General features: G+C 38.5%; 4 protein-coding genes, 2 long non-coding RNA genes and 1 pseudogene across 6 annotated transcripts in view; 3 read left to right on the plus strand and 4 right to left on the minus strand.

The window, feature by feature from the left end:
• Positions 1–2,870: 2,870 nt before the first annotated feature.
• LOC136245303 (calcium and integrin-binding protein 1 pseudogene) lies at positions 2,871–10,656 on the plus strand (annotated as a pseudogene).
• Positions 10,657–12,454: 1,798 nt separating this feature from the next.
• On the minus strand, positions 12,455–15,561 carry LOC136245319 (uncharacterized). The gene is made up of 2 exons (XM_066036805.1): positions 13,613–15,561; positions 12,455–12,583 (listed from the first exon to the last, which is right to left on the minus strand). The coding sequence occupies exons 1-2, from the start codon at positions 15,511–15,513 to the stop codon at positions 12,502–12,504; spliced, it is 1,983 nt and encodes a 660-aa protein (XP_065892877.1). The 5' UTR covers positions 15,514–15,561; the 3' UTR covers positions 12,455–12,501.
• Positions 15,562–15,767: 206 nt separating this feature from the next.
• LOC136248102 (probable outer membrane protein pmp6) lies at positions 15,768–18,450 on the minus strand. The gene is made up of 4 exons (XM_066039916.1): positions 18,075–18,450; positions 17,916–18,002; positions 15,919–17,696; positions 15,768–15,842 (listed from the first exon to the last, which is right to left on the minus strand). The coding sequence occupies exons 1-4, from the start codon at positions 18,448–18,450 to the stop codon at positions 15,768–15,770; spliced, it is 2,316 nt and encodes a 771-aa protein (XP_065895988.1).
• Positions 18,451–31,136: 12,686 nt separating this feature from the next.
• LOC136248103 (uncharacterized) lies at positions 31,137–36,448 on the plus strand. Its single transcript, XM_066039917.1, has 2 exons — positions 31,137–32,436; positions 32,502–36,448. Exons 1-2 carry the CDS (start codon positions 31,137–31,139, stop codon positions 36,446–36,448), a joined length of 5,247 nt encoding a protein of 1,748 aa, XP_065895989.1.
• A 249-nt stretch (positions 36,449–36,697) lies between these two features.
• On the plus strand, positions 36,698–40,759 carry LOC136245325 (uncharacterized). Its single transcript, XR_010695805.1, has 3 exons — positions 36,698–36,818; positions 40,330–40,399; positions 40,590–40,759. It is a non-coding gene; the product is annotated as an uncharacterized lncRNA (long non-coding RNA).
• On the minus strand, positions 40,504–41,171 carry LOC136245331 (uncharacterized). The gene is made up of 2 exons (XR_010695806.1): positions 41,130–41,171; positions 40,504–40,674 (listed from the first exon to the last, which is right to left on the minus strand). It is a non-coding gene; the product is annotated as an uncharacterized lncRNA (long non-coding RNA).
• Positions 41,172–48,853: 7,682 nt separating this feature from the next.
• LOC136247332 (uncharacterized) overlaps positions 48,854–72,089 on the minus strand; it is a 31,116-nt gene continuing 7,880 nt past the window's right edge. Inside the window, exons 2-3 of the mRNA XM_066038955.1 lie at positions 60,322–62,392; positions 48,854–49,069 (exon numbers count right to left, since the gene is read on the minus strand). Of these exons, the coding sequence (XP_065895027.1) occupies positions 48,987–49,069; positions 60,322–62,392 (2,154 nt within the window). The 3' untranslated portion in view covers positions 48,854–48,986. The remainder of the gene's footprint in view (positions 49,070–60,321; positions 62,393–72,089) is intronic.

A 72,089-nucleotide genomic window follows, 5' to 3' on the forward strand; every position in this document is an offset into this window, starting at 1 on the left:
TAGTTCTGTACACAAGCATCAACTAGACCAAGCATTATATTGTCTGCTTTGACATAAATTTCACAATCTATATCACATACTACAGTTGTAGCTGTATTGTGAAATCCAATTAGTATTGGTGAGTTCACTATTACTACTCACTACCAATGAACACAATACTATCATTTAAACAAGCCTCATTACACAGTAATAAGCAAAATTATTTGCTGGGTGTCTAGCACAGGGTTGTTTTCTTCGAATAAAACAGATGAAGAACTGCAATTTTTTTTTAATTTCAAACTGCCCTACCACCCAGGGCAAGAAAAGCAAACTCTTTTTCATAGTGTTTTGATATGGTTGGATGCATAGTCTGTCTATGCTGTTAATCTGGAAAAGATCTGAGACTTCTCACCATCTGCATGGGTGATTAGTGTCAAAATTTTCTGCAACATTAAAGTATTATTATTGCATTTTCTAGCCATTTGTGGTGCTTCTCCAGTCACAACAGTAATCAATTATTGGCTAAAACTGTGGCAAAAAATGTCCCTGGAAATTTGGTACCAGCAGTCGTTAATTATTTGTTGGTCCACAGCTTCCAAGCATCATTATAAGCTCTGCACTAGGGCTGTGCAATAATGGCAATAACGTGATTATCATGATATCTATGTGATTATCGTGATACAGATAATCAATTTTCTATATCGATAACTTAAGAAAATAGTAAATCTCTGTAGATTATTGTATATTAAAAGCAGGCAGATGGTATTTGTCACAACCAGCTGTGGTAATCCTGAAAATGGTGATTTTTGCAAGAAATACTAGCCTTAAACATTCATTATTAGGCACAACTGTTCTTGTAAAAGTAATCTATTTATTATCGAGATAATATCATTTATCGTGATAAAATGGATTGTGTTATCAAAACTTATCGAGATATAGGTTTTTCCATTGTCACACAGCCCTACTCTGCACCATGGGAGGCAGCTGAACCATCAAAATTTGACTTCACCTCTCAAGCAGCTTCAAATGTTACTGGATCACCCTATATCACCATGTTGCAATATATCCCCAAAAAAGCACAAAATCTTTTATTTTTGATTTGGAATTGCTGGTACATTACATCATCCAACTGCTACTACTACCAAACATTCTGGACCATCATTTATCATCATTCTAAACAACAATAGGTGACCAGTGTGGCATCAGAAGTACCGGGGAGAAGTACTGGAAAAGACTTTGGCACCATTGAGAGAATCCTGTGAAATTATGTACAAAATTTTTGACACTTCTTCACCCAGGTGGTGAGAAGTCTCAGATCCTTTCCAGACTAACAGCGTAGATAGACTATGCATCCAACCTTATCACATCACTGTGAAGAAGAGTTGTCTTCAGCTTGAATTTAAAAATTCATGCTACACTTTCTGATTTTCAAAAGAAAGCAACCCTGTGCCTGGAATCCAGTTAATAATTTGCTTATTACTGTACGTACTTTTTAACTACAATAATTCTAGATAATATCTAGCTAAGTAGCAAGTTTCATCCAGTCCTTTGTGTGGAGCCCAAAGCTGAAAATAAATTTTGCATCTTGTAAGATTGATATTTCTGTGAAGACAACAACCGTGTCTCCAGTTCATTCATGGTAGATCTAGCAGTGGGATACTACCACGAACATCCCACCTGCAATGGTAGGGGGATCGCCGGATTTTGCAAAAGTTAATCTTCAGATTGCGGACCCTACCATACGTCACTTGTTTTTCTTTAGTGCCATGCGGCTACCTGTAAAGTGTTAATAATAAATACTTTAGGATTAAGGAAGAAAATCCATCCCTCCTGGAGGAAGACTGAGTGTGGCCCCGACTAGACATTGGGTGACCTGCAGTTCGAATCCTGGGGTTGGAGGGATTTTTTTCCTCACTTTGGCCCCTTTTCTGTTACACCTTTCCAGCTACTGTATAAGTCTAAGTCCTTGAAATTAGGTTAGGTAATCCTAAGGCTGCAGCACATGTTGTTGTAGACCTTCAGTGCTGGTCACTGTAAAGTGTTAATAACTGATAGAATAATAATAAATACCAATGACGCTCAATAGACTGATAGAGAAGTCTGGAGAACTGCCTATTTCTTTATAATTGCTGGATATTAAAAAAGCATATATGGCAAAAATATCTATATATCTATATATCAATCCATAGGCGGTGGAGACGGGAGGGCCGGGGGAGCCAAGGCCCCCCCCCCCACTCCCCCCCCCCCACTTTTTTGGGACACTGTTTGCAAGAAAAGATCGAGATACTCTAATAGATCAGTCAGGATCTAGATACTCCAATAGAGCAGTCACAGTATTCAGAGCAGTGTAGCAATTACTTAGCTACGCATGTGTAGTTATCAATAAGGAGATATAATTGGTGGAGAGCAGCTATTGTCAGCAGGTTAATTGACTTTTTTTTTTTTTGGTCTTCAACTTACAGCTGGCCTGGCCCCCTCACTCTTTGGCCTGCTCCACCGCCCCTGTATCAATCTGCATGAGGCCACGAACTCTAGCTATATAGCTACAAGATGTTGTGACTAAAACATGCATTTGTTTAGTACACTTTAAAAAACCCGTTTGACTTCCTTACCAATAAACATTGCAGAGCTAGCTAACGAGAATTGTCCTTCTAGATTTTTCTTTAGTACTACATGCACTGAAGTAGCTAGCCGCTACTCCACAGTCTCCACAGGAGGGCGCGGAAGATCTATGCCAGCAGGACTCACTGATGAATGGCATAACAAAGCGTCATACGTAAATTTACCTTATTAATCCACTACTACTCTGAATATCACATCACAGAATGTCAAACTATGATGATACTCATAGGAAAAACACAGAAATCCCAGACGTAAATAAATAGATCTAGATCTGCCAATTCGATTGTGGTATTTGATTTTTTTACCTGTACATAGCGGTTGATTCAGTGGTAAGTAACTTTGGTCGATGATTATTACGACAGTCGAGGTACTTTTTGTGTAATACACAGTATAAGAATATTATTTCATATCCATCACGATTTAAATACGTGCATCAACAATGTATCCTTTGCCACGCCCATATTTATTTAATTTGTCTCAAAAGACAGGGTTGCACCAAAAGGCTTAGCCTATAATATTCGCTACACCGAATCCCGAGCAGAATCCTTCCCCCCTGGCTAGATGGTTCTCGCCAACGCCTTCACACAGATGGATTTTGTCCTGTCATTGTGGAAAACAGTACATCAGAAATGTCAATGTAACACCTGTATGATATAGCTAGTCTCGCGTGGCCAAACCACTTTTTTTTCTCTTTGTCATTGGCTAGGGAGAAAAGAGGGTCTGGTCCAGTTCAAATCCCACATAGTCTCGCGTAGCCAGACCCTTGTGTGGGGGCGGGAAAGAAAAGGGTCTGGTGAACGTAGTATAGCATCGTCGTTGGGCTATCCCGAGATTGTGGGGATTCTACTGAAAAGCTTCCGGATTGTTAATTGGCACGAGTGACGTGATTTGCTAATATTTGCATCCTGCTACCATAGCTACTACTGAAATATCTATGGTAACAGGACGCAAATGCAGCAGATCACGTCATTTGCACCAAACAACAATCCAAAAGCTGTGCAGTATAATCCACACAATCTCGGGATAGCACAACGACGATGCTATGCTATGTTCACCAGACCCTTTTCTTTTCCCGCCCCCATACAAAAGAAAGAAAAGGGCCTGGCTACACAAGACTAAATCCCACACTCATCTTGACACTACCCAGATAATTGGGTAGTGTTAACCAAAGAAATATGATGCATCTGTAAATAGTAGCCACTTGCTTTCTTTGGTTAACACTATCCAAGTATTTGGGTAGTGTCAAGAAGAGTGTGGAATTCTAACCAGACCAGACTCTTTTTTCTCCCTACCCAATGACAAAGAGAAAAAAGCGGTCTGGCCATGCAAGACTTTGTATGATTATTAATCTTGTGTACCTCACACTTCACTACTGGCTGTCCCTTTTATAACAAGCTGGTTGATGCTGTACTACCACTGGTACTGTCCTGAGCTAAATAGGGACTTAATCAACCATGTACAAGATAGGCAGAGCCACGGAGGTACCACTGTAAGTGCATGAACTCTAATTTGTTGTAACTTCAAATTGTGGCAGCCAGTGTTTAGTATTATCAACTTATTTATTTATAACCAACTTTACCAGTTAGGCACTGCAGGACAAACACAGAATTAAGGCAGAGCCTGTACAGTCAAATAAAGTCATTGCAGAAGATACGCTAGGGTGTTTTAATTTAACTGTAAGGTACTTATTCACATGTGAATCATAACATTTCAGAGGGACATAAATAGTTCTCCCTACATAACTTCTTTTCTACACAAGAGCTCATATCAGATAATAGATTAGAGAACAGTTAGGATTTGGTAAACTTGGTGGTTGGAGATAGTCCAGTTCTACTAGCAAATTTTTTTCAGGGCAGTCATGGTATAGAACATCCATCTAATTTATTACTTAACTGGTTTCAGTGTATATACATAGTTTTTTAAAATCTTGACGCTCTGATCGGGTCTATACATAATCAATTGGAAGCCTTGTAACATAGTCAACCTGTCTTCATATTTTATTTCCCAAAATTCTCTATTGCATGGTCATGATGAGCTTCTATGCAAACTTTTAGCCTGCCTTGGCAGCTGTCTCATGCTTCTGAGTGTTATCATATTCTTAGTGCTTAAATTGTTGCTTCCCTTTGTGACATGCCCTGTAGTAGAGCACCTTTACTTTGCTCAGCTATCAAAGCCTGTGCCATTTTTCATCACGAGATAGTATATGTTTCACACAAATTACCGCCTATCAAACAGGGTCTGAAGACAGTAGCTGCCATCCATAAATTTACGTAGTTTGATGAAATGCATAAAACTGAGGATTGCATTACACAACGTGGTGCATTACTAATGGTTCATTATGTGTAATATACACCAAAATCATACTGAAAATGTGTGTAGACAAATGATTTGCTGACAAGTCATGGCAGTTATTGAATATTAGATTGTGGCCTATAGCAAAAGTGCATAACATTTCAGATGTATATGTTCAGTAGACAAATTATGGACACTTCTTTCAAGACAATAGATTCCTTTACTGATATGGTAAGCGATGTATAAGAATATAAGAATGGTACCTGAAGGTACTAGCTATATAGGTACCTTTGTAAGTTCATGAATTTTATTTGTTGTAACTTAATTCAACTGCCTTTATTTATTATCAACTTGCAGGACGTACACATAAGGCAGAGCCTGTACAGCCAAATAAAGAAGATATGCTAGGGTGTGATTTCTAAGTTAGGTACATTTGAACCATAATAAATTTCAGAGGAGCGCAAATTGTAGCCTACATAATAGTAATTTAGTAACTGGATGGACGTGTGTCGTGGCGATACTACAGGGCCTAAGGATTACTAAATTACTTAGTGGTCTGAAGTAGTAAGTTATTTAGACTCTTTATGTAGTTGTTGTACCTTAACACTGTTGGCAGCTGCTTGTAACAGAGAAATGTAGTGTTCAGTAGTAGAAACAAGCCATTAATTACTCCACCCATTACAGGTTTAAAATTAATTTTCAGGTGGTGATGCATTGCCAGTGCTACCAGTGTTGATGCACATAATAAACATGAAAAGGGTCTAAGTAACTGTTATTGTTTAGCGTGTACAGTAAAGCAGACAGTAGCATGATAGCTCTAGTGCACATATAATTTCCGATCATGAGTTAACACCAGTGATTAGAACAATACACCTGTAACAACTGCATGTGCACATACTGCACATTCCTCTGATGTATGTGATATGTAGGAGATGATAGCTTATATTAGGTTTGCAGTAACTAAATGTGAACTATCACCTCCTACTGATCACATGTAGCCACAGGAATAAACGTTTCCTTAAAGGTTATAGCTATAATATTCCCTTTTCACTACTTAATCAACTTTACAATTTTACTAATTTTCACCTGTGCACATAGTACACATTCCTCTCTGTTCTATGTGATATGTAGGAGATGATAGTTTAGGTTTGCTCCATTGAATAAGTATAATCTCCTACTGATCACTTGCCCCACAGGAATAAACATTACCTTAAAGGTTATACATTACCTTAAAGATTATAACTGTAATATTCCTTGTATGTCTACTTAAAAATTTTACCTAGTTTGAGGTGGTCGCATTAATATTATGTCACAACCCTATGGGGTGATTTGCCAGCAATTATAAAAGATGTAAATGTAAAGCAGAGCTCATTTGTTCCTTCTAGAACTACTCAGTTATCCGAACAGCTTTGCTCTTATAGTTAGCCAAAAGTGTTCAGATAAGTGAAATTGTTCGGATAACTGAAGCCCATTGATTTATTATACAGAGCTTCGTTCAACTACTCTAATAGAACAGTCATTTACTGTAATAGAATGCACACTGATGACAAAATACTCTAATAGAACGGTCACGTTTGGCGTTCGGATAATCGAGATGTTCGGATATCTGAGGTTCGTATAAGCAAGGATGCACTGTACTTTGCCTGGTGATAGCTAACACTGCTCATTATCTTTGATAAATTCATCAACGCATACTGTAAGGTGATAGACTGGGAGTAGTATTGGAACCTGATTGGCATGCAATGCAGGGACTTAGTTCATATTGATATATGCAAATAATTTGTTAATAACAAAAGAGTGTTCATGATTAGTATTAGTATCATTTTTAGTAAATATTGCATGTATGAGTTGCTACAAGGCCATGTTATACATAACTATGACATGGCATTTAGTTTCTAGTTACTAAGATGCCACATTTTCCATAAATCAGCTCGGGAAACTACACTACTCGTAATATTATAGTTTGCAAGCCATGCAGTGGTTCCGGACACCAAATATTTACAATTCTACCATATACCCAGTGCTGTAGAACAATACTTCACTGCCACATTAGTAGCTATACATAGCTAGCTACACATGCTATTGACCATGGAGTCATCTTGTAGAATTCGCGCTTGCCCGAACCACTTTTTGTCAGGCCGGACCAATTTTGGATGCCAAAATGTTACGGCTGGACTAAACTTGATCAACCAAAATCAGTGCGGCCAGACCAGTATCGGTATCCAAAATCGGTCCAGCCATACCCATTTTACCCGGACCGATTTTTCTGTGGCAGGCCGATAGGAAAAGTGCAAAACATTTCTTATGTATATGTACAGTAAACAAATTATGGACACTTCTTTCAGGACGATAGATTCCTTTATATGGTAAGCAATGTATTAGCTGTTGAGAATTGCTTTGCATGTAATGGTGGTGCCTATTAATAGTCTTGCTCCTTATCTTTCCATGGCATTCATAAGGCACACAATGTTGGGTTATATAATGCGCTACATTTCTTATGCTACTAATAGCAATGCTACTTGTTACTGTAATATTATTACCTAACGAAGCACTAATGCGTTACTCAACTATCATTTTACTGTAATATTATTACCTAATGAAGTACTAACGCGTACTTAACTAGCATGTTACTGTAATATTATTACCTAACCCAGTAGTTACGTGTTACTTAACTAGCACGTTACTGTAATGTTATTACCTAACAAAGTAGTGACATGTTACTTAACTAGCACGTTACTGTAATATTATTCCTAACGAAATACCTCAAGTAATTTTTAAACTGAAGTAATGTGTTTTATCACAGTGGTAGTAACAAGTAGTAAGTAACATATTACATTTTAAAAGTACCAGCCCAACACTGAAGGTACACAGCCAGACAAGCATGTATTTTTTTTTATTTTTCTGGAAAGTTTTTATTTTAGTAAAGTGGTGGTGGTGAAAAAGTATTAAAAGAAAAAAGTAGTGGTAAAATATGTCAGAGCCCTTTTCAATTACATGATTCGTAAGACTATGTGTTTCTATAACTTTCTAATAACTTGTGAAAAGTACATGTTTATACACATATGCACGCTTAACTAATTAACCCATCGACAGCTCATTCAGAATTACACATTGTGCTTCAGCCTGACAGGTGCCTATTGGCATACCACAGTACGTGCAATTTACGTGTCATCGACTCTTTGTCATCCTTTTTTGTACCATTTCTTTTAGCTGATAGCACAATTGAGATGTTGATTTGTAATAGTGTGCATGATGGCCTCCCTACATTTGTATTGGTAATTGTCTGTACATTGATTTCAGAGGCACGTCTCATTCTGTTCTTCATTAATTTTGTTGTGCTGTGTAATGAAGCTGAAAACGAAGTGTATTGGTCGATTCACTTTCAGTAATTGATAGTTGGGGCATGCATTCAAATGAAAACATTAAGTCTGACACTGTTCTTTCTTTTGGTGCAGTATGTGCAGATTCAATGGGTAAGTAGAATTCTAAGAGGGTGTGAACAGGAACGACGAATGGAAAATGCCGTATAAAGGTCATCATGCCAACCTAAAGGCTATATTTTACAGTACAATGCTTCTTTGCAGCAGTTTTGGATTCTTCTACTGATACAATTGAAACACTCTAATAGAGCAGTTAATGCAATAAAATACTCTAATAGAGCAGTCAAGAATTGATGTATTGTTACACCAGGGATCTGCATTGAAAGTCTGTGAATTAATGGAGCATAAATTAACTAGCTAAGTTATCAACACTGAAAGTTAGCTACTCCCCTAAAACCATACCCTTTTTGAAAGATTTAACCATTGGACATGAAGAGGTTTACAAGCAGTCTAATAAACTGACAGTACCTGCATATAGAAACAGGAAGTTGTACCTGCAACCTCAGGATAAAAGTCACATCATGGGGGTATGTAACAGCCATATACAGTATGTGTCAAGCTAAGGTGGCTTTAATAACGACACTAATAACATTATAGCTAAATAGCAATGGGAGAAGCCATTTCAGCCTGACTAGCAACTGCTACATATCCCATCATAATACCTCTTATCTGGAAGCAGCAGAAGCAGTTCACAAAGCTTGTAATAGGCACTGTTAGTTAACAAGAAACTAGAATGCTTTGAAAACCTCTTTGTGTTAAATAGTTGAAGTTTTTAAAGGAGTAGCTATAACTTTCACTGTTGATGAGTTAACTAGTCTATATGTCTAATCTATATGACAGCTATAATCCATCAATTAGCAGGCCTTAAATGCAGGTCCACAGTGTGGTTAACGAACATTGTTGACAGAGTGTTTAATGCAGTTGATTGCTCTATTAGAGTACTTCGCACGTTTTAGTAAAAGATTTAACAATACTAAAAAAAAGCATTGTGCTGCAAAATCCAACCTGTATATTGACATGATGACCTTTATCAGGCATTTTCCAATGGTTGTTCTCTTTCCTGCTTTCTGATCCCATCCCATTCCCATTTTCCTAGAATTCTACTTCCCAAGTTCAACAGTCATAATTACATAAGTAAACAAACAAGTACAAGGATTGGCATAGACTGAAGTAGGGATTGAATAAATGTCCACTAGTGTATCTGCGCATGCAACCTTCCTTGTTTCACTCCTTTTTTTTATTTTTATGATTCCTAATTGAACTTAAAATACCTTACTATACATATTACTTTTGCAGTCTACTGAACCAAGTGTACATATGCTCTGATGAAGTTTCAGTCTGACATGCCTAGAACTTTTGGAGTTACGGCCCTATGAACTAAAGGTTGATCTGAATACAGCACTGAAGCATATAGAAAACAAACTGTACAGATGCCTTACTAAAGTTGTGTGTAACTTATGAACACAATGATATACTGAGTTGTGACTTGCATCATTGTATTCACCAAATCCATTGCTCAGATGTCTGCATTATCAAATTCAGAAATATTTGGGAAGGTTTTAAGGCTGGTTTTGTCAGACCAGATCACAATGTCATGTTCACATTTTCTATTGATGTTTAGTGTACTATATATAGCATTGTCAATGTAAATACATTATTATTTGTTGTATAGGTACAGTAGCACACAATGGGTGGAAGCAGTAGTGTACTGACAGAAGAACAATTGGAAGATTACAAAGAGATGACAACCTTCTCTAGAGGAGAGATCCTACGCTTGTGGGACAAGTTCTACAAGTTGTGTGACACACAGGATAAAATTGAGAAGGGTCAGTCACACAGAGTGAAAGTCAGTTTTGATCAAATTAAAGCAATGCCTGAACTAAAAGAGAATCCTTTTAATCATCGCATATGCCAAGTTTTTGCTGCTAAGACAGTTGATGGTGAAGAAGAAGATGATGTTGAAGTTGACTCTTTATCTTTTGAGGATTTTCTAGACATGGTTTTCATCTTTAGTGAACAGGCATCTCGTGATAAAAAGTTAGAGTATGCCTTTAAGATGTATGATGAAGACAAGGACGGGTTTATCGGTAGAGATGATCTTTACAACATAGTTACATTGATGACTAGTAAATCAAGGGGTCAACCTACTGGTCCTACTGATCAAGGTACAGATAACGATCAACTGACAGAACAAGAGATAAGCATTATAACAGACAGGATCATGGAAGAATCTGATCTTGATCATGATCAACGATTATCTGAAACTGAGTTTGAGAACATTGTCTTGCAAGCCCCACAATTTTTCAATGTATTTCATATTCGCTTTTAGCATTAACTTTTGTTTAATGGTCTTTTCACTATTCTGAAAATATTGTAACTTGAATGATATTTTATATTTTTCTGTAAATGGTACATTCCAGATTATTTGGGCAAGCCTGATCATGAGCAAGCTCCAGTATTGCCAATTGAGCATGGTGCACATGTACAAATACTTTCTGATAAACCCCCATGCTTGGTAGTTGAAATGGTATATATATCACACACACAAATCGTTTCTGAAGAATGCACGTACTGATAAATGATAGCTAGGCTATTAGTAAGAAGAGCCCAAGAAACAGCTAAATGAGCAATACAAATTGGTTAGGTGCAGAAAATGTTACAGAGTTGGGGAGTAACACCTCAGTCTGTTCTCTAAAGGAATGTTTGACTATCAACACCAATCAACATTTATCTGTATCAAATGTATGAGACTGGATATTGTGCTTGGTGCCATGTGAACATACAGAAAAGCCCTGAAAATTGTTGTACACAAAAATCAGTCCTCTACTTCTTTCGTATGGATCTCTTGACTATTGATAGGAACCACCAACAGAGGTGGGATTTGCACTAAAAATGGATCTAAAAAGCATGATAGAGATGTTACAATATCAATATGTGACTGGGCCTGCAAAAACAGGGCATGTGGGCACATGATTTTTGCCTACTTTTTCACGTTCCCTTGACTCATAACTTTTTATACCAAAATACTATTGTGGCAATGAAATTTTAACAATCAGTAAGCATTTACTTGGCTTTCTGATGCAAGTTACAGAATGCAAATATTCTGTTCCAATACTGAGATATGATCTTTTATGTGACAGGGTGTAGTTTGTACCTGTATGCCCTGTTTTTGCAGGCCCAGTCACATAGACAGTGATACAGGCATTGATACTGTATGATACATCATGAAATGTTGTTATATCAAGTGTATTGACATATATTGTAATTGTATTGCATACATAGCAGTGTTTAGCGTAAAGATTGTTGACAATAATGCAATTTCCAGCTTACAATCAGATTATTGAGTTAGTATTGCCACAAAGTTAAAAAGAATATAATAAGTCTGTCTTTTAAGAAAATCTGATAATATTATTATACACTGCTTTTATTATTTACAATACCGGTTTTCACTGTATCATTTTTTTGAGGGAATGCATTGATACTTTCAAATTCCATCTCTATAGTACAATATTAACTTTTTTGTCATACCACAGAACAAACTATTAATTTTGTTAGAAACCCTTACTGTCACCAGTCCAATGCTGCCAAATTACTGTAACCGATGCTGGTAGCAACAACAGTACTAGTGTTGGATCACCGTAGTGAGACTGGCATGGTGGGCATGACACACTACACTGCGCCCTATGGTATTTTCAGCATGTCCAAAAAATCAATAATATTGTGCTTAACATCATGTGCAAAGCCAATAATACAGTTGTAAAAACAGAACCATAACTATACTTTACAGTGTTTTAAATACATTATTTATTGCAGCATGTAAGGCCACATAAACTTAATTATTAGTTTCTCATCCTCCTGTGTTCAAAATGTCAGTTCGGGAAGGCGGGTTTTATTTTTCACTAACTAAACAGCTGAATTAACTAGCTAAAATGACCCAGAATGCAGTTTTCTTCGACTGCTCTAGCAAGGTACCAACTTTAAGGGTGCTGAATTGCTGCACTCAGCCACTAGTGGTGCCTTAAATCCTTGATGAGGTAGAAAAAATGGCGATGCATGCAGGGATGAGAAACTAATAATTAAATTAATGTGGCCTAACAGACAGCAATTTGTCAGCTTTTAGTACACTCCCTAAAATTTCTATGTTTTCTGCAATCTCAAGTAAACAAATTTCTAAATAATTATATCTTTTGTCACCAATATATAAATTGTGTTTACTACTATTGATGTCCTATAAGTCTTCAATTTCATTCATCGCTTCCATGAATGACTCTCGATAATAAGTAGTATCATCAACAATCTCAGGGTTATGTCTAAATGTAAAAAAATAAAGGCAAAATAAATATGTACCTTTATACAATGTCATGCATGCACTATACATACATACATGCATACATACGTACATACATACATACATACATACATACATACATACATACATACATGCATGCATACATACATGCATGCATACATACATACATACATACATACATACATACATACATACATACATACATACATACATACGTACGTACGTACATACATTCATACTTACAAACATACATACATACATACATACATACATACATACAGACAGACAGACACAGTGACACACACACACACACACACACACACACACACACACACACACACACACACACACACACACACACACACACACACACACACACACACACACACACACACACACACACACACACACACACACACACACACACACACACACACACACACACACACACACACACACACACACACACACACACACACACACACACACACACACACACACACGCACACACACATTTTATATTATTTTATATGTGATACAGTCTGACAAAACCAGTCTTATATTTTTCCAAATAGTGTACTTCTTAACAAATCATATCTTGTCCTGTGAATAGGGTAGCAGTTGCATATAGCACAATTATTTGTCAAGTTTTAATGAGATTCATTAAAGATATGAGTTAGCAAACTTAATATCAGAAAAGGCTGACTGGTTTTGTTTGTATTTATATAAGAATGAGTTTCAATCTCATTGATGCAGAGAAACTGTTTGAAATAAATTTGTTCACAGATGCAATGAGCCATTTCCACTTCACTAAGGAAAATAAAGAGCATGTCTTTTCCAAGCATTTACACTTGCACAATTAAAGCTTAGTTCAGAAAGAAAAGTAGACTGACCAGCAGTAAAGTTATATGGACAACGTGTTGTAGTTAAATCTTATGTTAAGTAAAACCGTGTAAGTATACTGTGTGCATAATTTCCTAGCTAACCACTTTAAATTAGACATTTATAAGTAGCTATATCTGTTACTTACATTACACATACTGTAGCATTTTTTCTCATTTCATCACTGATGGTAATGGTAACATCACTTATTTTTACTTCAGTGTTATTGCCCATATTAACTTGCTGCTTAACTCTTCGACATGCAATAATCTTCTTTATGCTCTCTTTATTCACCACCAGCTGCATTGAAATGAAGGCTATTAATGGTAAAGTTACTAAAATGATAGTAACTACTAACAGCACTCTGGTACCATAACTGCCGAAAATTGACATTGTTGAAGCTAAGATCATTATCTGCAACACTATCCCATCAAAGTTATTAAGAGTTTCACTCTTGTATGGTTTTATGATTAGTTGTATCAATGCTAGCAGTAAACTAGTAATGAGCAGTAAAACCTGTCTAGTATTGTTGTTGGAAGGATAAAGGATGATTATTGAAATTAACACCAGTCGACAAATCATGTAATAAGCAGCAAAGCTCCGATACTTGTCTTTGTAGCATCCTTGAAACTGATCCAGTAATGGCTTCACCCTGGTGAAGTTGATCTTGTGGTTAAGGAATGGTTCAAGTAGGAGCAGAAGTGGTAGACCAATCACAATCATCAGCGTACATAACACTGCTACAATAAAATATGGTAGATGACGACCATGACAGTACTCTATGTCAGGTGACAGGTAAGTGTAAACCTTATCCACATCATGAAATGTTAGTGATCTCAACAGCAGCAATGAAGTTGTGGCTACAGAAGTATATGACAGCAACAAAAGAAAGCATATTACATGGATAATTCCCCTACTTATAAATGCTGAAATCTTGTAAGACATTCTTGCTGATTGGCATATTATTGCCACGAGAATTGTAACAGCTAGCGGGTGCACGTAGTGAATTGACTGTTGATCGATTCCACTCATGTTCTTAACCAAGCAAAGCTGTCCTAGGAACTGTGGAGTAAGTTTAGCAATACTAGATGTTATGCCAATAGTTATAAACAGTCCTTGTGATACATATAGGTTGTGATCTAGAAGAATGTCCAACATACTGTAATAGTAGGTAATAGCATACAAATATCCGATCCCAACTTGATAGTATGTCACAATAAACAATAGTATAACTATGACTATCCAGTATATCATTGATAACATGATTATCAGTACTGTCTGTCCAGTTGTACACTGGTTAATGCTAACACATTTTGCAGAATCAAATGGAAGGGTATAGTATTCCTGACAATTGCCACATGCAACACCAGACCTGTGCATATTACACTGAGTTACTCTATTTGGTGATAGCTGATAAAATCCATTAGCAGTTTCACAACAGGAAAAATTGCAATAGTTGTTGGGACAAACTGTCACTGTTGTTCTATCATTTACTTCACCAAACCAGTAACTCTTTTTGATAGATGATGTACTACCAGAACAAGAGACAGTGTCGCTGTTGTCATAGCATATACACTTTTGAGCAGTGTTATCATAAACAAAGCCATGATGGCATGGAGATAATTCTGTTACCAGTGTGATTGACGCTTCTGATCTACTGTTTGTATATGATGAAATGGTCATTGAAAAATTAGTTTTATTTGAAATCTCTTTGCCTATTACACTAATGCCTTCAAATAGTTTACAAGCTATTGGTAAAAATTGAGTTCCATCAAGATGGTGATTCTGACTTCCACCACTAACTGTGAAGTCTATGTTTCCAGCAGGTTCATCATAAAAGCTTAGTACACAGGCATTGATTTTAATGTTTTGACCAAGCATTATGTTACTGACAAGGTAGGCTTTACAGTCATTCACTACAGTGGTTTTGTTAATGCATGTAGCTGGATTGTACAAAGCTAGATTACGGGGAGGATTATTATGTGTAATGTTTAACCCAACTATGCTGCTATTTAAACAGGTCTCATCACATGATGGTTGTATATTCATGTAAATGTCTTGACCTGTAAATGCAGTATTATTAGCAAAATCAATTGCTGTGATATAAGATAGAATTTTGCTATGGTTATTTAGTTTCAGCTCTCCATAAATTGCTCCACCATGAAGAGTGGCATTATTCTGATAAAATGTGATATTGGATTCATCATCAAATATTATAGTAAAGTTATCACTAAGATATATGGCTCCACCACTGCTACTAGCTGAATTGTAATTGAACTCTACAGATGAATTGAATAAAAATCTCAGGTTAGAGTGTTGTATGTTGATAGCTCCACCGTTCCTGGCTTTATTATTTGAAAAGGTTGTGTTTGCGGTATCTGAAAATAGCATACGTGAATTTATGCTACAAAACATGGCACCTCCTTCTGCTGACTTATTGTCATCATATTTCACCTTCGAATTTTCATAAAATATAATAGAACAGTTGTCCTCACAGTTAACACTTCCACCTTTTTCATGGGCTTTGTTAGTTTTAAATGTCACTTTTGTGTAGCCTTGAAATGACATATTTGAGTAAACAAATAAGAAAATTGCTCCACCAACTGTAGCATTATTCCCGTCAAATGTCACTTTGGAGTTTCCATCAAATGTGATATTACAATGCTCAATAGCAGTAACAGATCCTCCATTCATACTGGCACTATTAGCTACATATGTCACAGCTGTGCTTCCCTTATATGATATAACAGAATAGTGTTCAGAATAAACTGCTCCTCCTTTTAATGCCCTATTGTCATTAAATGTCACTTTTGACCATTCATCAAATAATAAAGTACAGTTATTTAGCATCATTACAGCTCCTCCATACTTATTGGCAATATTATTGCTATATTTCACTGTTGCATTACTATTACATGATACATTAGAATGGTGTTCAAAGTAAACTGCTCCACCCTTTATGGCCCTATTACCATTAAATGTTACAGCTGAGTTCCAAATGAAAGATATATAACAATATTCTGCAGAAACTATTGCTCCTCCAATTTTAGCTTTGTTATGATCAAAAGTCACCGTTGAGTTTCTATCAAATATAGCATAAGATTTATCATAAAAACCAGCAGCTCCACCACTACTTCGGCCATTGTTACCCTCGAACGTCACTATTGAGCTTCCATTAAACAAAACATAACAATTTCTTGCTGAGTGCACAGCCCCACCATGTGTTGCACTGTTATCATTAAATGTTACATTTGAGTAGCCATCAAATGTGGAATGTGACTTTTCATGCAATGCAATTGATCCGCCATTTTCCCAAGCATCATTGTCTTCAAATATAACTGCTGTGTTGTCAACAAAAGACAGGTTAGTATAGTGATTAGAACAGACAGCTCCACCATGTGTTGCGGCACTATTGTTAATAAATGTCACCTTTGAGTTACTTGCAAATGTAATGCTACTCATGTCATAGGAAGAAACAGCTCCTCCACATTTGCTAGCAACATTGCCTTTAAATGCCACTTGAGAAGTCCCATTAAACAATAAATTAGATAAATAACCAGACCAAATTGCGCCACCAAAGGTAGCCCTATTTTTAATAAATGTCACTGTTGATTTTCCATCAATTATGATGCTACAGTTTTCAAGAACAGTAATAGCTCCCCCAACTTCACTGGCATAATTATTTTCATGAGTCACTGTGGTGCTTCCATCAGATGATATGTTAGAGTAATGCTCAGTGTACACAGCTGCTCCATATGTAGCTCTGTTCTTGTTGAACATCACATCAGAACTTCCAACAAATGACATAGCAGAAAAGTTGTAGCAACACACGGCTCCTCCATATGTGGCTCTATTGTCACTAAATCTCAATGTTGAATTATCATCAACTTTAATGTTACAGTTTTTGCAATATATTGCTCCTCCACGTGAACTTGCCTTGTTACCCTGAAATATTACTACAGAGTTGCTATCAAGTAGCATAATTGATTTGTTTATGGAGCACAGCGCTCCACCATATAAATTTGCTGTATTGATGTAAAAATTTATTACAGAGTTTTCTTCAAAATACGCCTTTGAATCATTAAGAAAGATTGCACCACCTCTATCTGCTGAATTATTGTTAAAGGTGACATTGGAATTGTAATCAAAAGTCATAGTCGAGCCTCTGCTAAAGATCCCTCCACCATTGGCCTGTCCAGCCACTGCTTTGTTATGTTCAAATAATACGTTGCCTTTAAGATGTAGATTGTGGTGCAATATATGCATAGGCACTGCTTGGTTGTGACTAAACACAGAATTTTGTATACTTAAATAGCCATGTGATTTGTTCATTGAACTATTAATATACACTATACTTTGGGCATCTCCGTTGTAAGAGAAATTGCAGTTGCTAATTGTTAACAGTAACTGAAATTGTTTTGTACTTCTAATTGAGAAATATATTGCATTACCATGACCTCCATATTCGCTGTTATGGGAAAACTGACAATTACTAATGTAAATAGTTTCTGAAACTTCTGAAAGCACAAGAGCTTGCCCTGTTGAGTGAAAAAAGCTAACTTTTTGAACCACAATATTAAACGAATCATGAAACCCAATTCCTGACTCACTGCTAGAACCACACCTCTTAAAGTTGATATTTTCAATTGTCACATTTCTACAGGCAATGAATTTCACACCACTACCACTGTCACAAAATACTGTAGGAGCTGTAGCTCTGTGTCCTATTATCATGACATTTTCAAGATCTTCTAGTAGCACCTGTAGGGATAGCACAACATCGCTAGTTATGTTGATTATGACATTGCTAGAGACATTACTGAAAGTTTCAGTAATTGATTGGAGAGGCAGGGATTGAGCTCTATCCTGTGAGCTAAGTACACCCAAATTATCAGCAGCATCTAGAGCATGAGTATCAATACCAACTCCTTCAACAGTCCTTAAAAGCAGATGTAGTAGTATGAAGCTAGCAATTCTTGACATCATTATGATTCACAAAGCACAGAACTAGAGAAAATTGCTGTATTTATAGTCTCAGAAGCTACATGGGATCGAAGCAACACAATTACATGCTTGTTGTCATACATCATTCCTCCACCAAGCCTTATGGTGTAGGAACATACATAATATGCAGTATCTAAACTCGTGATCTGTTTTAAGTGCTATGCTTTCACAATTACAATAAAATATATACTGTATAGGTATTCAAACACATATCTAATTCCTGTTTACCATGCTAGGTAACTCAAAGGTTGCAGCACAAACAAGTTGCTGTCATGCCTTCAGTGCTGGTATAAATATATATATATATATATATATATATATATCATGCAGTACGATGGTACTGTATAGTAGGGACCACAGAGGAGTAGGTGTGGCCCATGAAATAACATCACCCAAAAACCAGCCTCAATTTTCCCTGATAACGATGAGGCAGTATTGGTTAGGTAAAACTAAACCCAAATAAGCTTTCAGATTGACCCGAAACATTTTCAACAAGTTGCTACGAAATATTTTTTTAACGGAATTTCCTACTGACTGACTGCCTGACTGCATACCTTCAGACAAGCATAACTCGATAACAGCTAAGACTGTGGCTTGATTTTTCCACTGTTCAATGTCGCTTCGGCCTGAGAGGTGCCTTTTGGCATACTGGAGTGTGTACAACGCATTCTTCATTGACTTACCAGTGTCCTCCTTTGTGTCCCATTCATCTTTGTTGACAGTGAAAAGTGTCGATTTGTAATGGTAATCGTCCATACTTTTCATAGTGGCTGTTTGATTGCAGAGGTACATTTCGAACAGTTCTCAATTCGTACTGTTATGTAACAGGTTGAACATAGCCGACAACAAAGCGTAATGGATACTTCACTTTTCAGACGATGATGGGACGCACGGCACCATTTCTTTTGGTATGCATGGATTGCAGAGGTGCTTTTTGAACAGTTCTAGATCCAAAATGCTGTGTAACAGGTTGAACCATAGCTGACAACAAGGCGTAATGGATGCTTCACTTTTCAGATGATAATTGATATAGCTGGAGCACGTGACGCCATTTCAGATGTGGTATGCATGGGTTCACCATATATTTCCAAAAAAAAAGTTAACAAATAAGTACACAGAAAAATTTGGAATGTTCAACTAGAGTAGGGACCATAGCACATTAATAAAAACAAGCTGGAGTAGTGCACAATATTAAATCACAGTAAAACAATAAGAAGTGTTATACCCCCACTACACTTCTTATTGTTTTACTGTGATTTAATATCGTGCACTACTCCAGCTTGTTTCAGTACTTTTTATTGATATGTTATGATCCCTACTCTAGTTGAAAATTCCAATTTTTTCTGTGTACTTGTATATATATATATAACTGAGCTAAAAGTTTTACAGTAAACTGTGCACCAAACTACATTTATTATGAAGGCATAAGCACATAGGTATTCAATAAGTTGATCAGTAGAATTTGTTCGGATTTTCATAAATTTCTGTCTACCTTAACATCGTGCTCATAATTTCCAGCATATTCTGGTAGCTGTACAATATGCCAGTATATAGTATAGAATACACACACTACACACATAAAAGTACTAATTATACAGTGTATTATGTAAATATACACACTTGGGTAAAAGAAAAGGCAATTCTGAAATCTGGGTAGGGCTATATTAGGTATTTTTAAGTTGTCTATGCCGGATTTGTGAAAAGGGGTCTTCCACACACACCAAATTTAACTACCTTTGACAACTCATAACTTTAGATTTAAAATAGCTATTGATTTGCAATTTGGTCAGTAGTGGGTAGTTATAGCTTAGTAGATGGAAAAAGTTTCAATTTAATATGTTTTTGAGCATTGAGTTATGGTCTTCCAAGTTTATAGAATTGGTGTGTGTGACAGACCTCTTTTTGCAAATCCAGTCTGACCTGATCTGATAAAACTGGTCTTATAGCCTTTCCTATTGAAACATACTACATAGACAAATCATAACTTATGATATGAATATTAAGGTAGCAACTTATAATATAGAACTTTGGCCAGCTTGCAGCTGCTGCATAGCACTAATACTGATGACGTAGAGCGCATTCAATAAAAGCATTGAAAGTTTTGGATTTTCAAAACTTGGATAGGTATTTGGAAAGGCTATATTATTATGAATAAGACTGGTTTTGTTAATCTGTGTCACATAATACTATACTTCTTAGCTGCAAGGTACAACAAGCACAGCACCGTATTTTGAGCATGTAATTACGTAAGCAGCCACAAAGTTATAGTTCTATTGTTTTCATTAAGTATGGCTAGTGTTTATGTGCATCCATACTTGTGCATACAATGACATAGTTAGTACATGAATTGTGTGTGTATTGGTTCTACATGCCTTTTGATGTATTATTGTAATGAATTAAAGTTATGTTTTGTTGGTGTTAAGTAAAGCATCACATAGAAACTGAAAGTGAAAACCTGTATGATAGGATGTGTGCTACCGCGCTAACTGTAAACAATGTACACTAAAGCTGTATACCTTAATTTAGCAATGGTATATTTTAAAGTATATTCCAAGTAGACAGAACATGAAATATTTATGATGTTCTGGTGTCCAATTATTTCCAATGTCCAGTCGCAGCAACACATGCAATGATTTAAATATGGGCTACTTGAAATTAAAATACTTTATGTATGTCAAATCAAAACCAATTTAAGCTCTGACCAACTGATTTTAGTAAACTTTTAATTTTTTATTTGTTGTCTATTATTGTGCTTTGTCTTGTGCAGCTCTGTTTTATGTACATACATATGTTATCTTCAGTTGTAGCTATGCACAAATTTGTGCTGTTCTAATAACTGTCATTGTCATCCATCTATGCTGCTGTGGATGCTGCAATTTGCTGATAGGAGGATGGTTTCCTTATTTCCCAGTTAGGGGGTCCATGCCCTCTTCCTCCCTCCCCATTCATCAATAAAGCTTCACAATAACAAGCTGGGAGCATATTTTTTTACTTTACGGCAGTTGGATTACACAGCTTGCATGCAGTACGTGACTCAGAATGCAACTCTTTCAGTCTGATCTAGCTAAATGCAGTTACTATAAATTAAAAAGCTGCTTAATACTGAATTTTAGTACAGCAAACTGTATCATTGAAGAAGTGTATAAGAGGATGAGAAACTTAAAATTAAGCTTACGTATAATGGTCTAAAGCCAGAGATGTATTTTACTTTACGTTACCTACAGTAACTGTTTTACCTGCATCCAAATGTGACGAAGCATCCTTCACTACACATTGTCACTTATGTGGCAGCTTAAAAGAAATAGTCAATAGAGTTTTAACAACATAGATTAATCAGTATTGTACAACCAGTTTATACAAACCAGGATAAGGTTTTAGCATTATTGGGGTTGTGCATATCAGCAGAAAACTGAATAATCTTGTAATAATATGTTTTCAGTTTGTGCAGGATATGCTTATGTGTAATATTATGTATACACACAAATAGTGTTGGACAATAAAACAGTAATTATGATATGGGTATTGATATAATTGTACCCATTGAACAGCATTTTTTTCCTTTATATTGGTAATTGAAATGCCAAAATACAATCCAATTCATCCATAGTGACTGAAGGTCTAGGATTGTGTATGTACCATAAACATTGAAAGCAAGCCATTACATTTTATTCTATTAGTTAGTACCAAATTGATTTGTAGCTTGAAAATGCTGTGGTCTTTCAGTGAAATAATTGATATTCATACGCATTCATTTATGAATTTTTGATGTATGCTCATGACTACATAATGCTAAGGGCAAATATTACTTAATAACTTCAATATTCATTAATGTGAATGGATTTTGGAAAATCAGTCTTAATGTCGCACCTTAAACAATTAAAAATATTATACAACTCACTGTGTTACCACTAAACTTGCTCAGAATATTTTATAGGATTTGTAATTCACGATACTAACTAACAATTCAAAAGTTTAAGTGCCTTATTTTTGTTCATAAATAACTGAGTTGTCAATTGTGCTTGATTTTCCAACATCCGGTCACTATTAGCTTTATTCATAGAATTCTTAATACTACCCACCACTACATACCAGCTAGATGTAAGAATGCATGTCATTAGTTATTGTGATATAGTGCATCTGTTTTTAACTGTCATTGCTATAGCTATATCTTTTATAACTATGTCAATTGGTACCTTAGGCACTTACAGTTCCTCTTAAAGTGATAACTAATAAACAGGTAAATACTTGGTATGAGTTTTATTTGTATAGCTCTAGGCTCTTGCAATTGAGAGTTACAATGTATTAACGGAATGAATTATTTTTGTGGGTTGAAGCTGGGTATTGAAAAATGCAGTCACACATGAAATAACAATATAGCCTTAGTTATAAACTTAAAATAACCCTTGAATACAAGCTAGGCTAAAATTCCCATGGGTAGCCAAACAAGATTTGTGTATACATAGTTGCTAGATCACGTGATCTCATATGGTATCACTCTGAAGATAGTATGCCACTAAATTTGAGAAGACACGCAAAGTCAAGCTCACGTCTTTACCACTATTTGATTGCTGGCTAATAGAATACAGTACTTTATCTTCCAATCAGTATTGGCAAGTCTAACCTTCTATGGCAGCTTTTCTCAGACCTTGTGGGAGCCATAAGTGAACTGGACACTAGTGCATGGCTTTATTGATGAGCTTATAGCTAATATTCATCAAATGCGGGAATTTTTAATGACTTGTTATAAGACCCCTTTCGCAGATCCTGTCATATGCAAATATGTCCATGATTTAGATGTAAAGGAAAAATATTATACTCTAAGCGATAGTGATGATGAATCAATATGATTATTGTATGTGTATTAGGAATCAACTACATGTTAAATCAGGAATACTGATTTAGCTATACAGTAGGATTGCAAACCAAATCATACACACCACAAAATTAGGTTAACATTTATATACATTTTTTCTTCTTTGTAGCTGGTATTAAGAATTCTGCAAACTGAATGGATTCAATGATCATGATAAACTGAGGCAAGGAAGTGTTTCACTGACAGACCACAAGTTACAAATTTGCACTAACAAAAAGAACCAGAAAGTCTCACTAGAAATTTGCACTACACTGTACTACACCAACAAACTTATAATGCCTTATCCCTACTTTTACAACTGCCAGGACGCATTATGTTAGCAACATATATGATAGGAACAAATCGATGAGCTGGCAATAAGAGGAGAGCAAGATGCTGGTGGCCAGGATGACAGGTTTCCATATATAGCTATAACGTTAACATGTGATATTGTGTATATTTCATTTTACAGCCAGACAACCTTTAATCAACACTGTAAATGTGACCAGATTTTACAGAACCGATCCAAATCGCACATCAGGCAAAATCAAACTAACACCACCAGTGGATAGCTACACCATCGTACTACAAGTTTTGACCCTCAGCACTACTCAAACTACACGAGGCTGGTTTTTACACACGTCTTTTCTGGGTGGTGTGGAGTGCTCAAATGGCGGTTTCAGGCCTTGTGAAGGACCTGGCTTGGCAAGAGTCAGTGGCTTACTGGTGGACAGCCTTATAATGTTGGCCAGACGTGTTCTCTGTTGATTTTGCTACATATCAGCCACTAAGGAGCCAGCACAGCCCTGTAATCTCGTGTCTGGACTCCAATCGTGGTCTGCCTCCATTTTGAGGTCTAACTTTTGCCCTCCCCACCACCCCCCAGCCTCCACCCCTTTGTGAGCACTCGTGATACTACTTCGCTCGTCCAACTGCTCAGATTTTCTATCTTATTTGGCGGGAAACTGTACAAGCAGCTACAAGTACTGGAAGTGGCTTGAAAGGTAACAGATTGATGCATCTTTTGTGTAACTTTCATACGCGTGCTTGCTATCCTTGGAGAGTTATGCTGGCTTCAATTCTTTAAAACCGTTTATCTCGGAACTTCCAATGTGCGATTTGGATCGTTTTTCCAAAATCCAGTCACATATAATACTCATCTGGCTGTAAAGGAGCCAAACACACAAAAACATACTTTGGAATCACTCCATGACCAGTGCCAGCCACCACACACTGACCAGACTTCTTTCCACTGCTCCAGGATTCTTGCCAGGTCACGTGATCTCACGTGATGCTCCAGAAATAATTTATATGTGACCAGATTTTACAGAACCGATCCAAATCGCACATCAGGCAAAATCAAACTAACACCACCAGTGGATAGCTACACCATCGTACTACAAGTTTTGACCCTCAGCACTACTCAAACTACACGAGGCTGGTTTTTACACACGTCTTTTCTGGGTGGTGTGGAGTGCTCAAATGGCGGTTTCAGGCCTTGTGAAGGACCTGGCTTGGCAAGAGTCAGTGGCTTACTGGTGGACAGCCTTATAATGTTGGCCAGACGTGTTCTCTGTTGATTTTGCTACATATCAGCCACTAAGGAGCCAGCACAGCCCTGTAATCTCGTGTCTGGACTCCAATCGTGGTCTGCCTCCATTTTGAGGTCTAACTTTTGCCCTCCCCACCACCCCCCAGCCTCCACCCCTTTGTGAGCACTCGTGATACTACTTCGCTCGTCCAACTGCTCAGATTTTCTATCTTATTTGGCGGGAAACTGTACAAGCAGCTACAAGTACTGGAAGTGGCTTGAAAGGTAACAGATTGATGCATCTTTTGTGTAACTTTCATACGCGTGCTTGCTATCCTTGGAGAGTTATGCTGGCTTCAATTCTTTAAAACCGTTTATCTCGGAACTTCCAATGTGCGATTTGGATCGTTTTTCCAAAATCCAGTCACATATAATACTCATCTGGCTGTAAAGGAGCCAAACACACAAAAACATACTTTGGAATCACTCCATGACCAGTGCCAGCCACCACACACTGACCAGACTTCTTTCCACTGCTCCAGGATTCTTGCCAGGTCACGTGATCTCACGTGATGCTCCAGAAATAATTTATTATAATACTCATCTGGCTGTAAAGGAGCCAAACACACAAAAACATACTTTGGAATCACTCCATGACCAGTGCCAGCCACCACACACTGACCAGACTTCTTTCCACTGCTCCAGGATTCTTGCCAGGTCACGTGATCTCACGTGATGCTCCAGAAATAATTTATATGTGACCAAATTTTACAGAACCGATCCAAATCGCACATCAGGCAAAATCAAACTAACACCACCAGTGGATAGCTACACCATCGTACTACAAGTTTTGACCCTCAGCACTACTCAAACTACACGAGGCTGGTTTTTACACACGTCTTTTCTGGGTGGTGTGGAGTGCTCAAATGGCGGTTTCAGGCCTTGTGAAGGACCTGGCTTGGCAAGAGTCAGTGGCTTACTGGTGGACAGCCTTATAATGTTGGCCAGACGTGTTCTCTGTTGATTTTGCTACATATCAGCCACTAAGGAGCCAGCACAGCCCTGTAATCTCGTGTCTGGACTCCAATCGTGGTCTGCCTCCATTTTGAGGTCTAACTTTTGCCCTCCCCACCACCCCCCAGCCTCCACCCCCCAGCCTCCACCCCTTTGTGAGCACTCGTGATACTACTTCGCTCGTCCAACTGCTCAGATTTTCTATCTTATTTGGCGGGAAACTGTACAAGCAGCTACAAGTACTGGAAGTGGCTTGAAAGGTAACAGATTGATGCATCTTTTGTGTAACTTTCATACGCGTGCTTGCTATCCTTGGAGAGTTATGCTGGCTTCAATTCTTTAAAACCGTTTATCTCGGAACTTCCAATGTGCGATTTGGATCGTTTTTCCAAAATCCAGTCACATATAATACTCATCTGGCTGTAAAGGAGCCAAACACACAAAAACATACTTTGGAATCACTCCATGACCAGTGCCAGCCACCACACACTGACCAGACTTCTTTCCACTGCTCCAGGATTCTTGCCAGGTCACGTGATCTCACGTGATGCTCCAGAAATAATTTATATGTGACCAGATTTTACAGAACCGATCCAAATCGCACATCAGGCAAAATCAAACTAACACCACCAGTGGATAGCTACACCATCGTACTACAAGTTTTGACCCTCAGCACTACTCAAACTACACGAGGCTGGTTTTTACACACGTCTTTTCTGGGTGGTGTGGAGTGCTCAAATGGCGGTTTCAGGCCTTGTGAAGGACCTGGCTTGGCAAGAGTCAGTGGCTTACTGGTGGACAGCCTTATAATGTTGGCCAGACGTGTTCTCTGTTGATTTTGCTACATATCAGCCACTAAGGAGCCAGCACAGCCCTGTAATCTCGTGTCTGGACTCCAATCGTGGTCTGCCTCCATTTTGAGGTCTAACTTTTGCCCTCCCCACCACCCCCCAGCCTCCACCCCTTTGTGAGCACTCGTGATACTACTTCGCTCGTCCAACTGCTCAGATTTTCTATCTTATTTGGCGGGAAACTGTACAAGCAGCTACAAGTACTGGAAGTGGCTTGAAAGGTAACAGATTGATGCATCTTTTGTGTAACTTTCATACGCGTGCTTGCTATCCTTGGAGAGTTATGCTGGCTTCAATTCTTTAAAACCGTTTATCTCGGAACTTCCAATGTGCGATTTGGATCGTTTTTCCAAAATCCAGTCACATATAATACTCATCTGGCTGTAAAGGAGCCAAACACACAAAAACATACTTTGGAATCACTCCATGACCAGTGCCAGCCACCACACACTGACCAGACTTCTTTCCACTGCTCCAGGATTCTTGCCAGGTCACGTGATCTCACGTGATGCTCCAGAAATAATTTATTATAATACTCATCTGGCTGTAAAGGAGCCAAACACACAAAAACATACTTTGGAATCACTCCATGACCAGTGCCAGCCACCACACACTGACCAGACTTCTTTCCACTGCTCCAGGATTCTTGCCAGGTCACGTGATCTCACGTGATGCTCCAGAAATAATTTATATGTGACCAGATTTTACAGAACCGATCCAAATCGCACATCAGGCAAAATCAAACTAACACCACCAGTGGATAGCTACACCATCGTACTACAAGTTTTGACCCTCAGCACTACTCAAACTACACGAGGCTGGTTTTTACACACGTCTTTTCTGGGTGGTGTGGAGTGCTCAAATGGCGGTTTCAGGCCTTGTGAAGGACCTGGCTTGGCAAGAGTCAGTGGCTTACTGGTGGACAGCCTTATAATGTTGGCCAGACGTGTTCTCTGTTGATTTTGCTACATATCAGCCACTAAGGAGCCAGCACAGCCCTGTAATCTCGTGTCTGGACTCCAATCGTGGTCTGCCTCCATTTTGAGGTCTAACTTTTGCCCTCCCCACCACCCCCCAGCCTCCACCCCCCAGCCTCCACCCCTTTGTGAGCACTCGTGATACTACTTCGCTCGTCCAACTGCTCAGATTTTCTATCTTATTTGGCGGGAAACTGTACAAGCAGCTACAAGTACTGGAAGTGGCTTGAAAGGTAACAGATTGATGCATCTTTTGTGTAACTTTCATACGCGTGCTTGCTATCCTTGGAGAGTTATGCTGGCTTCAATTCTTTAAAACCGTTTATCTCGGAACTTCCAATGTGCGATTTGGATCGTTTTTCCAAAATCCAGTCACAAATGTTCAGTTACCATAGATTTATTGAATTACAGTTCTCTTGCCATTTCTGTAACCATTTAGTGTCACTACTGCACAGCCATTGTTACTAATTTCAGAACGAGTCTCCAGGACCAGGCCCGTAGCCAGGGGGGGTTCGGGGGGTTCTGAAGAACCGCCCTCTTGGAAAAAAGGTCCACAATTTCAGTAAAAGGTCCACAATTTTAGCAAAAAGGTCCACAATTTTAGTATACAAGTCCAAATTTTCAGGAGCAAAAGTCCATTAGCTACAGTTTACTAGATACCACTATAATAAGAAGCTAAAATAAGTGCTCCGAGTAACTCATTCAATGCTTGCATTAAATGCAATGCAAGATCGAGATACTCTAATAGAGCAGTCAACCACTCTAATAGAACAATCACTCTAATAGAACAGTCACAATTACATTTTCTTTTAAAAGCTACTTAATTTACATGTAGATTGTCTAAACCGAGCTTTCATTAAAATATAAGATTTTGGTGGACAAGCCCCTCCATGCAGAGCCCACAAATAGCATCCATGCTTCAACTCCATGCAATGTGTAAATTTCATTGTTTAAGACACCCTTTGTTCTGCTACACTGCCCCTGTTGATCATGGCAGAGTGCTCAATCTTTCCCATTCTTATTCATTGTGACATTCCAATATATTATATTTAGACACATGCATGTGCAGATGGTATAATTACAGTAGCAGTAGAGATATTTTTCCAGATATCATTCATACAGCTGGTCTTCAGCTTACCTAAAAAAATTGTTATTTTTATTGACTGAAATGCCACTAAATTCAACCTTTTAGTATCTGTTTTCAAAAAATTTTCTGGGGGGGCATGCCCCCAGACCCCCCTAGATTGGGTGTGCTTCGCACACCCAGTCTCAGTACCTTTATTAATCATCATGCAAGTAAAGGTCCACTTTTGGTCAAAAAGAACCCCCCTTTCAAAATTCCTGGCTACGGGCCTGCACTCTCTCAGCTCTTGATCAATTGCACATTAATTGTGGATACTTCCGGTGAAGGTAATATCTCTCCCCTTTAAGATTCTGCTATCAAACTTTAGAGAAGCTTGCCAAAAATTACATAATACAATTATCTCAATGAGGTGATTAAAGAGATGTTAATCAACTCTGGTATTTATAAACTGTTTGTGACACTTGATTGCACGTGGGATAGAATTTAGTTAACATGTACTCATATAATTTCACCAGGTACAGTGAAGTACCTCTATTTTGTAGTAACTTAGACAATAGCTTTAGCACTGTACGTAGCTACTACAACGAATGTACCAGATATGACTTGCACAGTAATGAATTTGTCTGTAGATTAGGAAACAATGTTAATACCTATCTTCCCCTGTATTTTAATGTTACCAACTAATTACAGTAGTAGCATTGTGCTTATTTCTTGGTATTCATGTGATGTTGAAGAATGGCTTTCTGGAGAGGTGGAAGTTGCAAGATTAGGAGGAATTGATTGCTGCAGCTGTTGTTGTTCTGGTGACTCAAAGCTGCAACAACCCTTACCAATGGAGGCACACAGAATAGACTAACAAGTGCTACTATCAGCAGTATTCACAGTTGGTGGTATGCTCTGTTTTGGTCTATTCTCTCCTTCATTTGGTGATACTGTAAAGTGTGGTTTAAGCTGACCACGTACAGAACTGTTTGATTCCATGACATATTCTTCATTACAGCTGCACTTGCTTGTCTCACTTTGATTAACACTGAAACAAACAAAACATAGTACAGAGAGAAATAATTGATGTGTAAGTTACACATTATACAGTGAAGAGAATTTCAGTCTTTTTTACAATACAGTTTATAATTGTTTTTTGTACAAATCGTGAGCTACCTCTAAAAACTAGGCACCCAAATAAGCCACCCATGCAGTCAATACTACTATCTCTGCTGTCACTAAGTGTAGAATTAATAGAGATTTAATACTGTTACTTAATTTAGTCAATTTTTAACCAGGCGTACGCCCACAGCCGCCGAAGGCCGGCTGTGGGCGTGCGCCTGGTTTACTGAAATTGTTTTCGTAAAAGTGTGTGTGTGTACCTACAGTATCTATCTACCTATCTACCTGTTTGTCCGTACGCACCCACGTGAGCAAAATCGTTTAATAACGATAAAAGCAGCTTTTACGTAAGAAGTAAAAGTGAAATGAAGTCTGTATTAAACTTCTGCACAGGTGAACTTTGCTCTGAGGTGGTTTCTTTTCGGCGGACTGAAATACGGGTGTGGTGACTTTCCTCAGACTACCTTCCCCTTGAGGTTTTCAGGCATTTAGCAACTGAAAAACAACGGTGCAGGCCTCGTACACTGCCAGGAATAGCCTATCGCTTCGAGTTGAAAGGGGGCGTATCCCTTACGTACGCGAACGAAAATGAAGAGCAGCTTTGAGGCTTTGTCGAGAGAATTTGTGGGAAAAAACACGTTAGTCACACTATAAAACAGTTTAGAAGATAGTTTTGTGCGTAATATGTTGGTAAAAGCGGTTTATTTAACAAACGCTTCCTTAGCAGTGCCATAGATTCTTTATACCCTGGGTGTGTAAAGGATCGGCTATTGTTAGAATTGATTTGTATTTATTATAGGTTTAACTTTGTTAGTGTAATTAGGATATAGGTTTTCGGTACGCATGTTTCAATCACGTGATAAAAAATGGCTGCCATGTAAGTGACCTCGTGTTCGTCGTGAGTTTCGGGCTGTTAGTTTTCGAAGATAAATCACAACATCTGGCGCCCAACGTGGGGCACGAGTAGGATTAACTGCTGTACGACTTCAACTAGAAGCAGCCCGGAGGAAGTTGATAGGCGATTCGACTTTTGATGAGACTCCTGCTGAACCGACTTCAGAACACTTTGTGTAGAAGATTCCTTCGTCATTTAAGGCTGCCTTTGCCACAATCAATCTTCTGAACCACCTGCTAAAACGCTGTTGTACCGTGGCGAACTCTAATCTAACGGTACCAGTAAAGGCAAGCCTGACTACATTCAATTAGTGCTGTTTTTTTTGTGTGTTTTTCGTTTAGAGATTCGCCTGGTAATACTATGTCTGATGAGAGATCGCGTGCTATACGTGGAGGCCATCGTGGTGTCATCACAAAGCTTGTTCGTGAAGCTGAGGAAATTACTAATAAAGCGGACCCTTTAGACTCAACGCAACGGATCAGACTTAGTGTGATTAAACAGCAACTGGATGTCAAGTTGAATTTGTTGAGTGACATGGACAAGGAGATTCTCACTCGTTGTGAATTGGATGCTATTGTTAATGAACTTGAAGAATCGGAAGCAGTCACTGCTAATATAATTAGTTGTAAGCAGAAGATTGAAGAGAAGTTAACAGTAGTTACTCCGGTTACTAGCACTCCCGTGTCACCCATGTTGCATGCTTCATTGCCACCCCCTTCTTCTATTGCCGTGGCAAAACCTCGACTGCCTAGATTGCAACTTCCCAGATTTAAGGGTGATGTCAAGAATTGGCCAGCATTCTGGGATTCTTTCAAATCGGCTGTCCATGAGAATACAGAATTATCGAAGGTGGATAAGTTTAATTACTTAAATTCATTGTTAGAAGGCACAGCCTTAAAGTGTATTCAGGGGCTTACATTGACTGATGACCATTATGACACTGCCATTGGTATGCTAAGAGAAAGATTTGGGGACCCCCAACAAATAATATGTTCTCATATGGAAGGGTTAATTAAAATTCCTAATTGCACAAGTGATCGCTCTGGTGCACTTCGTACAGTATATGACAAGATAATGGTCAACATTCGAGGCTTAGAGGCACTAGGAGTTACGTCGGACCAGTATGGAAGCTTCTTGATTCCAGTCATAATGACTAAACTACCAGATGAGATTCGTTTAAGAATTGCCCGTGAAGCCGGTAGAAATGCTTGGAAGATCAACCCCTTACTTGACATTTTGAAACAGGAAGTAGAGGCTAGGGAAGTGAGCGAAGGGTCTACCATTAGTACGATGAAGAACCCTGTTGCCCAGCCACCGCGGCGTGAACCCTCTTCCACGGGTAGTGCATTGATTGCCAATAATTACGGGATGCATTGTGTTTATTGTAATGGTGAACACTACTCAGCTTCTTGTTCTACAGTAACCAGTGTAAGGGATCGTAAAGACATACTTCTGAAGGCTGGTCGTTGTTTTAATTGCTTAAGGGCTAAACATAAGTCAAAGGAATGCAATAACCAGAGGACCTGTAGACACTGTCACCGTCGGCACCACCAATCAATATGTGAACGGGCACCCCCTGCAGTGAACACTGGCAGTGGTGGTACTGATTTACGCTTAACTGACAAGTCAACTGTTGATACAAGTATCGAAGGTGTCACAAGTACGACTAACTCTAACAGGTCCCCATTCAGAGTCCGTATAGTAATGAAACCTTCAACATTACAGCCTACACCTCACCTGTTATCTGCTGTCCACTTCCTCGTTTGGTTGATCCAAGTGCTTTCAGTCACCTTGCAGGGTTGCAATTAGCTGATGCCAGTGATTCTACACAGCAAATTGATATTCTAATTGGATCTGACTATTACTGGTCTGTAGTGACAGGAGAGACAATCGTCGGTAACCATGGTCCGGTAGCAGTGAATAGCAGGTTGGGTTGGCTCCTTTCGGGACCCTCAGGCAATAGTGATACTGTGAACTTCACACATTGTAATGTAATAGTGAACTGTGATGACTTAGTGAAAGTAAGTAAGAATGATGACCTTGTCAACACTTTAAGGAGTTTTTGGGACACCGAATCAATTGGAGTATTAGATGATTCCCAGGATTTGGCTGACGAAGATGGTTTTCTAGTCGGATTGAAGTTTTGCCATAGCCGCTATGAAGTAAACCTGCCTTGGAGGGAATCTGGTCCATCTATTCCTGATCACTTTGACCTTTGCTTGGGTCGATTGCGGCATCTTCATTCTCGATTATTGAAATCACCTGAGCTCCTCGAGAGGTATCACACAATTATCCAAGACCAAATAAGTAAGGGAATAGTTGAGTTAGTCCCTGATGATTCACGAGTAGCTACGGCAACAAGTAACACAGTACATTACCTCCCTCACCATGGGGTAATACGTCAGGACAAGCAGACCACTAAACTAAGAGTGGTATATGATGGTTCAGCAAAGACTAGAATGGATCCTTTATCGCTGAATGATTTCCTTAAGACAGGCCCAAATATGATTCCTCGACTATTTGATGTCCTTGTGAAGTTCCGTTGGCAGACGATAGCAGTAACTGCAGACATTGAGCAAGCCTTTTTAATGGTATCTATTGCACCCCAAGATCGAGATGTTTTACGTTTCTTATGGTTTACGGACCCTCTTGATGCTGCTAGTGATATTATTACATTGCGATTTGCTCAGCTGGTTTTTGGTCTACGTCCTTCCCCAGCTATTTTGGGTTCAGTCATATCGAAACATCTTGATAACTATCAGTCTCAATATCCTCAACTAATTCAGTCTATTAAGAACTCATTTTATGTCGACGATTTTATCTCTGGGGGAGCCACTGTTGAGGAGGTCTTTAATACCTACGTGGTTGCCAAGAATGTTATGGCTGAAGGAGGCTTCAACTTGAGAAAATGGGCTTCAAATTCACCAGAATTGATATCAAGGATTATCAATGCTGAATCTAGTTCATGTACTGATGCTACTCCAGGCCAGTCGAGTGGAGGAGATAAGTCACTTCAGTTTATTGTTGGGAGTGGTGACCCTCAGTCCAAGTTGCTTGGGGTGGGTTGGGACAGCTGTTCAGATGAGCTTCATTTCAATTTCTTAGAATTGACTGACCAAGCAAGCAAATTTCCTCCAAGCAGAAGATCATTGTTGAAGGTCACGGCAAGTATATTTGACCCCTTGGGTATACTTAGCCCCTTTGTGGTCAAGTTAAAAATTTTGTTTCAGACATTGTGTTGTCAATGCACCGATTGGGATCAGCCGTTAGAGGGTGAGTGTTTAAGAGAATGGAACAAATTTTTGTCTGAGTTCCGTATCTTAAATGGAGCTCGAGTACCACGATGCTACTTCCAGAAGGGACGGGTTTTACGTCTCAGTGAGCTGCATGGATTCAGTGACGCCTCTGAGCACGCCTATGCTGCTGTTTTGTATTTAAGAAATGTCTACATGGATGGTACCATCTCTATTAGCCTGGTTGCATCAAAGACACGAGTGACGCCGGTCAAGAAACAGTCGATTCCGCGTCTTGAATTGTTAGGTGCCTTGATACTAACACGACTAGTAAACGCCGTGCTTGGGAAACTCCCAATGCAGCTAACCCCTACTTACTGGGTTGATTCGACTGCAGCTCTATTTTGGATTAAAAATCACAGACCATGGAAGCAGTATGTTTCAAGAAGAGTTGCTGAAATTCGTTCTCATACCTCACCAAGTCAGTGGAAGCATTGTCCAGGAGTTCTTAACCCCGCTGATCTTCCATCTCGTGGATTAGGGGCTCAGAAGTTGTTGGATTCTGCCCTATGGTGGGGAGGCCCACCATATTTGAAGTCCTCAGAGAGTGAGTGGCCTGAACTTATCAACCCTCAACCTAATGATCATACTCTTGCTGAACTGGCCAAGAACCCGGCTCAAGATACAACACATGTGTTGACTACTGTTGCTTGCAATGGCTTGCTAAACCTGAACAATATAATTGACTGCCAGAAATTCAGCAAATGGAGTGTATTACTCAGGGTTACTGCTCGAGTACTGAGATTTATAGAAACATGTAAGGGTACTCCACTCAAGGCTCTCAATGTACAATATAGTAATGATTCTGAGTTGGAGGCAGCAGAGTTGGAGAGGGCTGAAACACTATGGATTCGTTCCATTCAAGGGGAGGCCTTTGAGAATGAGATTAAGTACTTGAAGAGCAACTCTGTTCATGGTAAGCCATTGTATGTTGAACAATTTGGTCTCTATCTAGATAAACAAATTCTGAAGTGCAAGGGGAGACTTGGCAATGCATTATTAGCTGCGACTGAGAGGCACCCTATTTTGTTACCCACCAAGCACCCATTCGTCAAGCTACTTGTGATGGAGGTACATAGTCGAGTGAAGCATGGGGGAGTGAATACTACTCTTGTAGCCACACGCGAGAGGTACTGGATCTTGAAGGGTAGGCAGTTGGTTAAAGGAATCATAAGAAGATGTGTAATGTGTAAAAGGATGGAAGGTCCTCCTTATGGCTTGCAGCCCTCTCCTGATCTTCCAGAGTTCAGAGTATCAGACAGTCCTCCCTTTACTCACACCGGGCTAGACTTTGCAGGCCCTTTGTATGTTCGAGAGTTAAGAAATTCAGACGTTTCTTCCAAAGTCTACATTTGTTTGTTCACGTGCGCATCTACCCATGCAATTCACTTGGAGCTTACTCGTTCTCTTAATGTCGACACTTTTTTGCTGGCGTTTCGTAGGTTTGTTGGTAGGCGTGGCTTGCCAGCTACTTTAATCTCAGACAACGCAAAGACCTTTAAGTCTTCATCAAGAGAAATCAGTTCGATTTGTCGAGCTGCTGAGGTGTTGCAGTACTTGAGTAACCAGCGTACCACTTGGAAATTTATTGTGGCCAAGTCCCCTTGGTGGGGAGGCTTTTATGAACGGATGGTACAAACAGTGAAGAGACCCCTGAGGAAGATAATAGGAAGGTCAAATTTGCGATATGATGAACTGAACACCATCCTTATTGAAGTGGAGTCTGTGATTAATTGTCGTCCTTTGACCTTCGTATATGATGACAACGAAGGGGTGAGTTATGCCTTGACCCCATCACATTTACTGTATGGGCGACGGATGGCTGTTTCCCCATGTGCAGGACACTATGAAGTTGTTAGTACTAATGCTGCTCTGACAAGAAGGTCAAGGAATCACAAGCACGTACTCAATCAGATAATAAACAGTTGGAGGAAAGACTACCTACTTAGTCTACGTGAAGTACGGACAAGTAAGCTCAGTGGATCAGGCTCTTCTGTTCGAGTTGGAGATGTTGTAATATTAAAGGACGAACATATTAAAAGAGCTTTTTGGAAATTTGCTAAGGTAATTGAGCTTCTAAAGGGATCAGATGGAATTGCTAGAGCAGCTTTAATTAATGTGTCAACAGGAAGTGGACCCCCCAAGATATTGAAGAGGAGCACACGTCATCTAATTCCCATTGAGGTTGCTTGTTCAGAAGAAATTCAATCTGATGTTCCTCCCACAGTTGTAACAGATGGCTCGCTTGTTAATGATTCGGATAAAATGGCTGAAGGTGCAAATGATACTGAAGTCCCTCAACAGGATGACAATTCCAGGCTGCGTAGACAAGCTGCAATCAGGGGGGAACAGACACGAAGAACCTGGACTGGACATTGACAGTGTTTGCTCCCATCTGTGACCAAACAGGGGGAGTGTGTTAGAATTGATTTGTATTTATTATAGGTTTAATTTTGTTAGTGTAATTAGGATATAGGTTTTCGGTACGCATGTTTCAATCACGTGATAAAAAATGGCTGCCATGTAAGTGACCTCGTGTTCGTCGTGAGTTTCGGGCTGTTAGTTTTCGAAGATAAATCACAACAGCTATCGTTTTGTTCACCTAAGTTGAGTCCATAAGCGCCTCATAAAAATAATTACATATGTATGAGTCAGCATTATAAAGCGATTTCGTGACATCATGGACGAGAGAAGCATGAACAGAAGCAGTAAACTGTCTAATAAGCTGAGTTGATTGCCATTGTTTGAGGTACAATGTGTGCATTTGTATTACCAAGTACTATGTTTTTCCTGTTTCTTGTCTACCCCTGAGAATAGTATATGAACAGAACATGGCTTACAATTCAGCCTTAAGTGATCAACATTAGGGCTTAGAAAATGTTAGGTACAACATAGTGTACTGCCATTAGGCCATGCAGGTAAACTTGATACTTGTTTCTCAACCATGGTATGGGCCCATGGATTCTATTTTGGAGGGAGGTCATTTTATATATGTACACTCGGCTGCAGGTTCGAGGCTACCTAGGTCCAGTCATGAATTTTTTCTCCTTTCTGCAACTTTTCAAACACACCTTATGTAGCTAATGTCTTTGTATCTAATGTCTTTGTATCTAATGTCTTTGTATCTAATGTCTTTGAGCAGGCTGTAGGACCAGGTGTCCTACAGACCTTCAGCACTTGTGTTGTGAAGCTTTTATTTTAATAAAAAAATAAATAAAAATTAACACCTATCGATGCTAACCCCATACTGCCCATACAGGCAGCTAGGGTGGCAATCAAGTGGGGATTTAACAAAGCAAATGTTACCTGCTGGAATACTGCTGCTACCTGTAAACCCATTTATTGTCATTAGATACAAAATAGAAAATTTATTGCAGTGGCCTACACCTGGCACTGCTGGCAGGATATTTTATTGGTAGCTAAACCCCAAATCTCACCTACCAAGCCTGTACTGGGGGTTACGGATGATAGGTGCAGTGTTCATGTTGAACAAAATACTCACAAACCACTGCAAAAGCAGGTTATCCACTATGCAGAAATTAGCGGATCAAAATACGAGTGCATGTGATTAATAAAATTTGAGGCAGGAGGATGTAAGTAATGCAGTTAGGAATGAGAAACAATTAATCTGGCCTTAGAGTGTACATTGATTTTGGGGTCATGCAACTTACAGCTAAATGTGCTGTACTGCCATGCTTTATTAGACTTGTGATTGTAGCTCTTGAAATGACTAAGGTTTACAAACTAAGTGTATATAGCAGTCTTGTAGTTAGAGAATGAGGAAGTCAACTAGGGTAGCAACCCACCCAGCTAAACTGGAGAACAAATACCAGCTGTTCATGTCTTTGAAGGTCTAAGTAGGACTTTGGGTGCTCACACCTTCATCTGTGAGACATGCATGGTACAGCCTCCTGCAGATGACTAGTCCTGCCCCAGGAAGATCTGCTGGCGCTGACTCGAAGCACCTGAGTGGCACACAGGTGTCCCAGTGCTGGTTCACTGGGTGGGTGTGACTGCTAGTGGCAGCTAAAGGTTTGCTTTGTGTGTGTGTGTATTGTGTACCTGTTAGTCTTGCATAACCAGACCAGTGTTTTAATGTAAAGGCTGACAAGCTGAAAAGGGTTTGCTACAGACATGGGTCTCAGTACACGAGTAAACTAGCTAATACTTCAGTACAAATTTGAAAGTACTGGCTTTATCTCAAATTTCTCAATGTATTTGTAAGTTTTTTGCTAAGTACATAAAGTACTTATAAGTATTTTAAGCACTTTTAAAGTATTGTGTACTTTGTATGCATGTGTATACTAAGTAAGATTGGAAAACACTAGAAGAATTCATGAAGTTATATATTATACTTCTACAGCAAATGACATGTGAGTTATGGGTGCTAATTTACAGTGTGATAGGTTGTCGTCATAATTTCCATGTTAAAACAGCTCGCTTCAGCACATGGAGGAGTACAGGAAAAGTACTATATCTTATTTGTCAGTTCATGGTGAATAGATTAGTAGCTTGTTTCGGTCATGATTCATTAAGCACCTGGAACTAATTTGCCATATTGTTGCTGTACAAATTATCAACTGTTCCAACTGTGTAGTGCTATAACTCAAAGACCACTCATCTTACAAGGCCGAAACTTTGACACCCACTCCTTTGTTACAAAAATGGAATTCGAGAAATGTGCAAAGCTTTTGCTCAGTCAGTTGCATTCAGCATGAAATGACAAATCCATACATGTGCTTGTTGCCATTTTGAGTGGTGTAATCAACACTTCATATTTCCTGCTGGGTGTTGTCACAATTTGCCTATTGGAAGTGTACCAGACCCTTTTAGCACGGGAACTTATAATCTCTAATTGATATGCCTTTGCACTGAAATAGTGGTGTGGCAGCAGGAGACTTTGTATGTGTGTCTCAGTAATAATCCATGCCAATAGCATCGCAAAAGAATGGTGCAATCTATGTACATGTCACACTTCCAGTTTTTTGGTTTTTTTTCGGACACTATTGTGGTCAAATTAGTCTAGTGTGATTATATTCCTGCTGCAATTTTAATATCACTGCAAATGTATAAAGTGCTCCCAGTCATTTTCAGCTAAAAGATGATTTAGGAAATTAGGACAATACTGAGCATGACAGTTCAATTTATAAAGCGTCACTGCGTCATGCATCAAGTTTCATACCACAAGTTGCTGCAGAGATTTATAGATGTATTCCACACATTATGGAATTTTTCATTTATTGACCAGTGAAATAAAGAATATGCTGGTGTGAATGCCAATCTAATGCAATAAATTATCTGTATTATCTATACAACAGGTAAGGTTTATAACTAACGATTGGTTAGTAGGCATGTTTCAAAGTCAGTTTACAAACGACATAAATAAAATTAATGTGTTTTGCTTCATGCATATTTACAAAATTCTTACTGATAAATGAGCTTGGCTCCAACCATGCAAAAACATCACACATCCCTAATAAGTGGGCGTAGCTCACAAAAGAAGTTGGCTTGCTGTTAGACTATAGACTACAACTCTTATGATAAGAGTGCATTTATATAATCACATGGATTTTAATACCAATCAATTAGTGGGTGTGGCTCCATATGTATAAGCCTGCAGGCAGTAACTGTCGCAAAGACAGAGCTGTCACTCCTATTTAAATATTATCAATACTAGAAAAACGATATAATATTATTTATACAATTTTTGAAGTCCAGCTTCGTTAAATACATAATATCAGTCTTATTATAATTCTCAGCAGCAACCTACATACATTGATTCATGCATACCTGCAGACTGCAATACACCTACAGCTACTGATAATTGCATGACTACATATGCCTATAGAACACCACTGCATACATAGTAGTGCGATTATATATTGTTACTGTATTTACAAAATTAAGGTGTACCATGCTACTATTAAAGTGCAATGATGATATCAGTAGTCATACTATCTCCTACTTTTCATAACTACACGTGATACATGCATGTCTACGTGTATAAATATGTGAATTTGGCTACAGTGGAACCTCTTTTAATGGACCCTCCCTGTAAAGGACACTGTACATTTAACCTCCTTATAAAGGACAGTTACTGAAGTCCCTATAGACCTTTATACAATTTTACCTCTGAAAGAGGACAACCTCCTTATAACAGTAAAATTTCACCAAAATTGGTTGGTCCCAAAGTGTCCGTTAAATAGAGGTTCCACTGTATACTGTTTGTAACTGCTTTACTAGAGTATCTCAATATATAGGTACTTGTGTTTTAGTGGAAGTACAGCTGTGTGGTTGAGGAAACATTGAACATGAGTTAAACGCATGCATGTACGTAATGTCGAGAATGACTGGTTGTTCAGTATGTTTTACTCTAAATTAAAATTGATTGTTGTTAATTGACATTACAAACCCACTGCGATAATTCTCAATCCTTTCACTATTCTTTAACATAATTATACATAATTTGTATGAGCAGAATAATTACAATAGTTGTTTTGTTTGTTCTTACTAATTGCAGTGTCTGGTCAGACTGATGATCACTCCGAATACAGCAGCAAATGGCCAGTACATCATTCAAACATCATGAAGAAAGAGTTTTCATTCTAAAGATATGACAAAAATGTATTTATAGTGTATTTAACCATAAAATTACTTTAAACCAACAACAGTTACGGGTTTAAAATTAACTGATGCGTTGCCAGTACTAGTGCAGGTGTGCGTAATAAACATGAAAAGGGTCTAAGTAACTTAGGTACCTCCAAGAATCCACCAAAAAAACTTCACACCACAGGGGTCTAATTAATTTAGTAACCAGATGGCCTTGTGTCATGGCGCCTGAGCGAAGCAAAGGTGCTACTACAGGGCCTGATCATGTGGTACACAGTAAGTACTGTTAAGTTGGTCTCAAAAAAAAACTACTGTGTTGACCGGTAATGGTCATGCAGCCTTCCAAAATGAAGAGACAAACAATAGCAATGATGTTGCTGGTACACATTTGCTTTGGTTGGAATGATTGTGGCACAGCCATGTAAATACTGGAGAACACATTAATACTTACGTAGCTGGTGAGCAGGCAATGTGTTTAAAGTTCTGCACATCCTAAATTATCCTTATAGTTCATTCCTCTACCTCTGCTTATTTTTTCATCACACGGACTCAGTGATGTCTAGTATCAACAGAATGCACAATAACAAACACTTGATTGCTTTCAATACCAGCAATCAGGCTCTTATGGAATGAACAAAACAACCTATAATATTATCAGCATTGTCATTAGGCTAACACCAAGAAGTGATGATTGGCTTATTGTGAATGAGGCATTCAGTTGTTGGACAAACAGACTAACTTATACAATGCCTCATAAGCAGTAAACTATAGTAAGGCGATGGACCAGGGGAAAGACTGCCTGTCTGATTTACCTTTACATTATATGGGACACAGGCCTTTTGCATCTTCTAAACCAATGCTGGCACTAGTAATCTGTTAGTCTGTGATTGTACCAGGAGCTTTATAATTACTGCTAGGTGCCTTTGTGTTTATAAACCCCTTGTACTAAGTGTTAAAAGGTAGTCAGATTTTGGAGCTACGCATTCCCACATTGGTACATAATAACATAATATACTATATGGGTTGACTCTTCTGAAGCTCTTTAATAAACTCTAACAAGTGACTGAATTTTGGAGAATCACCCATATGGGTGCGCATGAAATAATTAGAATTTTCATGTTTGATGGGTTGCTAATACGAGGACACAGTTTTGAAAATATTTAAAGTATTTTATTGTAATTTAAGGTATTGAGAATGACTTAAAACTGTCAAGAATTAGATTTGTACTATACAGTTTGTGATTTGATCATTAAATACTTTAGGTGTCAAATGTGCCCATATGGGTGGTTTTCCAAAATTCGGTCACATTAAGCAGATGTATCTGTTTAGTTGCATAACCCCAAAATCAATGCACACGCACATGCAAGCTTGGTAATTGTTTCTCATTCCCATCTGCATTACTATTCATCCTCTCGCTTCAAATTCTATTAACGTGTGCACACATCGGAGAAGTCTGGCCTTACAGCACAGAAAAAAATATTTCCAGATAACTTTAAATAATAAGGCTAATTTCTGCATAGTGGATAACCTGCTTTTGCAGTGGTTTGTGAGTATTTTGTTCAGCACACCTATCATCCATAACCCCCAGTACAGGCTTGGTAGGTGAGATTTGGGGGTTAGCTACCAACAAAATATCCTGCCAGGTGTGCACGTGGGCCACTGCAATAAATTTTCTATTTTGTATCTAATGACAATTGGTTTACAGGTAGCGGCAGTATTCCTGCAGATAACATTTGCTTTGTTAAATCCCCACTTGATCACAACCCTAGCTGCCTGTATGGGCAGTACAGGGTTAGCATCGATAGGTGTACATATATAAAATGACCTCCCTCCCACATAGAATCCATGCCATGGTTGAGAAACAAGTATCAAGTTTACCTGCATGGCCTAATGGCAGTACACTATGTTGTACCTAACAATTTCCAAGCCCTAATGTTGGTCACTTAAGGCTGAATTGTAAGCCATGTTCTGTTCATAATTATACTATTCCCAGGGGTAGACAAGAAACATAAAAAACATAGTACTTGGTATTAATACAAGTGCACACATTGTACCTCAAACAATGGCAGTCAACTCAGCTTATTAGACAGTTTACTGCTTCTGTTCATGCCTCTCTCTTCCATGATGTCACGACCCTGAAATCGCTATGTTAATGCTGCCTCATAAATACTTAATTATTTTTATGAGGCACTTATGGACTCAACTTGGGTGAACAAAACGATAGCAATTACGAATATTTCATGAATTACGAAATACGAGAAATAGCTAATTATATTATTGCACAACCCAAACTACCCTATTGTAAAGTAGTATTACATAGTTGGTTAATTCATAGTAGTATATACCGTCTATGGTTATTCCAGATGAGTTAGCTAGCCTATATATAGCTGCATGGCGCCTGGTTTTTAGAAGTAGCACAACATCAACTTGTTTATTAATGAATGCATACAGCATATGTAATTCCATGCTTTTATTGCTAAGGAATCACAACTTGGAACTAACTGTTTTAAATCTTCAAAACTATCCTCTTAACTGTTTTATACATATGGTGATTTACACACAACAAAACTTTGAGTCTATGCCTCTACTTAAATTCCTTATACTTTTCCTTTTGTAACATAATTGATGACTGATGAACTGGCACACATTTCATCAAACAAAGGCAGTGAAGCACCAGACATACTTATAACTAAATTATAGCATGCATGCCAGACTATTTACAGTAATGTGGCATTTTTACTTTGCTTTGAGTGTTCTATTGACATACATGCATAGTTCACAAATAAGCAAGGGTTTATAGTATGGCAGAACTATAAAATGTTTTGCTATTATGTCCAGCATTTTGTTTGATATACATATGCTTTAGACACATGGGTATCAATTTGCTCATGCAAAATTGATATTCTAGCACAATAGGTGGCATAGGCGGATCTAGGAGACACTGTCAGGGGGGCCAAGGGGGAGCAAGAAGTTTTAGTGCACAACAGTGTTTATTCTACTATGAGCTATGGGGAAATTCTAGAACACAAGTTATATTCATTTACATAACCTTATTCAGCATATAGCTGGATGAACGATGGACATACAGTTTGTGAAACTGTAGTTGGAGAAATTTTTAAAAATCAGACCTCACAGGTTTGAATTTCAGAGCATTTTTGATAATGCTTAGCTTAAAAAGTGTATGATTTGCAATGCGTACAAAGATTGGTTAGCCTATCTGAGATAACCTGTTTGATGGTAAAGTGTATACCAAATCAAAATAAGGAGTAGCTAACATTGTTACGATTTGTAAAATTTGTAAATTGATGACATCAGAATTGCGACTATTCTATTAGAGTAGTGACTGCTCTATTAGAGTATCTCGATCCTTGCACAAAATTCAAATTTATTTGACTCACTTTCTTTACGGTGTACAGTTTAACTATAAATGTTAGGCACATTTATAAGCGTTGTCTTCTATTTGCCAATTGGCTTTCTATACTTCTAAATGCAGTGTGAATGCATGATTCTAGTTTCTGGTATACATATGGTACTGTAGGTCCAAGGGGGGCCAGAGAAGGGCCAGGGGGGCACAGCACCCCTTGGCCCCCCCTCAGATCCGCCTATGATAGGTGGTGCCTACATTTTGGGTGGCATCTACATTAATGGCTGTGCTCTCATTTGCTGGTGTACTTGCTGTGTAATTCCCATTTAAAATCTTTTAGTTATAGTTTTAGCTATCTTTCTTAATTCTTTTTAATTTTAGATTTAGTTTTAGTAAATTATTCTGCTGTTTTTTTAGTTATAGATTTAGTTTTAGTTATAATAATTATGGATTTGCTTTTAGTTATAATTTTAGTTAACTAGCTAATACATATTTTCCTTACTAAAAGTAGTTTTAGTTATAGTTAACTAAAACAACGCTACTATGTACATATACATGCAAAACTTTATATACCTACACAATAAATCAATTGTTCCTTACTCAATTACTTGGTGAGTAAGTAGTTCCAAGCATTTAATTGTTCTATGAAAATAACTAAATGTTTTTACAATGTGTTGAGAATTGTAGGAGTGATAAATTCAAGCTGATTGTATACTTGAGTGCTTAAGTATAATCTTGTACTCTCTATCCAGATGCATGTGTACTAGCTATAGTCTGCTTTACACAATCAATAACTTTGATTTCAGTCTAGAATGACTGTCATCACAATGAGTATGGTTGCCACCAGCGGCGGAGGAAGTAGTTGATATGAGGGGGGGCTGGGCTGACCCAGACTTATTTCTATAGTTTGGTAAGGTGAGACCAAAAAAAAAAAAAAAAAAAGGTCACAACCAACTAACAAGAGCTTTCCACCTCACCAGCTACCATTTCTAGCTGATAAACTACATAAAAATCCTTTCATAGCTCCCTACACACTGACTACTTTATTAAAGTGACTGCTCTATTAGAGTATCTCGATCTTTATCACCGTTTTCAGCCCCACTCCAAGAAAGATAATTTAGGTGTGATATCATTCTGAGGGGGGGGGGGGGGGGGGCTAAGCCCCCCTCAGCAGACCAAGGGGGGGCTTTAGCCCCCTAGCCCCCCCCCTTTCCGCCGCCTATGGTTGCCACCGAAAATAATTTAGATCAGACAACTAATATACTTCACACCAATTTGTTAATTACACTGATATTTTTGCATCACAAAATACTGATGCCTTTGACAAGATAATGGTCCCATTTATATGATAAAACTCTAACAATATGATTATAGGTCCGACAAGATGAATATATCATGCACTTGTACATACTTTATACTCAGCAGATAAAGTTATAACTACAGTATTGTAGCTATTTATATATAACTAGGCTGGAATCTGTTTTTACGTACACATGAAAATGATGATAACTGTGTAGTCATCTGGATACTACATAATTCCCTCCAAATTATTACTTGACATCTGGAAAATAATGACATAACAACAAAGTGCTATGGCCTATGGGTAGGTGCAAAGTACTCATATATCCACTGTATGCATAGTAATAGCTAGATGATTACTTCTTTACAAAATTGTACAATTTTTGTTGAGAACATTTACCTAATAACTATACTCAAGTCTACCTACCTGCCAAAGATATATTGTTTACAATTCAGTGATGTTTGTAGATAAAAATGTAATTGAAAACATGTGGACCCATGGATGACATGCAACCATCTAAATAGTAACCAATTCCAATATGCTGAATTAATCACATGTATCACCATCAGCTCCTTTATTAATATTACTGGGCAGACAGCATGCCGAAGTGCCAAGGGGCAAGTAACACCCCAAGGAAAAAAGTTACACAAAATAAACATTACAACAATACTGCTTAATTATAAGTTACATGTCCAGTAATTGATTAGTATAAGTAATTTCCCGTAAGGCAATGCCAGTGCAAGTGCTTTCTGACTCAATCATGGAAGTTGGCAAATTATTCCAATCAATGACAACTCTTGGAAAGAAGGAATACATATAGCTGGTTCATGTACCTGGATGAAGTGGTAAGGGTGGTGGTGTCTAGTTGAACATTGTGTGGTTGAGAAGCATAATAGTATTGATAGACCAGTGAATTGCTTTGTAAAAAGGCCGAGTGCACTGATTCCTTTGTCCTTATTTATACCTTTATTCAACTAGAATATGCATAAAGTTCTTGAACAGCTGCTAACAAACTGAATCCTATTTTAGACAGCCTCTTACACTGGATGATATACTGTTAGCTTGCCTGTTAATCATGTCACCACTGAATGACAACCTGATCCGTCAACACTACTGGTGCCTGGATCCAAGCCTGGATCTCAGCCAGCCGGCTATGGCCCCGGAATCTGCCCTTCTCAACTTTTCCAAATAGTGATTTAACTTTATCCAGTTTGCTGAAAAGTGATTATGAGGCTTCTGGACTTTTGAGAATCAACCATGATGAAATCACAGAAATCACGAAATCAAAATTGAAATCACGAAATCACAGTTGAAATCATGAAATCACGAATGAAACCATTGATTTCAGAGATATTACTGTGATTTTGAAATCTCGTACACCCTTTGAATAGTGGCGGACCCCTCATTATGTAGCTAGCTAACTTCAGGGTGGCCAAAAGCTAGTTGTAAATGACTTTTGGCTAGTTGAAAATGGTGATTTGGCTAGTTGTAAAAGTCAGACTAAATAGCAAGCTGCACCACAGAAAAGAATAAAGTCAACAATTACATACAAATTCTGTGCATGTTTACAGGGATTTGACTAAAAGTACCTCAAGATCCAGTCTTGAGATTGCCATTTTCAATATTTTCCCTTTGTGGTCCACTAAAATTGCATCTTGTAGTTATGGTCATTTTCACAGTCCACTATTATTATAAAATAATTTCCTTAAAATCTGATCTAAATTGGCTTGTACATCACTAAGTTTGTTTGCTATTTCCTAGTTCCAGGTCTTAGTCAATTATCTCAAATTGCTTCCAGTTTTGACCTTGCCACGATTATGTTTCAACTAGGTAAATATACTCCCACACTCCCCTGAAATCCCTTCAACCATTCCATCCACCAACATTTTGCCACACTACTATCATGACAATATAACACAAGGAAAATTTTGTTTATATGTACTACTACCCTAAATCTTCTATGTGTAACTTATTTCAGGAATTATGCATCACTACCAACACAAATAATGTCTATGTAACTATACCTATTGTTCAACCCTGTTCCAGGAGAGTTTAGCTTCCTTTTCATCAAGAGTTCTTCAAGAAAAGGTTTTGGTTGTGGGTTGCATCTTTAGTTACAAAAGCTTAATTGTGGGTTTTGTTTTATTCAGGTAATTAGCAGTGTTTTCCACTATGGCTATCAAAGGTGATTAGTGTGGTTTTATATTTTAAAACGAATTTATTATATAATTCAAAAAGTGTTAGTTGGTTTAATTGGTAAGAGTCATCAGCTTTAGTAGCTATAATATGTAGCTACCAACTCTCTTGCTAGTTTAGAAGGAAGCTATAGCACTTTTGTCTATGAATGTAAATTGGTATCAGTTACCTTCTGATATGATCCCATGTTGTGGGTTATGGTGCTGGTATTTGTAGCTAGCTATAGATCAGTCTTCGTAACCCGGCAGATCTAGAAATAAGTTGACTATCACAACAGCAAATTCAGAAACCCCATAAATGTAAATATAGTTGCAATTTGCTAAGAATTTCCAGTGGACTAGCTAATAGCTACTAGTACCCTTCACTACATTCTGCTTTTCAGTACACTTTTATTGGTGCTAAGACTAACAAAGTGTTACTAGGCTAAGGAGCATGCATACTAATAATTGTGACATTCAACATCACTACTACTTAGCTATACAAATTTCTGCCTCTGTTTAGCTATACATGTTTCTTCCATACATTATCCCACAAAGGCTTCCCCTGTTATCTGGCTCTATTTGATCATGGGGGTAATTGTGTGGGGGACTGACTTGTGTAGTTGACTCATAGTCACCCAATGTTGATGAATCCCAGATGGTCTTTATATTAGAAAGTGATAGTCTAGTGTTCTATAAAGAGAGTCTACCTTGAATCTGTTGATGGGGTAAGCATTTTCCACAATTATTCCTATTTCATGACTTGTGAAACAACCCACCCCCAACCTTCCAGTGGAATCCAACATCATTTTTTATCAGTAAGAAAGACAGTTGAGGCTGTTGAAGAGGAGCTGATGCATTATGGTATATACTAGCTATATCTAAATGCTTGGTAGCTACAAATGAAAAGATTATCATGTATGCATGATAAGTTGATAACTACTCAATGCATATTGCAAGCAGTCTTGATTTAATGGAAAACTGTTGTGATAAACTGAAATTCCATTGTTTTCCACTGAAAAACTGCTAAAAATACTCAGATTCACCTTCAAAGGGACTAATTTTCAAAAATTTCCTGGGGATCATGCTTCGCATGCTAGTGTGCTTTGCGCACTAATTCCAAATAGCTAAATTGAACATGGATACTACATGAATCTTACCACTAGGGCCTTGTAAGAAGGCTTGGTATCTTCTAATGTCTGGCTAGCTATACTTATGTCCCTGTCCAGCTTAGCCCCCCCCCCCCCCCCCCCCCCCCCTTTCAAAAAATCCTAGATCTGCCCTGCTTCCCTCTCATGTTTGGGCTAGTTGTAAAAAAATAGTTTTTTTATCCACTGGCTAACTTCATAAAAAGTGTTAATAAACATGTGCTGCTAACTACAACTGTGTAACAGCTATACATGAAAGCATTCTAAACCAACACTTGTTAATAGCTTGTGTCCAATGTGCTTTATTTCTTTATAACGTGTGTCACATCACAGTGTTCATGGACACCATTGCAATCAGCAATCCTGCAAACACCATCCACACTGGTCCAACAATCAGACTGGAACCTACGAATGAACAAGTATCAAGTAGTGGAAATATTTGATTTGGTTTTACACAAGTTCTATGTAATGCACAATAAAATTTCAGAAGGGATACATTAGTAAATGGTACTTGTATCAACTGTACATTTTATACTTGTAATTGTCATATAATAGGAAGCAATTACGTATATATGTTATCTCCTGGATTATACAACCTGTAACTACCATGGCTAGCATCAGTACTTGCTTGTATTCCAAGTTGTGTATGCTGGAACCTCAGTTATCCAAGCCCCTTGGGATCAGGGATAGGCCCTGGCCTAATATGCCCAAAAGTTTTGCCTATTATGCTTTTGAGCATTGCTCAAAAACTAAGCCTATTATGCTCTAAATTATTCTTTCAAAATCAAGATTATGCTCTAGAACTGGCTATTGTATTAGAGTACATTAGTGTTTCCTGACTGCTGAATTAGAGTAAATGACTGCTCTATCACAGTATTTCTATCTTATTTCTACAAAGTGTGAATAACCAGCAAAGAATGAAATGTTATAATAAGTTATATTACATGATTTTAAATATGAAGTGCACTAATATTTGGCACTTGCATTGTGCATTTTAATAAAATTTTCAAATGTTGTCCCTGGCATTATACTTGGTACTTTTGGTCACCCATTATGCTCTAAATTATGCTGGAATAATCAGCAGGGGCCTAATCAGGGGTGGTCCCCATAAGTCTGAAAAGTATGTAACTCTGAAACTGATTTAAAAACTTAAAATAGCATGAAGAAAAAATAAATAATTTTTCAGTATTCACAGCTACCAGTAACTACTCTAATAGAGCCGTCATTTCTGTAGTTTGGTTAATGAATCCAGATAAGTGGGGTCCGAGGCTCCTCTGTACATAGAACGATATCCCATAGTTTGCACACCACTCCTCTTTTAACAATGAAGATAAATTTTAGAAATTGAAACACAGGTTTCGATAGAATTTAGTAACCTATGTTGCGGTAGCTGTACATATGTATGTACATACACCCATCCATCCATCCATCCATCCATCCATCCATACATACATACATACATACATACATACATACATACATACATACATACATACATACAGTCATACATAGATAGATACATACATACATACACACATACATACATACATACAAACATACACACACACACACACACTTACGCGCGCACACACACACACACACACACACACAAATACACACACATACCCACAGACCTTGGAACCTTGGAAGCCGCCCACAGCAACAAGTACCATGATTAGCGGAGCCTCAGGATGAATCCTGGACTAGTAACAAATTGTACACACATCACAGAAATGATGATGTCTTGTCAGATCTCCTTGGCGTTTGAAATGTCTTCCACAAATACAAGGAAAATTTCTTTCCTGGGATGCTCTGTTGGCAGCACAAATATTTCCTTCCCTACACTGCACCACCTCATCAACAGCTATTGCACACACGTTAGACCACCTTTCACAATCTAGGCATGCCACATACCAATCCTCAACACTAATTAATAGCCCGTAAGTCAGACATTACTTCATCTCTCCATCACTTCATGGCACCATAAAATCACATTACCAACTATTTAATGCTTAAAAACGAAAGACTGTTCTATTAGAAGGTTTTAAAATGGCTTTGTCATAAATCACAAATAGCAGTACCGAGAGCTAATTGACATGTGCAGACAGCTATATTGATCAACCAGTAGCTTATCTAACTAATGAAATCCATACAATTGCAAATTGTATTCATATGGTTATAAGTGTCTGGATTATGTCTCCACCATTATCTTAAACAAGATTCATAATTGCAATGAATTCATTAGTCCATACAGTACTGCTAATAATACTCTAAACGTCAAAACCTATAATTACTCTTTGAAGGATTGCTGTGCGCTGTAACAAAAATAAATCTAAAAATAGGTGACTGCTGTATTAGAGTAGCTCAAAATAATTGTGCTCATATCACTAGTAGTTATATACCTGCAATTATTTTATTTATTTTGACGTTTTGAGTGGTTAGATGGCTGTTTACCTAGCTAATAAAATCATACAATTGTGAACTATATTCACACTGCTACTGGCAACTCATCTGACACGTTCAACTTCTATAATGTGATTCATTATTAAAGGATGTTTAATAGTCCCTATGGTGTATATAGCACTGTGCTAAGCATTTCTGCTTAAAAGAATTCTTGAAATGCTCTGTATAGTACCAAAATCCATTATGAGTGCATTCACTAACTCTAATAGAGCATTCACCAAATTCGCAAAATTGTTATGTTATGCATGGCCTTTTCTTCAATAGCTCTCCAAATATAAGCACCACTCAAATGGCCCAGGTGAACAAGCCACTGTAGCCTTTGATTAAAACTCAGCTATCGACCAATATGGACCAAATTGTCCAGACAACTGTTGGGTAGTAATATGATTTTGGAATCTAGACACATCCAAAATTGTTCGTACACAGCGGTTATGAAATGCGGTTAGCCTTATCACATCAGGAGCCTTCAGAGTCCATGTCTCTGCTCCATATAGCAAATCATAAATCACCACAGCCTTATAGATAGCTCTCTTGATATTAATGGACACAGTGTGATTAAGGAAGACTGGTACCCTCAGGCAACCAAAGGTTTTGGAAGCCTTAGAAATTCTACAGCTAACTCCTGCAGTGATCTCGCCATCACTAGACAACGTGGAACCTAAATAAGTAAAATCTCCCACCATTTCCAGCTCGCCACCTTCAACCACCACTGAGGAATCATCACCCTCACCAACTGAGGCTCCCACTGCCAAACCGTTTGTCTTAGGCAAGCTAACAGACCATAAAAACTTGCCACTTGGACAAATCTCCTACAAAATGACTCAAAGGCTGTACAAGTTACAGTGTACAAAGCAAGGTCATCAGCGAACTGCGACTCAGTCACCTGCACTTTCAATAACCTAGACTTTGCAGTTTGATCTCCCACCAGCTTTCTATATACCATGTTTATACAAAATAGGCACTCCAGTCTCCCCACTCTGACTGCACAACCTGGTCACCATTGCATTAAAATAGATGTTGAATGAAGTTGGTGCCATGGTACAACCTTGCCTCAAGCCATTTCAAACCTCAAAACAATTGGTAACAGCACTCCCCACCCTAACTCCAGCCTGTATTCCTTCATGGAAGGACTTGATAATGCTCAGCATTGTATAGGAGGCACACCACACTTAGCCAAGACAGCCCACAAGGCATTCCTAGGTACAGAATCATAAGCTTTCTTCAGATCCATAAACATCTTAAATTGTGAGTCCTCATGTTCTCCTGTCTTCTCCATCAACTGTCTAGCCACAAAAATCATGTCCACACAACCTCTTCCTCTCTGAAATCCACATTGCAAGTCTGGTAACAACTCTTCAACAATCATCTGAAGCCATTCCTGAATAATTCTACCCATCACTTCCCTACAACATCCAACAAGCTAAGCCTTAGCCAGTTGTCACAGGATTGGAGATTGCCCTTCTTGGGCACTGGTACATCACAGTGTCCTTCTAATCCTTAAAACCTTCTCGTTCCCTCCACACAGCCTCAAACAAAGTAAGCAGCCTGCTATCAAAAGCAGGACCACCACCCAAAATCATCTCTGGAAGGATCCCTGATAGTCCACCTGGTTTCCTCGCCTTTGGTCTAGACAGGGCAGTCTTCAGCTCCTTCATCATAGGGGGATCATCAAGATGTAACATTGGCTCAAGAGCAGGCATAGAAGCAACCACTTCATCATCATAGATACTCTGGACATTAAATGCTTTCTTAAAATGTTGTTAACGATGATTAAGTACCTCTTCAGGTCCCTTAGTTAATTGACCATCATCCTTCAGAATGCAGTGGGCCTCACTTGCCTCCTGTCACCATGAACTCACTGTAACTTACAGATACAGTCCCATCTAGTTCTACCATCCTTCACAGATTCCTCACCTTCTGCAGCAACTTTCAAAATCTACTCCCTTTTGGCTTCTGCACCATACATTTGAGCCTTCTAAAAGATCGTTTACGAGGTCTTGTACCAACTTGCAAGTATCTTGAATGTGCTTGGTTCTTCTCCTCTATGAGTGGTTTCAGCACATTTACACTTTCCTCAAACCACTCTGAGTTAGAGCGGACTCCTCTACCAATAGACTCTTCAGCATAGCTTGTTGTACATGATCGCAGATGGTTCCAATACTCTTCTGCTGTATTCTCACAGAGGCTCCAATCAGACAACTTCTCCTCCAATGGCTGCACGTAAGAGTCACACATCTCAGGCGCTATGCACAGAAACTGGTAAGGGGCACTTATTAACACCTGCTGTCTGTGGAAGCATCATTCTCAGTCTGCCTCTTACCAAATAATAACCTGTCCAGCAGTTAGCTCCTCTTATCACCTCCACATCCAAACAGCATCTCCTTTGGTTGGTCTTCGTCACTATAAAATTGATCATATGGCAACACTTGGTTGCCAGGTGCACCCAAGTCAACATTGAAACCGGGTCACTACTGCTGACCCGGATGACCCACTGACCCGGATTAATTAAAGCCGAGACGTTTTTCGGCTAGTCTCGAGCGAGCGAACAAGTCTACATTTTGAGCGTTCGATTCGTGTTGAGTAAATATTGCAACTTCAGCCTATCTGTAGGTTGAAGACCAAAAAAAAAAAAAAAAAAAAAGGTCTTCACCTACTAACAATAGCTACCCTCGCGTATGTTGGTAATGCGATAAGTGGGCGTGGCTCACGAAAGAGCTACGCGATAGCGTTTAGAAGTTTCCACGTCGTCAAACCATAGATACTACACCCCTGGGGATTGGAAACTCCGCACGTGAGCCAATACCGCCTGTACAATCTTGCTGGCGTATCCGCACCTCTAGTTAATTGGTGTGGAATGTGAAGAGAAAATTCTCAACAAGTACAACGCTACCATTTTAAAGCCTGTGCTGGACTAAACTGTTCATTTATCGTTTAACATCGCTGCAGATTCTTTCAGGAGGTCAGGAGCTTCGAAATAGACGATTTTTTTAGGGCATCGCCGTATCCACTTTGCTAGCCGTAAGTCCATGATTCTGCATGGGATGATTGTCAAACTTTCCTGGGACAGATAACTTTTAATCACCAATCGAACCAATATAGTTTTGCGGCCTTGTTTCTTTTGAAGCCGCTGTTTCAGTCTTGTCGCTCGAGTTTGCGGACCTTAGTTTTGCTAGCCGTAACAGCCTGTACTGTTGTCTGTCAAGTCCATTTCTCCGTGGTTAGGCTAAACAAGACATATGCTATCGAACTGGGTTATGTATGGAATCGTTTATCTGTGTAATGTATAATAAAATAATTTTAAAAATATGTCATTTGTGATTTATCACCAACAATGTACTAACCATTGCTTGGTTAAACGCGCAGGGGAAATGCATTTTTTGTTTGTTTGTTTCAGGTCTAAATCAATATGGGTAAGCAGAAGTTAAAACTTTCTTCTGTTAAAGGCTACAGAAAGAAAAGAAAAGCTAAGCTAGCAGCCAGTTTAACTTGTGAATCAGTGGCATCCTCCAATAGTAGCAATCCAGACACAGATTTGGTTGTATCATTACCACTACTATCGTTCACTCATAATAAAGTGAAAGGATTGATGGAGTTACATGATCGCTTGAGCAAGAATGGTATCCCAGGCTGGAATATTGTTGAGAGTACTTCTGAGTGGCTTAGTTTAGCCAAGATGAAATTTTCTCCTCCCCGTATCAGTGTATCAGTTCAAATATCTTCCAACTTTGAATATTGTGTCACTCTGGAGGGCTACACCATCAACCTACCACAATTAGAAGCTCCAATTGGATCTCGTATTTCTTGTGTCAATGATGTAATTGTATTGTTGAATACAATAAACACTTTTCATTTATGTGAAGGGAACCTGTGCTCTGAATTTCCTGATTTGGTAGTTCACAATAAAGGAAAATTCTATGGAACAGATCATAAGTTATACTTCATAATATATTTAGTTTTACATTATATTAATATTGTACATACAGGTAAAACACTGGTTGCCAACATTGTTACCAATGACAGTAGACAGACTATTAGACACCGGGAGTGTCAGGTCATTGTGAAGGAAGGAGTGATCAGGTGTACAAAGTGTGCTGCACATCGTAAAACCTTACAATCTACAGCTACACGATTACACAGCAGAGCAAGGAATGATGCATCTAGATCTCCTACTTCACATACAATTACTTCTCCTAGTAGCCATGCCAACCTTGATTACTTGACAGCTCCAGAAGTTTCGCTCAGAGTACAAGCATTACAAAGTCGTTTAAAGAGTAGCAACAAGTTGGTGAGCCAATTACAAGAACGAATTAAGAAATTAACAGAAACGCAAGGGCTCAATGTTGAACAAGATCTACATGACGACCTAGTAACTGTTATGGATCAGCATGAGGACAGTGTAAGCAAGCAGTATGATGAAGATTCTTTTCGGATGATATTTTGGAGGCAACAGAGTCAGGCTATACAGAAAGGAACAGGGGTTCATTGGCATCCTCTGTTCATAAAATGGTGCTTATACCTGCACCATTGCAGTAGTGGTGCTTATAAGGTATTAAGAAATTCAAAGTGTCTGTGTTTACCTTCTGAACGTACTTTGCGTGATTATACCCACTTTAATTCAACTGGTGCTGGGTTTTCTGATGCTACTGACAGCCAACTAAAGGAGTATGCAAAGTTAGATGAATCCCCAAATCACAAAAATTTGGTAGGCTTGTTGTTCGATGAAATACACATCAAAGAAGGACTGGTGTTTGATAAAAATACTGGCAATTTGATTGGATTTGCGGATTTAGGAGACATTAACAATGACTTTATAAGGTATTCTAATTCTGATTCGGATGGTGAAAGCAAGTTACCTTTGGCAAAGTCAGTCATGTTTATTATGGTCAGATGATTAACATCTCGTTTAACCTTCCCTTATGCTCAGTTCCCAGTAGAGTCCATTAAAGGCTCACAACTTTTCCCTCTTTTTTGGGAAGCAGTTCACAGGCTAGAATTTATGGGGTTCCGTGTACTTTCATGTACATGTGATGGAGCTACGTCGAACCGAAGGTTGTACCACTTGCTCACACAATCTCAAACTGATAAGTACAAAGTACTAAACAAGTACAGTGAAGACCAGCGATACATATATTTATTTAGCGATCCACCTCACTTGATAAAAACAATTAGAAATTGTTTTTCAACAAGACCTCTGTGGGTTAGTACATATGTCATTGTGCTTGTCATGCTATTTAGTAACCAACTTTGTTTTGGCAGTGTTGTGGACAATACATTAGTTGGCAACATGTCGTTGATCTATACAAGCGCAATATGGGAACTGGCAAAGGACCTGCAATGGTTCACAAGTTGAAGTACGAGCACATACGCCTGACTTCTTTCTCAAAGATGCGGGTTGACCTTGCAGCTCAGGTTTAATAAATTGATTACATAGTGATGTTTTATAAAATATTGTTTGAACTAGGTACTTAGTTCTACTGTGTCAAAAGGTATCAAGTTAACTGGTGGACCACATGCACAAGAAACAGCAAAGTTTATTGAAATGTGTGACAAGTTCTTTGATTGCCTTAACGTTGATAACTTGGACGAGGGTAGCCGGGAGAAGAAGGATTTTAAAAAACCGTATCGAAAGAAAGATGATTTCAGATTAACGGTATGATTTATTTTTTTAGTAAAAGAATTACCTACATGTATAATTTTGTGGGACAGTGGCTACGTGACGAGTTTATGGGTTATATGAACAACTGGAAAGAATCTGTGAACAACAGAGAGGGCTATACTCCACAACAAAAGCAGCAAAACCTGTTAAGTGATCTTACACAAGAAGGGATTTCAATTACAGGTACATAAAATCTTTAGTGTAATAATTATGTGGCAACATTCTGCAGTTTCGTCATTTGTGGAGTTAGTTCCTGTAATATTGAGTCAGCCTGGGGTTGAGTATTTTCTAAGTGAAAAAATCTGCCAGGACCCCCTGGAAAAATTTTTTGGCTGTTTACGCCAGCGGGGGAGAGTAAACGACAACCCAATGCTGAATGAAGTTTTCAAGGGGGCTCAAGGATTACGTGTTATTGGCGATGTCAATGTAAAGGCCATTGCTGGCAATTGTAGAGGAAAGAGAAGTGCTGATGATGCTGTACTAGATAATTCTTCTAAGTTACATTTACATAAGAGAAGAAAAAGTAAACAACATAACAAAGAAAACATTTAATACAACAAACAAAGCACTAAAATAGTTTTTTTCTCAATGCTTTTGATTTTTGTGTACCCTTTTTGTTCGATTGTTTGTATTTTTCCACAAATCCTTTTGTAAATGCATGGCTACGAATGGTTAAAAATAAATCAATCACCATTAGTAATAGCTCATCTCCAATTTCCACAGGAGTCAATCCAATAGCAAGATCCCAGTAAAATTTTACATCTACGTCACCCAGCACCTTGTCTGCTATCGTTCGCTTAATATCACTCAACTGGCTGGCATCTTGTCCATGTGTGCAACTTTTGTACACCTTTTCAATTGCTACCAAACAATAATAAAACATCTCATTAATGTGTGTTAACCCTCCTCTGTCTACAGTTTCTGTCCATTGGCTGGACTCCAGGCCAGTTGGGATATCAGACTGCAATAGCAGCAATGCATCCACGTGATTCTTCCTTGTCACAACTTTAGAATGTAGTTGCTTTACGATATAACCTCCAATATAGTTAATTGCATTCTTTTCTTCAAATGTTAACACTACATCTTGTATGTCATCATCAGCTTCACCTGAGCTTGAAGACTGGCCAGCGGCTTTGACTTTTGCTTGAAGCATCCTTTTGAATACTTCCTCAGTAATGTACTGCCAAAACAGTGACTTCATTTCCAAGGACAGTGTATCACAAAATGCTTTCCATTCCTTTTGTAGCTCATCTGATAGCGAATATTTTTGGAATGCTGGCCATAAGGCCACTCCAAGTCATACCTTAGTTTCTGGTCACTCCCAAGCCTAAAAATGGATGCGGGCGGGCGGATGATCAGGACTTCAGGACTATAGACTCTACTGTGACAATATACTGTATGGTATTATTATTTGCTCAATTTAGCAAATTCATGTTGATTTTATACTTAACCAACAACATAAGTAGTTGTGCTTCGGCAAAAAATGCACTAGGAAAGTTGTTGATGGATCATGGCTAGCTATACACTGATGTATATAGCATTTAAGTATATATTTATTTCTTTATTTAGAATATACTATAGGAAATGTTTTGCTCATGTAGCTACTTATGCTTTCCAAGTGAAATAAAGGTCTCATTAGCTATGTCAGGAAAGTATTACTATGACTTATTGCTAAGTTGTTCAAATGATCATGATACACAATGAAATTTAACTTCTATTTTCACATCAGAAATTCTTCATTCAAATGTAAAGTCTTAGCCCACTAGCTATGTGTTTCCAGCCTTCTATTCAGTAACCTTGAGAAAAGTAACTGTCAAAGTTTTGAGTCATTGAGTGCTCCAGACTACTGTTTTTTTAGTGATCATCTGGGAATGTTTAAACTATAAGGGTTTCTACTTGCCAATCTAATTTTAGTTATGGAAAAGTTTAAGTTTAAGCTCACCGAATGTTGCCGGCTTTCCATACCCCTGTAGTGTTCAGTGATAAGGAATTAGACTAATCATTAGAGGACTACATTTGAATTATAAAGTTAAAGCTATGGCCCATCTGCATGGACTAGTAGTTAATGCTACTGAAATTACTTTGGTTACAGAAGCATTAGTAACAGTTATAATCTGAACAGCTATATAATCAAGGACAAAACTAGCTATAGTTAGAAACATTTTATTAGTGTGGCATATATACCTAATATATACCTAATATTAGAGTTAAGAGTAGTGTGACTGCTCTATTGGAATCCCTGAATGCTCTATTAGAGTATATCGATCTTTTGCAGTAAAAAATAAGTGTCTTGCTGGGTCACGTGCACTTAAGCACCTGTAATATTAATAATAGTCCTCATAAACTAGGGTTTCAGGTTTACCATGCGGGCGGGTGACCAGAAACTAAGGTTTGACTTGGTGTGGCCTAACTTTGAAAGTTTTAATGTCTTTTCGAAAAGTTTTTCCATGTGACTTTGTAAATTGTCTGAAAAACGTTCTGCAAATTCCTTGTTCTCCACACTAACAATCCCGGCTTTTCTGCTGATTCACGAAAGAACTTGCAATTACTGGAGTCTGTCGAAAACCTTGACGAGTGTAACACTCCGTCGCAAACTTCTAAAAGATAGCGTTTCTTGTCAACAACTTCAACTGGGTCTGGAATAGACACGGTGTGGGGTGTAGTATCTATGGTGCGGGCCATCACAACTCGTCTGTAGAGCGCACATGGAAATAATCAATTTCATTGGCGCTCACAATGGAAAGGTGTCAACGGAGGTGCGGATGGAGGTGACGAAAGTGAAGTTTCCAATCCCGGGGGGGTGTAGTATCTATGGTCAAACGAACAATTTCGTTTCTCACGTGATCCAATCCGGGTCAGACCCGGATAAATTGTAAACCGGGTCAGACCCGGATGACCCGGATGACCCGACCCGGTTTCAACGCTGATCCAAGTGCCATGATGCATTGTTTTCTTCTCAAAACAAGTATTCATCACAGTGAGTTGATTTGATTCACCAAACTGAAGAAACTCTTCAAAAGCAAAGTTTCTTTCTACAATCCCATGTAGTTCCAAACCCACAAGCCATTGGCAGAATCAAACACACCCACCCTAACATTAAAATCTCCCAATATCACAAGGGTGTCACTCAGAGGGACATCATCCTACGTATGTATTCTACAATTGTTCCAAAAACTGGGCAAGAGGAGCCTTGGCAGTTGGTGCATAGGCACAGGCAATAGTCACAAAAGTTTCATCTGATTCCTGCCAATGTTGTTGAGTCCATTTCAACCTAACCACAATCACCCTAGAGCTATCTGGCTTCCATAGCTCACCAGCTTACCTCCATGCAGCTGTAGCTCTCTTATCCAATACAATACCTACACCTTCCCTCCAAGCAACCATATCACCAGCACCAGGAGTAGACCTTCTGGTATCTGCAAACACTGCAAAACACTGCCCAGGGGTCACCATGAGGAGGTGCCAACAAACATAGTCTTGATAAAGACTGACACACACACAAACACACACAAAAACAATTGTGGCATTATGTTCTAACCTGATGGGGTTCTTTGCAGCTCTTTAATTAAAACAGTCATTCCTTTTGCATGGTGATGTGTCACATGACAATGTAGAAGCCACCATCCTGGATTATCCACAACAAATCTAATTACAGTGTATCCTCCATATGGCACTATGATCGTATCCTTTCTTGGGTATTTTTTTCCTGTGCTGTACAAACCATCAGTGACATTCCTCCACTTTATTTCTTGTATGAAGTTGTTTTCATCTCCAATTGTGACAAACCTAGTTGTACAAGAACTATTGTCTGCATTTACAACACATTCAATATTCTCAGTAGACCTTACAAACAAGCCATTAGAGTCATAGGTAGGATAACCTATGTCAACAACATAAAAGTAATGACCATGAATATGTATTGGATGGGCAATACCGATATGCAGGTCTGGATTTGCCACCCTATTGGTAAAGACCATTTCAACTACACTGCCCTTTGGTAGATCATTAATGTCTATAACTTGAGTACAAGCACACTGATTAACAATAGATGTATCACAACCTCTTCTTGGGCAAATTGTGCCTGAATTTTCAAAGTCATTAAAGTGTGTCACTGGAGGATAAGCTGGAAATCGAAAGGTTACTCCATCAACAGCACTACCAAATGTTGTAGCCTCCCCTTGAAAGCCCCAATCAAGGAATATTGTCTTATTAGGATAATAAATAGCATCTGGAATGATGTCATCTTTGAGCTCTTCAATCACCTCAAAATTAATACAGTCATAGATGCTGCCATACACAGTGTATGGGCAATTGACAGCAATACATTTTGATAGATCATTACATTCCCAAGTTTCATTAATATTGGAAATATCCATAGTTTGAACATCTGTATAGTGCAGTATCGCTTCTGCTCTATGGTAATTAATCGGGTTAAAAAATACTTCATTGTTGCTGAGGTCTATGTCTTCTAATGTCTGTGCCCATATCCAAAAATTTCTCTGCCCTGTGTTGTTTGCATGGATAACCACGTCATACCTTTCACCACCATAAATTATGACATAATCTACATTTTCTATTGGCTTTATTGGATTGCCATCAGAAGTAATTACTGTCAACTTATGTCCTTCAACTGAGAACCTGAATGGATTAGACTCTTGTGCACCAATAAGCCTGAAGCGATATCTGCTACCACGAACAACATTAAAGTAGTTCAGACTTTGAGGCTTAATATTTGTCTGACCATTTTCATCAAAGTGCCTTCCTTTATCATTGATAATACCTGACCAAAATGGTATAACTCCAACAAATGAACCGTCTGTTGATCTGGTATGCCTATACATTGCATATGGTGGGTCATTTTCTTGTGACTCTTTAAACCAAAAGTGTCGAAGCCCATAAGTTAAATGATCAGTAAGAAATGATTGGCCATACCAGTCCATTAGTATGAGTGTATGTTGATCTGGAAGATCTTGATCATATGAATTTCCTGGAACTGTGTCCTTTACGATTAGTGCGCCATATAATCCATCAATTCTCTGAAGACCACTATGTGCATGGTACCAGTGTGTTCCTGATGGAGAAGCTTTGAATATGTAAGTAAAGTGATGTAGGGGTTCAATGGGAAGTTGTGATATAAAAGCAACTCCATCATTCCCTGTTGTACCAACCTGATGTATTCCATGCCAGTGAATGGTTATCCCTTCTTCACTTATTAGTTCATTATAAACAGTTACGTTGAGTGTTTGGCTTTCATGAGCAATGATAGTTGGTCCAGGCATTTGACCATTGACAGTTATGATTGGTCTGTAGGTTCCATCAGTTTGGATAGGTTTCATAGCTAATTTTGTGGTATCAACGCCTGGTAAAAGTGTGACCAAAGTTCCATTGGAATCAAAAGCAGCCCTGTATCCTCTTAATTGTTTGAGTTCAGCAGTATTGTTATAGTAAGTCATGGAGGTAAGATATTCAACCTTCAGTGTAATATCACAGACACTTTCAGCAGATCTTCCTTCCGTACAGTCAATAACCTTTTCCTGTGGGTCATATCCTGATGCAATACAATATCCAATGCTAGCAATACTTGCTAGCAATATCAATGTTGTTAACATCTAAAGTAATACATAAACCATTAATAAAATAATATTTGTATGTGGTTGCTGTACATAGATTGAAGCACACGGTCGAGTATAATGCAGCCAAAGAAGTTACAACAGTGTGTGCAGGATAATATTACAATTCCTCATTGTAATGTACCTTTACAGGGGTATCGGAGGGAGGGTTCCAAATGGCTCAGGACCCCCTGTAAAATTTAGACTTCTGAGTTTACAGCATGGCCCTAACACACCATTTAGTGCAGCAGGACAAAATGAGTTAGTAATAGAGTATGGGCACAATCACACAACGATTTATAAAGCTTGCATTCATCTCTCAGGGAAGGATTTACAGAGGTAGCTGACATGAGCCCTCATGAAAACTTGTTTTTAAAGATTGATATACTGTAATAGAGCAGTCAGCTATATATGCGCAGTCACATATACTCTAATAGAACATGTTTAATTATAGTGGAGTTTTTCAGACATTCTAACATTAAATGCAAAACTGAGCATGACTCCATACTGCTATAGCTTTGGTGTGCAATGTTTAAAGATATAGAACTCCACTTGGACATACAAAATGAATTCATGTTATATATACATATTTGTGGCTAGATATAATGTTTTGATTTAATTCATTCCATTTGGATCAGTGGATTTATGGTTCCTATACCGGTAGGGATGCGGCGATTATGCCGGCATACTTTGGGGCATAATAGGTATGTTTGGGAATCAGGAATTATGCTAGCATTTTGAGATGATCAGGCCACTCCAATTGGTAATTATGTTTCTGGTCCTCCGCCCGCATCCTATTTTGGAGAATGTGAAATTTCAGAAATACATGGGTAAAATGCCCGCATCAGCCTTTTGGAAAACCTGGATTTCAGAAACAATTATTGAGCTGCAACAAGTATGCTAAATCTAACTATCTAAGTGTCATAATTTGTATTTTGTCAGTAAAACCTGCAAGAAATGGGCAGAGTGCATAGTACGGATCGATATACTGTAATAGAACAGTCAGTAAATCACAAAAAATACTCTATTTGAGCAGTCACTTCATTGTTGCTTTGTTGCTGAATTGCGCCCGCCCGCCCGCGCCTAAAACTGATTTTCAAAGGACCAGAAACATAATTACCTATTGGAGTGGCCTTATAAAGCTTTAACTGAAGGAAAATCTGCAGATTGCACAATTCCGTTAAAAAAGATCGAGATACTCTAATAGAGCAGTCAGAAACTCTAATAGAGCAGTTACTGAATATTATTTACTCTGATAAAGTAGTCACATTGAAATGAAATACTCTAATACAGCAACCAGCTAAAGAATTCAAGACTATCTGAAGTTTAAAATTTATGGAAATTGCCTGATGCAGCAATAAACTGGCATTATTAGCCAATTATGGTGGCATAGTTTTGGGAATAATGGGCAATTCTCAAAAGCATAATAGGTGATTTTTTGAGCACTGCTCAAAAGCATAATGCTCAATTTTTGGAGCATAATAGCCTCATGCCTTTTAATACTGGTGAGATAATTATCACTTACAGATGTCCATGTGTCTCTATATCTATATGTCTATATATGTGTGAGAACGACGATCCACCTGAATTTAGCTAATATTTGTTACTCTGCTGAGACTCCACCATGCATCGAGTATGGGAAAATACAGTTTTGTACAGTAGATGGAATCATTAGCTAGTCTACAAACTACGCATATAGTTAAATAAACTAGGTATTATGATTATGATTATGATTATGATTATGATTACTGAAAACACAGTTACAAACTGATATGTTCAGGTAAGGAAAAAACATTACAAATCACATAGATAAGAGTCAGTTATAATTTATCTAAAAATACTTGTAGAGATTGGGATTCTATATTTCCGACCACCATGTACTTTCGGACGCAATATTTCCTAGAGGAGCAACAAGACTCAATCAATTATTACACTATTATGAAGACCCTGACTATGTTACAACTGTAACCTCCACAAAATGAAATATAAAAGGATTTAGTTATATCGTGTGGCTGCAGTGACCTTGGAAAGCCACTGCCCAAAAACATCGATCCTCGGACAACGACATGTGCGCTCGGGCGCTACCCTCTACTATAGGAGTAGCTAGGGGTGGATATTTGCCCTCCAATCAAAAGTGCTGGTTGCCCCACCATCAACACCTTTTGCCCTCCCATCACAAGTACCTTAAGATTCACAAGAAGATTCACAGCAGCACACAAACAACCCTTCTTTAATAGTGTAAACGTGTACCTCATTTGCTAAACCATGACTTTGAACAAGGTATCGAGAGATAGAAAGTTTGTCACGTGATCAGTTAGGCGGAAAATCCCTTGAAAAGTTCCTATAATAACACTTTACGTATACGCACGTGTCACACTCTTTGGCGCTGTTTAAATTCGAAATTTAAAATGGAGTCAAAGTATAGTGCAGTACTGCAGATGTAACTAAGCCACAGTGCTAGTGATAAGCGTCAGTAGGATTTAGTGTGGATGGTGCTGGCAGTAAAAGATTTCGTTTTAGTCACTCAGTGGACTTGTCAAGCGAATTTTTTGAGAAGGAAAGACAAAGTTCTAATTCCGTATTTACCGGTACTCTACTGCTGATGAAAGGATAACGAGAAAATGCTCTTCTAGGTGATGGTATATATAAACGGAGGTTGGAATGGAAAAAAAAGTGAAACCATTATAAAGTGTCACGTGCGCCATTTGTAATTTACTGATTAATTGATACCCGAAGGTTTACCAGATTCACGCAAAATGTACATTGGCCGTTATTTTTGTGGGATGAGGCTTTCTTACATTATGCTGATGTTTGTGACACTTAATTAGCGCCCCGGCCTTCATTTGGGGCCATGAGGTGTTTACAAAAAGCATTGCATATAGCTGTGGTGGTCGGTCTGTAAGTTATGTTGTATGTTGTCAGTTGATTGTAGTCAGTATTAGTCAGTACTGTTTATATTGTTGGTTCTTGTGGTAGGTTCAACAGTTTGATGTCACGTGATGTGCGGCTACGACGATCGTTGGTGGATGCCTGTCCTAGAAGTTAAATTATAGCTAGTCAACTATCAATTAACGGGCACTATGATTTTCGATCAGCTGCCACTCACTCCATGGAAATTCAACGGCTTAGGTTATTATACCACAAAGTAGCCTACACTAAGCAGCAATTATCCTCTAATAATCAGGTATTTAGAATTAATAGTGTGAGAGCTACAACTAATAAATAGTATGAAAGGTTCGATAAATTCCAGGTTCGAACAAAACCATCCGTTTACGAACATTGCGTTTTACTACCAGAAAACAATTCCCATTTTTTTCAAATTTATGTATAATATACTTGTGTTCATTAGCTACCAATGACCAGAAAATGGTTTTGATATCTTTAGCATAGAAGGAGTACGGGTCTTACGATATTTGACGGTATTTTCGAACGTCATTTATTTTATTTATAACCATGCCCACCAGTAGATATAATATGCTTCTGCAAAAAAAGCACCAGTACTAAAGTACAGAAACCGGTAAATAAGCACCTTGCATGTATAGAACTGTACTGTGAAGTTGATGTCAACGATATTTTCGTTGTTGCACTGCATTTTTAGCAAATAGATGATGATGCAAAAAAGTGAAAAAATGATGTAAGGAGAAGCAACCTCCTGACCATCCCTATATGTTAGTCTAGGTGGCCCACTACAAATATCATCATAAAAAATGAGGGACTTTCCTTTTTCTACCTTATATGGGCGCATAAATATGCAAAATTTCGCTACTTTATGCACCCATATAAGGTAAATAAAGCAACGCCCGTTAAATTTTATGGTTGTATTTGTGATGGGTCATCTAGACTAACATATAGGGATGGTCAGGAGGTTGGTTCTCCTTGTTTAATTTTTTCACTTTTTTGCATCTCCTTCATGTATGAGCTAAAAATGCATTGCAACAAAGAAAATATCCTTGATATCAAGTTCACAGTACAGTTCTTTACATGCAGGGTGCTTATTTACAGGTTTCTGTACTTTAGCACTGGTGCATTTCTTGCAGATGCATAAAATCTACTGGTGGGCATGGCTAAATAAAAATAAATGGCGTTCGAAAATACCGTCAAATATCGTAAGGCCCATACTCCCTCTATGCTAAAGATATCGAAACAATTTTCTGGTCATTGGTAGCTAATGAACACAGGTATTTTATACATAAATTTGGTAAAAATTGGGCCTTGTTTTCTGGTAGTAAAACGCAATGTTCGTAAATGGATGGTTTTGTTCGAACCTAGAATTTATCGGTCCTTACATACTATTAGCTGCAGTTTGCACGCTATCAATCCTATACACCTGATTATTGGAGGTTAATTGCTGCTTAGTGTAGGCTACTTTGTGGTATAATAACCTAAGCTGTTGGATTTCTATGAAGTGAGTGGCAGCTGTTCGAAAACCATAATGCGCGATAATTGATAGTTGACTCCAGTAAATGTTCGCATGCATGCTTTTTTCACTAGCACAGGTAGCTGTATAGGCCTTATGTGCATACACTTCTCACATTTTTTCTTTGATGATGTCTCATATGAACGCGAGCGTGTTTTCTTTTGTGTCTAGTTAAGTTGATGTTGTGCCCTACCATCAAATATTGGCTGGCTAATCCACTGCCTTCTATACCCTACCCATGAAACTTCAAAAGCTATTATGTGGTAGTGATTGATATAGCTAACCTTCAGTTACCCCATGATTTAAGCAGATTATATCTTTATTAACTGGTCTTTTTTATCGCCTACCCAGACTTTGGAATTCCCTACCAATAATTGACTTGTCTCAATCTTTAGAAGTAATCAAAGTAAAGCTGAAGAAATTTCTATGGAACCATTTTCTAACTAATGTTGACAATACTCCCTGTATAGATTTCATTACTTGTATCCTTGTTCTTGATGCTCCAAGACTCCTGTACCAAGCAATTATAGTTATTTTTAAGTTATTTTAGACAATTGTATGGCAAGAGTGCCATCAGAAGCCAGTGATTGACCCAGTTCACTGACCTACCGACCCTGACACAGCAGTTGCGTCAGCGACCAGCTCACTACACTCAGCAACTGCCTCACCCTGTAGCTACATGAACCGATGCACACATATCAATTAGGTCATTTTCGTGTGTCACCAAATATGGCAAGGGTGCCATATGGGCGAGTGGTTGCTCGCGAAGGAGCGTGTTCGGTTGGACCACCAATTGAGCGCAACTTGAGCACAACTAATAAAAGTACAGTTGTACAACATATTTATACGCAACATGAAAATGATCTAAGTAATATGTGTGCATGAGTTCATGTAGCTACAAGGTGAGTCAGCTCTGAGGTAGTTGCTGAGTGTAGTTAGTTGGTTATTGATGCAACTGCTGTGTCAGAGTCGATAGTTCAGTGAACTGCTGAGTGAGCTGGGTCAATCACTGGCTTCTGCTGGTGCTGCTACAATTGTAATTATAGATAGCTAACTACATAGGCTACCAGAGCTGGTGTGTGGTAGACCCTCAGAATTGTATGTCCCTTGCAAGCCAGTTTTCTGTATGTGTTGTTGTACCACAATTCTGTAAAGCAATATATTATTAGTCTCGCGTGGCCAGACCGCTCTTTTTTCTTTTTCATTTGGTCGGGTCTGGTCAGGTTCGAATACACGCACTTGTTCTAAAAATCCCGGTTGTGGGCGGGATTAATTCTATGCGCATTTACTACAAACACAAAATCGTAGCTTGCCTGTTTGTCACTGAAAGGTCGGAATCCTGTCTTTTCAATTACCCAGTCAATGGCAAACTTAACGTCCATTTCAAGCATACTTTGAGAATTGTCACAGAAATATCGGTCCGGGTAAAATCGGTCCGGCCGGACCGATTTTGGATACCAAAACTGGTCCGGCCGGACAAAATTTGGTTGACCAAGTTTAGTCCGGCCGGACCATTTTTGGCATCCAAAATTGGTCCGGCCTGACTAAAATTGGCCCGGCCAAAAATTGGTTGGCCTCATGCACCCCCTGACCACTTGGACCGATTTTGGTTGGTCCGCGGGTGTGTGGACAGGTCGGTCCATGCTAAGTTTTTTGTGACGGATCACTGCAGCCGACTTTGCCTGGAAACTATATAAATGAGTAGCGTATAGCTAGTTTATGATTATGATTATATTATATTGGAAAGACAGCAATGTGCTGATATTCATCCAATAATATAAATTTACTTATAAATGTTGGTCCAGGAGTTTGTCATAACTAGATGGTTCGTTTCCCGAGTTGATATACGGGTTAGTAGCTAGAAACTAAATTCCATGTCATAGCTATATGCAGCGATGAACATAGTCACAAAATTAATGCTGTTTTAATTTAAAGCAGTGTGAGATGATAAAAGTCCTGCATTCTTCTTTTCCATGTCAGTAGCTAGCTGTCCGAGTGGGAAGTAGAGGTTTTCTTCTGGTATACATCAACTCAAATGCATGGTCAATACTGGACTCTTGGTGTGTAATGTTGTATGCAAAAACACAGGCATCAAGATATTCTTCCCAAGTATATTTTTACATGCTCAATAAACTTCACAAGCATCATCGGCTCTGCAGTGTTTGGTTGAATTTTTCATCCAGCCTGTTAGTGTTGATTATGACAAACAACTATAGCAACATGACGGAAATCACCAGCCTATGCTGGATCACTTATACTTGAGGATGGTAGACAATTATAAAATCTATCATTAAAACATGTCTTATCTTCAACTTCTGCATATAGCTAGCTCAGAATTTAATTCTGACCCTTGGTCAGTTCTTTATTAATCTGGGAATACCTATGCATGCATTGTCATAAACAGCTACACGTATCGTCTCAGGGACTGATCCAGAGGGGTTGGATGGGATGGCTAGCCGCCCACCATGCATAGCCTTGCAGCCACTCAGACATGCATTATTTAATAATGCTGAATATTACTGATCATGAACATGCACTCTTTCGTTATATCAACATGAACTAAATGCCTGCATTGCATCAGATTCCAATGCTAGCTGGCTATAACCTTGCAGTAGATGGTAGCAATATACATGAACTTATCTATGATCATGGGCAGTATATTAACTATCACCAGGTAGAGGACTTTTTGAAGGAAAATATGGGGTCTGCTTTTAGGATTGAGTCAATTTTACTTTTATGTCTGCAGCAATTCACCCTAAGGCCATGAAATAATGCGACTGCCTCAAAATTTTAAGTTGGCTAAGTAGTGAAAAGCATACTGAGAATATTATAGCTACAACCTTTATGGTGATGTTTCTTCTTGCGGGGCATGTCATGAGTAGGAAATGATAGTTCACATTTAGTTATTCAATGGAGTAAACCTAAACTATCATCTCCTACATATCACATATGACAGAGAGGAATGTGCAGTATGTGCACAGGTATTACAGGTGTATTACAATTTGTTTTAACCACTAGTGTTAACTCATGATCAACCTGTACTGGGATTACAAAATACATTAGGCCAGGAAAACTTGATTACTAGTTTCTCATCCACAAAAATTCAGATTTCCATGCGGGCGGGAGGTTATTTATCATTATTCATTAGTAAAGAAATACTCCAAACCAAGCTGTCTGTTATAAAGGTTAACTAAAACCTTTTAAGAACTATTACTGACATATTAGCTACCTTTTCTGAGGTGCAAGTGACATTTGCTGTGCTGTAAAATGATAACCAGCCTTCCTAACATCAAAATACGTGTGCACGTGATTGATAACAGCAACAATGAAATTAGAGGCGGTGGGGTAAAAAGGGATGCGGGTGGTGATGAGAAACAATTAATCAAGTTTGCCTGGCCTTATTATGTTCACAAGGGCATGCTACTAGCTATGTGCTTCACTGTACTAGCTAGATGATAATATTGTCAGCTCTTCTTCCCTGATGTAACTACCAAGACATTCAAGGCTCTCATCTTAAAATCTGGGCCAGCAACCCACCTTAGTTTATTCTGGATCAGTGCCTGCATCTCCTACTGGTATATGTGCACAGGTGAAAATTGGTAAAAATTTAAAGTTGGTTAAGTAGTGAAAAGCATACAGGGAATATTATAGCTATAACTTTTAAGGAAATGTTTATACCAGTATATAGGACCATGTGATCAGTAGGAGATGATAGTTCACATTTAGTTATTTAATGGAGCAAACCTAAGCTATCATCTCCTACATATCACATACAAAAGAGAGGAATGTGCAGTATGTACACATGCAGGTGTTACAGATGTATTGTTCTAACCATTAGTGTTAACTCATGATCAGACATTATATGTGCATAAGAGCACAGTGCACATGCTACTGTGCATGCGCTTCACTGTACAAGCCAAACAACAACAGTGTCAGCTTTTCCTGATGTAAATTTGGACTCTCAACTTAAAATCTGGGCTAAGCTGGGTAGCCACCCACCTTCATTTATTTTTGGATCAATGCCTGGTGATGAATGTTATAGGTGACTGCTCTATTAGAGTATCTCGATCTTAAGCACTTCCAATGCAGCTATAACTGATCCCATGCATGTAATGATCCGTGCCCTTGTTGGATAACCTTTTAAGCACAAATCCATGCAGTGATAATGCCTGCAATGCTCATTATTCGAGATTGATAAATGAGAATAGCTATAGCTACGGTCGGCTGCAGTGTTCCATCACAAACAACTTATAGCTATGCATCATTGGTTGCATGTGTTAGTGGTCCACCCGGACCCATTTTGTTCTACCAATATGGGTCCGGGTGGTCAGGAGTGCATGTGGCCAACTAGGTTTGGGCCGGACCAATTTTGGTCAGGTCGGACCAATTTCGGATGCTAAAAATGGTCCGGGCGGACTAAATTTGGTCGACTGAAAATGGTCCGGCCGGACCGATTTTTCCCCGGACCAAATTTTTCGTTACAGAATGTATTAAGATGCGCGCGTAGAATTAATCCAGGCCACAAACGGGATTTTGAGAACAAGTGCGGGTATTCGAACCGGACCAGACCCTTTTTTTCCCCACCAAATGAGAAAGAAAAAAAACCGGTCTGGCCACGCGAGACTAATATATTATTATTATTATCATTGTAGATAGCCGGTGTTTCCCAGAGGGCAGAAGTGGTAACTTCATCAAATGTCGGATGCAAAATCATTTTATTTTTGGACGTTTCAATTGTTTGTGATAATTTTGGCATTTTATAGCTTTCAGTAAAGCACTACCTTGAAAAGCTTTAAATACAACAACTGAAACACAGGTATATGGTGATTTTCGTCAATTCGAGGTGGAAGAAGACAAACTAGAGTTACACTGGCCAACACTGTCATTTCGAAGGAATTATTTGAGCATGGCTATGCTTTATGACATCCTAAAAGGTAGCTAGGTACGATTCTTTGAAGCTATGAAATTATTATTATTGAGGGCACAGGTAAGATGGAAACGCCTGTAAAAACCTGATCTAAACAATCAAACTACTACAAAAATAACTATATGATATCATACTGATAATCATAATAAAACCTATCTAGGTGTGTCTTAAACAAATTGGTAGAATTAACTAAATCATGTGGTAGTCCATTCCAATGATTTATAATTCTTACTGAATAAAAGTGATGTCGTGGTAAGCAGGTAGCATGTGGTTTGTAGGTCTTTAATCAGGGCCGCCAAGAAATTAAGGGGCCCAGGGCAAAGAATTAAAGTGGGGCCCCAGAGGCAAGGAGG

The sequence above is a fragment of the Dysidea avara genome, chromosome 2 (genome assembly GCF_963678975.1).
Source record: "Dysidea avara chromosome 2, odDysAvar1.4, whole genome shotgun sequence".
Lineage (NCBI taxonomy): Eukaryota > Metazoa > Porifera > Demospongiae > Dictyoceratida > Dysideidae > Dysidea > Dysidea avara.

What these genes read in the sequence shown, in the direction of transcription:
- LOC136245319 (XM_066036805.1), bottom strand. Translation starts at nt 15,513, where the DNA reads ATGAATATACAACCATCATGTGATGAGACCTGTTTAAATAGCAGCATA. An exon ending in AATGCTACAGTATGTGTAAT is followed by an intron (nt 12,584 to 13,612) that starts GTAAGTAACAGA and finishes TTTTACATTTAG; the next exon opens with ACATAACCCTGAGATTGTTG.
- LOC136248102 (XM_066039916.1), bottom strand. Translation starts at nt 18,450, where the DNA reads ATGATGTCAAGAATTGCTAGCTTCATACTACTACATCTGCTTTTAAGG. An exon ending in TAAGAGGTGTGGTTCTAGCA is followed by an intron (nt 18,003 to 18,074) that starts GTGAGTCAGGAA and finishes TTCACTCAACAG; the next exon opens with GGCAAGCTCTTGTGCTTTCA. An exon ending in TATTTTATGAAAATTCGAAG is followed by an intron (nt 15,843 to 15,918) that starts GTGAAATATGAT and finishes TGCTATTTTCAG; the next exon opens with ATACCGCAAACACAACCTTT.
- LOC136248103 (XM_066039917.1), top strand. Translation starts at nt 31,137, where the DNA reads ATGTCTGATGAGAGATCGCGTGCTATACGTGGAGGCCATCGTGGTGTC. An exon ending in AAGTATCGAAGGTGTCACAA is followed by an intron (nt 32,437 to 32,501) that starts GTACGACTAACT and finishes TCAACATTACAG; the next exon opens with CCTACACCTCACCTGTTATC.